The sequence below is a fragment of the Suncus etruscus genome, chromosome X, assembly GCF_024139225.1.
Source record: "Suncus etruscus isolate mSunEtr1 chromosome X, mSunEtr1.pri.cur, whole genome shotgun sequence".
Classification (NCBI taxonomy): domain Eukaryota; kingdom Metazoa; phylum Chordata; class Mammalia; order Eulipotyphla; family Soricidae; genus Suncus; species Suncus etruscus.
In genome coordinates, this window is record NC_064868.1 from 216,671 (window position 1) to 288,759 (window position 72,089).

The 72,089-nt window shown below is 35.7% G+C and overlaps 1 non-coding gene across 1 annotated transcript; it reads right to left on the reverse strand.

Moving 5' to 3' along the window:
• Positions 1 to 21,703: 21,703 nt before the first annotated feature.
• LOC126000172 (U6 spliceosomal RNA) lies at positions 21,704 to 21,810 on the reverse strand. Its single transcript, XR_007492534.1, has one exon. It is a non-coding gene; the product is annotated as a U6 spliceosomal RNA (small nuclear RNA).
• Positions 21,811 to 72,089: the final 50,279 nt, after the last annotated feature.

A 72,089-nucleotide genomic window follows, 5' to 3' on the forward strand; every position in this document is an offset into this window, starting at 1 on the left:
TTTACAAATTCCAATGAATTTAGATAAGACAGTCTTATCTATTTTTAAGAGTCTATCAGTTCAGTCTTAATTTTTATCTGCGGGTCTGACATCATCTGTTTCCAGGCAGTCTTCAGGGGTTGGCAGTCATGAAGTTTTTGTAGAAGTCACAGGACAGGGGGGTTGAAATCAGCAGCTTAAGTTAGCAGGTGGTTAAGGAGGTGAAGTCCACAGAAGGGTTTTGTTGCTGAGTCTGCAAGTAGAGTCTGTCTGTTTGTTCAGGGGGAGACTCAGTTCAGGCAAAGACACTGTTCAGCGGGCCAGACAGTTTCTGTGGATTTTTTCTGAAGAACTGGAAACTTAAGTTAGAAATTAGTGCAGGCATAATAGTTGCTTCCTTTTGACTGTGTTTCAGAGAAACTTTTTAGACCTGTAATAAATTGAGAAGGCTTTAATTATTTGTAGGGGGAAGCTATAGGCTTCCCCTCTAGATTTATATTCCAGAAGTTTTATAAAATAAAAGATATTAGGAAAAAAGTGTGGGCAGAGAAACTTCATTCTTTGTTTTTAGGATGGTAAAAGAGCTGTAGTTTTTACCTCTAAGAAAGGATGAACTTTTTCATTTTATTTTGATTGCAAGGGAATGAATGCAATTGACTGGTTTGATTTTGCAGTTTTAATTCCTGGAAGAGAATAGATTGATTAGTGGGATTTTTGAGCAGATAAGGCTTCAGAGCTGCAAGTGTTCCTGTTCCTTTTGGGAGGACAGAATTTTATTTGAAATGATAACACAAAAATTAAGTAAAAGCAATCACAGTATTAATTATTGTACACTGGTTATGAAGCAAGGTAAATTTTGTATAGTCATAATGTTTAAATGCATTTTATAAGCAAGTAAATAAAGTAGTGGTGGTAGGTATAGCTATTTTTGGAAGCTAGAAATAAAAGGAAAATTAAAGAAGCAATTTTTTTGACATAATAGCACTTTAAGTGGAATTTAGTTATACATAAAACTATAAAATAATCATGCTATACTTGTGCACTCTAACATAAGTTTGAAAACATGCTACTATTCAATTACTATGATTTTTCTATATAAAGTATTAGATTAATACACTTATTTTTTATCATTTTAAAACCATATTGATATTGATAACCAGGAGCTACTATATATAATACCAATTTATTTTTAGTAAAAAATATAAATTTAATTTACTGGTTCTATGTGCTAAATATGACCAGCAGGAGTGGAGGTAGGTTTTAAATTAAGTAGTAGTAGTGTTTTGAAAATAATTTTGCACTAGTAGACTGACAAATTAAATGGCCTGATTAATTAATTAGCTTTAATGCCATTAGCTACAAGAATTAGAGTTTTAGAGTTTGGGGACAAGTCCCCTTTTACCAAATAAAGTACTAAAATTTGGTAAAATTTTGAAGGCATTCTTAGAAGGTGAATTACACCCCAACTAGATTAGGACCAGTGCTGACAGGTGGTATAAGGCAGCTATTAAATTAACATTTGAAACTTATATTAAGGCTTAAAAATGGAAATGATGAAAATTGCCCTTATTTATAAAAATAATATTAATACAGGTAATTAAATGTGAGATGTTTTTTTAAAGATAATCAGAAGTAGTTTTTAGACATATCATTATTTAACAATAAAGAATTATTACAATTAGATAGCATTTTTAATATTATTTTGACCAATGATATTACGCTTAAAGAAAGTTATTATGACCAAGATTAAATTTAAAACTGTGAACAAAATTAAGTTGTTAAAATTTATGCATACACAAAATTAGCAATATTTTTTAAAATGGTTAAATTTTAATTAACTGCAACATTATTAGACAATTTTGATTTATTAAAAACTTTAATAGAAAGAGAAATTTGGAAACCTTAAAAACCCAGACCTTATTTTGTTAACCAATGGGCTCTGTGGGGGGGATATCTTCCCCCACAGGGAACTTAGAAGCGGCTTATTCAAAGGGCAAACACCTTCTTTTCTTTTGCTTTTCTCTGAGGCAAGATTTAACCTAGGAAAAGCTGTTTTTTTTAAGTTCTAACATCTGTAATATACTCAGTCATAGTAAAAAACACTCACTGTTTCAACACACGATTTTAAACATACGATCTCAATGTACACTCAGACAAACTTGTAGATTCAGATTCACATAGCACATAAATTGACAAACGATATAAAGATGAGTTACAGGTGAAACATATAAGAGATGAGAAAAATTGTGAGAAAGTTTTGGACGTCTCCAAATTTTCCCTGCAGATCTTTGCTGGCTATTATTAGAAAAAATTTTTTCCAGGAAAAGAAGGCCTTTTTAGAAGAAATAGAAGAGCCGGCACTAGGTAAAAGGTAGTTTTTTGAAGAGAAATAGAAGACATTAAGTGCATTTGTTTATTTCTTTAAATTCTTAGTTGGTAAATTTCTATTTTTGTTGCATCAGATATGACATGAATTTTTTTATACATACACACGTATTTATTATTTTTAAAGAACATTTGAGCAGAGACTTATAGTAAAATTTTACTTATTATAAGATATGCAAGATGTTAATAATTATGATATTTAGACACATTTTTTTTGGTTTTTGGGCCACACCCGGCGTTGCTCAGGGGTTACTCTTGGCTTTCTGCTCAGAAATAGCTCTTGGCAGGCACGGGGGACCATATGGGACACCGGGATTCAAACCAACCACCTTTGGTCCTGGATCGGCTGCTTTCAAGGCAAACGCTGCTGTGCTATCTCTCCGGGCCCAGATACAGTTTTTATTGTATCTGTTCCTCATAAACTATATGGTAAGTGAGGTAGAATATAGGGCTGGAAAGTTCCTTTTTACACCATTATCCCAAGTTAAAGTAACTGCACTTTTTGCAACATTATTAGCCAATCTTAGGCCTGTTAAAGGAGATGAAACATCAAACTACGCCTGCCCAGTGGGGCCCGACTATGAAATATTGTGAGTGCTGCCTGTGTGTGTCAGTCCACTATCCTGTTGCGTGAACCTCTTGGGAGTAGGCTAAAAAGAGGCTCCAGCACAGCACTTTGGCTCCACTTCGATATGCGGCCATGCGCTCTTTCTAAGAAAAGAACACCATCGCAACAAGAAAAAAACCACACTAAGAAATGTGCTGGATCACTGAAGCCCAGAATTTCTCTCTGGACTGTCTTCTCTGCTGCATGCTCGGGCCTAAGATTTGATCCTGTGTGAGACTTGATCCACGGAGTACTCCCCTCGCTTGGAGGCAAGTCAACCCATCCAGAAAAGGCAGAGCCAGAGGACTGTTCTGCCTGCATCATTTAGCCAATGAATACCACCACAACACGTAGAAAAACCCACAATACAAGTGTGACAATGGGAAAACAACACAGGCCAGCATCAGACATAGGGAATGAAGATAATTCTGATGACCAGCTAATGACCACCCAACTAATCAACCTCTCAGATAAAGACTTTAGACTAGCAATATGGAAGATGCTCAATGAACTCAAAGAAACCATGGATCGAGTTGAACAGAACACTAATAAGAACCAAGAAAATATGAAGACAGAAATCACAAAACTCCAAACTGAAATAACATGTCAACTAACAAGCCTGAAAAACTCAGTAAATAAAGTGAATGACAAAATGGATAAGCTCTGGGACAGGGTATCAGAAGCTGAGAATAGACTTGGTGCTGTGGAAGATGAGATACATAACAATGCCATACAGCAGGAGAGATTGGAAAAAAACTTAAAGCAAATGAACAGACAATGGAAAATTAGTCAAAAAGTGGGAACAGATGAAAATAGAAGTCTATGATGAGCTCAACAGAAACAACTTAAGAATCATTGGAGTCCTAGAGACCCAGGAAGAAACTTTTCAGGAAGAATCAACGGTCAAGAACATCATTAAAGGGAAACATCCAGAGCTAAAGAATATATGTGATCAAATCCTGCATGCTCGAAGAGTACCAATCAAAAGAGACCCCAGGAAAAATACCCCAAGTCACATCCTAGTCACAATGACGAATCTCACAGATAGATACAGAATTCTGAAAACAGCAAGATCAAAAGGGGAAATTATATTCAAGTGAGCATCCTTGGGATTTACAGCAAACCTTTCACCAGAAACACTCAAGGCCAGAAAGCAGTGGTGGGATATTGTGACAAGACTGAATAAAATGAATGCTTCACCTAGAATACTGTACCCAGCAAAACTCACTTTTCTGTTTGATGGAAGAATACATGGTTTCACACATAAACAACAGCTCAGAAACTTTACAGACTCAAAACCAGTCTTAAGAGAAAAACTGAAAGACCTAATTTAAGACAGAATAACCAAAATAACACCAAATTTCGATATAAAGATGGCATTAAATCCCAGGACAATTCTTTCTCTCAACGTCAATGGACTAAATGCACCAGTTAAGAGACACAGAGTGTCTAAATGGATCAAAAAACTCAATTCAACCTTCTGCTGCCTACAAGAAACGCACCTGAACAGTCAGAACAAACATAGACTCAAAATAAAAGGCTGGAGAAAAATTATCCAAGCAAACAACACCCATAAAAAAGCTGGAGTGGCCATACTAATATCAGATAATGTAAACTTTATACTCAGGAAGGTTGTAAGGGACAAAGATGGACATTTTATATAAATCAAGGGGCATGTAGAGCAGGAAGAAATAACTCTCCTAAACATATATGCACCGAATGAGGGGCCAGCAAAACATTTAATACAACTGTTGACAAATCTGAAAAATAATATTAATAACAACACAATAATTGTGGGGGACCTCTACACGGCTTTGTCAACACTGGATAGGTCAACCAGAGTGAAACCCAACAAGAATATACTAGACCTGAAAATAGAAATGGAAGAAAAAGGCCTAGTGGATATTTATTTTCTATGCCAGAAACCTGGATACACATTCTTCTCCAATATACATGGGACATTCTCCAGGATAGACTACATGCTGGCACACAAAACATACCTCCATAATGTCAAGAGGATAGAAATTTTGCAGACTACATTTCGCTGACCATAAGGCTCTGAAATTATTTGTGAATTCCAAAGGGACACAGAAGAAAAACTTTAACACCTGGAAGTTAAACATCCTCATACCTAATAACCAGTGGGTCCGAGATGAAATCAAGTAGGAAATCAAAAGTTTCCTGGAAACAAATGACAATAAAGACACAAACTATCAGAACTTTTAAGACACAGCAAAAGCAGTACTGAGAGGAAAATTTGTAGCTTTGCAAGCACACATCAGGAAGGAAGAAGGAGCTTACCTGAGTAGCTTAATGACACAGCTAATAGAACTAGAAAGTGCTCAACAAAAGGACCCAACTATAGGGAGACAGAAGGAAATAACAAAACTGAGAGCATAAATCAATGAAGTAGAAACCCAAAAATCAATCCGAAAGATCAACAAAGGCAGAAGTTGGTTCTTTGAAAAAATAAACAAGATTGATAGACAAAGAAAGAGAGATATTGATAGACAAAAAAAGAGAGATAGACAAAGAAAGAGAGACAAAGAAAGAGAGAGAAACTTGATAACTCGTATTGGGAATGAAAAAGGAGAGATCACTACTGATATGACAGAGATTCAAAGGGTAATCAGAAACTACTTTGAGAAACTCTACGCCACTAAAAATGAGAACCTGGAAGAAATGGATAAATTCTTGGTCTCTTATAATCTTCCACGGTTGAAGGAAGAGGAAGTAGCATATCTAAACACCCTCAGCACTATTGATGAAATTAAAATAGTAATCAAATGTCTGCCCAAAAACAAAAGCCCAAGCCCAGATGGATTCACTAATGAATTCTTTCAAACTTTCCAAGAGGAACTACTACCATTCCTGGCAAGACTCTTTCATGAAATTGAACAAACGGAAACACTTCCAAATAGCTTTTATGAAGCCAACATAACCTTGATACCTAAACCACACAGAGATGCTACGAAAAAAGAAAATTTAAAACCAATATCGCTGATGAATACAGATGCAAGGATCCTCGGCAAAATCCTGGCAAATAGGATTCGATGCCTCCTTAATAAGATCATCCATTATGATCAAGTAGGTTTCATCCCAGGAATGCAAGGATGGTTTAACATCCGTAAATCAAGCAACATTATACACATCAACTACAAGAAAAATAAAAACCACATGATTATATCAATAGATGCAGAGAAAGCATTTGATAAGGTCCAACACCCATTCTTGATCAAAACTTTCAGCAAGATGGGAATGGAAGGAACCTTTCTCAATATAGTGAAGGCCATCTACCACAAGCCAGTGGCAAATATTATCCTCAATGGAGAAAAACTAAAAGCCTTCCCTCTAAGTTCTGGCACAAGATAAGGCTGTCCTCTCTCACCACTCCTATTCAACATAGCACTGGAAGTACTCGCTATAGCAATTAGGAAAGAAAAAGATATCAAGGGAATTCAGATAGGAAATTAAGAAGTCAAGCTCTCACTAAATTGAACTTAGAACCCCAGCTAACTTCATGTATGAAGGTAAAATCCAAATGGATGAAAGACCTCGATATCAGACCCCAAACCATAAGATATATAGAAAACACATAGGCAAAACACTCCAGGACATTGAGACTACAGGCATCTTCAAGGAGGAAACTGCACTCTTCAAGCAAGTGAAAGCAGAGATTAACAGATGGGAATATATTAATCTGAGAAGCTTCTGCACCTCAAAGAAAATAGCGCCCAGGATACAAGAGCCACCCACTGAGTGGGAGAAACTATTCACCCAAAACCCATCAGACAAGGTGCTAGTCTCCAAATTGTACAAGGCACTGACAGAAACATCGAATCCCATCAATAAATGGGGAGAAGTAATGGACAGACACTTTGATAAAAAAGAAATACAAATGGCCAAAAGACACATGAAAAAATGCTCCACATCACTAATCATCAGGGAGATGCAAATTAAAACAACTATGACGTACCACGTCACACCCCAGAGAATGGCACACATCACAAAGAATGAGATTAAACAGTGTTGGCGGGGACGTGGAGAGAAAGGAACTCTTATATACTGCTGGTGGGAATGACATCTAGTTCAACCTTTATGGAAATCTGGAGATTGAGCTCCCATTCGATCCAGCTATATCACTCCTAGGAATATACCCTAGGAACACAAAAATACAATACAAAAACCCCTTCCTTTCACCTATATTCTTTGCAGCACTATTTACCAAAGCAAGACTCTGGAAAGAACCAAGATGCCCTTCATCAGACGAATGGCTAAAGAAACTGTGGTACATATACATAATGGAATATTATGCAGCTGTCAGGAGAGATGAAGTCATGAAATTTTCCTATACATGGATGTACACGGAATCTATAATGCTGAGTGAAATAAGTCAGAGAGAGAAAAACGCAGAATGGTCTCACTCATCTATGGGTTTTAAGAAAAATGAAAGACATTCTTGCATTAATAATTTTCAGACACAATAGAGAAAAGAGGTGTTAGTTCCAGCTCACCTCAGGAAGGTCACCACAAAGAGTGATGAGTTTAGAGAAATTACATTTTGAACTGTCCTAATAAAGAGAAAGTATGAGGTAAATGGAAAGCATTTCTAGAGTACAGGCAGGAATTGGTTGGGGAAGATGGAGATTTGGGACATTGGTGATGAGAACGTTGCACTGGTGATGAGTGGTATTCTTTACATGACTGAAACACTAACACAATCATGTATGTAATCAAGGTGTTTAAATAAAATATGTAAAAAAGAATATATCCTATAAAAAAAGATTTCCTATAATATAAGGGAATGGGGAACACTAGGTTCATATGCTGATACAGAACACAGAGAAGGGTGTGCAAAAAAATAAATTGCCCCTGGCTTGGGGGGACCATATGGGATGCCAGAGGATAGAACCGCCATCTTTCCTTTGCTAGCAATTGCAAGGCAGACACCTAACTTCTAGCGACACCACTCTGGCCCCATGAACTTATATTTTTAATAAATTTTCTCATAGATTTTTCAGTATTTTCGAAGCTGCCAGTATTTATATTTTATTTGGGAGGAAGATTTGAATTAATATGTACAAAATATTTAAAATTAGATAATTTGCTAATGCTTTGAGAAAAGGGAAAATAATAATCAAAAAACATGGCTCAGTTGGTTATGAGCATTGATCTTAGTGAACTCATTCTATTAGTTTTCTTTTTGTTTCTATTCCAATGTAGTATTAAAAATAACTTGGTTTTCAGGTTTTTTATCTACAGAAGACTGTAATAATCATGACTGGGCAGAACTTATCCTGGGACCAATAAAAAAAGACCCTAGTCTAGGCCTTGGCTTATGATCTGTACAACAACCAAGATCTCTAATTCCAGAGGTCTGACTGACACAACTTCAACTGAGCAGATCTTCTGGAAGCATAATGAAAGACTCTATCCTATGCTTCATCCTTGGATTGGGGCAAAAACCAAGATCATCAACTACAGAAGACTGATTAAAACAACAGTGATAAAACAAAACCTCTAGAACCGTAAAAAAGACTCCATCCTAGGCTCCATCCTTTAACCTGTGAAAATACCAAGATCTCTAGCTACAGAGGTCTGATTTTATCATCCATGATGGAGCAGAAAAATTTCCAGACACCACAAAAGAACCTAGCGGAGAGTAAAAGAACATGTATGGAACCTGTAGTTATTCCCATAACAGTATACTTCAAGGGCAGAGAAACCCTGCATCTCTGAGGCCAAGAAAATTCCCTTTCTAAATTGCCCAATATTTACTGTGCCTATGCAAAAAATAAGAAGCACAAATTAATTTGTTTGTTTTATTATTATTGTTGTTTTTTTTTCCTCATGGTTTTGTGTGTGTGCTTTGTTTTGTTTTTTATTTCAGGACCATGGTTATTGTGTGGTTGTTGTCTTTATTGCTGTGGTGCTTTACGAGTTTTTTGATTTTTTTTATTGTTGTTATGTTTTTCTACCATTTTCCTTTTCTTCTCTTAAATAGATATTTATAGCCTCTAGAAGATCTCCTCCTATTTTTTGCTTGTTTGATTTTTGCCCCATTTTATTTTTTTCCTTTTCTCTTCTTTCCTTCAAACAGAACCACATGAATCGAAGCATCTTGTTCCATCTCACTAATTGAGGGGAGTATAATGGAGGGTACCACGACCAAACCGTCGTATGGAAATTAAGTAAAAATAAAAAAATGACCAGATTTAAACACCAAATCCAAAACCAACGACAACATAATCGATACCCAATCTTCAACAAGCTAGACACAGCGGGGATCACATATATCAGCAGCCTGGGGGTAAAGGAGGGGAATATGGGATGCATGCTGGGAACAGGTGTGTAGGAAGGACAACATTGGTGGTGGAAATGCTCCTGATTCAATGTTGCTATGTACCTAAAATATTACTGTGAAAGATTTGGAATTCCCTTTGGTCAAAATAAAAATTAAAATAAACAAACAAAAAACCCAACAAAACAAAACAAAAAATAACTTAGCTTCTTAAATATATGTTAAGTAGATTTGTTTGAATCTGTACTTTTGTTAAAATGTTTATTTTATTCTTTTCTTCTTATTCTTATATTTTCTTCTTTTATTCTTTTTAAATAATCAAAGGCTTTTACTAGTATATCTAATTTGTCTTAGAAAAATATTAAAATTAATGAAAATTATTTTAATGTCATACTCAAGAAGCCTTTCACTTGTAGTAATGTTATGAGTTAATTTCATAAAACTAACATTTACTTGAAGTTTGAAGCTGAGAAATTTTGAATTCATTGTATTGTGTATTATAATAATTAACCCACTATGAATTATAAATTTCAGTTCATATTAAATGGGACTAGCATGTAAGTTTTTATAATGAATCAAAGGAAATAAAATATGAAATGTTTGAGTATATTTGAAAGTTACTTTTAAGACTGTAAGATCGACAGGAAAGCAATTGCAGCATTCTCTTAATGCATTATAATTTCTTTGATGATATTTTAAAGATAAACTTGATTGCTTTCACCTCTTTTTTCTCATTTGTACATGTCATTTATTCTGATGACTTTTATTTAAATTTTTTGTAGAGTCTATTAATATATGAGACATGTAGTAATAGAGAAAATCCTGAAATGATACAATTCTCTTAGGAAACAGAGGGAGAGAAAAAGGAGGAATTAGACTTGGAATAGGCTTGATAAGCACTTCGTAATTCAAAAGAGAAAATATGTATCAATTTCCCATAGATTTGTTGTTGGCAGTCAATCCTTTCATCCTTTGGAACAAATTCAAATATATATCATTCTAAATTTTACATTCTAAAATACTATGTTTTATGTTCTAATATTCTATATATTAAATTATAAAGTTCTAAATTCCATATGCTAATATTTTAAATTCTAAATTCCAAAATTCGAAATTCTATATTCTAGAATTCTACATTCTAAATTCTAAAATTTTATATTCTATATTCTAAAATCTAAATCCCAAATTCTAAAATTCTAAATTCCATATTCTTAAATTCTAAACTCTCTAATTCTAAAATCTATATTCTAGAATTCTTATTTCTATATTCTAAAATCTAAGATTCTACATTCTAAAAAGTTAAATATAAATTCGATTCTAAATTTCGTAAAACAAAATTTGATTTCTAAACTCCAAAATTGTAAATTCTAGAGTCTAAAAATTTAAATTTTAACATCCTAAATTCTAAAGTCCTAGAATTCTAAATTCTAAAATTCTACACTACTTGGAATTGTGGGGGCGCAACTCTTGGCATCTGCCTGGCCAGTGCCAGCCAAAGACGGACTGTGGTTTCCTGACCCTGCATCCCATTGGGTTCCCAAAACATGGAACGATTTCTGAGTCCATAGCCAGGTGAAAGCAATTCACGTCACATGCTGTGGCCCAAAATCCATAAAGGAAACACAAAATCCCATAAATAACCAAATAAAATTCCAAATTGATAAATCTCTACATTTTAGTCTAAAATTCTAACATTCTAAATCATGAATTCTAAAATTCTGAATGCTCTATTCTAAATTCTAAGATTCTAAATTCTATATTCTGAAATTATAACTTATAAAATTCTAAATTTTAAAATCTATATTCTAAAAATCTAAATTCTAAATTCTGAAGTTCTATTTTCTAGATTCTAAATTTCTAGCTTCTAAAATAATAAATTCTAAAATCTAATATCAAAAATTCTAAATTTCATATTCTAAAATATTACATTCTAAATTCTAAAATTCTATATTCTAAAATTCTAATTTTTAACATCCTAAATTCTAACATCTAAATTATAAAATATTAAATTCTAAATTCTTTTTTATTGTAGGAATTTATTCAAGAGACAATATTGATTAACATAATGAGTTAAACTAACATAACACAATAATGACATAACTTAACATATAATAGATTTAATAATAATACATGTAAGCCAAAGAAAGTTTCTGATTAAAAACACATTTTTCCCATAATGGCTTACATATCTTCTGCTTTGTCTTGGATGGTAAATCAGACCTCTGTTTCTCGAGATCTTGGTGGCTGTGCAGCTCAGGGAATGGAGTTTAGGAAGTCTGTCTTTGTGGTTCTAGCAGTTATTTTTCTTCAGTGTCATTTTAATCCATCTCCTGTAGTTGGTTTTCTTTGTTGTTATGTTGCTCCTAGACTGGAGCCTGGGATAAAGTCTTTCCTTATGTTTCTGGAAGGCCCATTCCATTGCGGTTGTCTTGGTCAAACTTCTGGAATTGGAGCTCTTGTTTGTTGAGCAGATCGTATACCCAAAGCTAGGCTAGAGCTTTTTGTTGCTGTTGGTCCCTGGATGTGTCCTGTTCAGTCTTGGTGGCAACAACCAGTATATAGCGATCTTGGCTTTTGCACATATCAAAGGGTGACCTGTTTTCTGATGTTGTCTTATCGATAGGTGAGGAGGAGGACAACTTGCTCTTAGATCAATTTGTTCCCATTTTTGCTCTTAGATCAATTTGTTCCCATTTCCTCCTTGTCAGGTTATCAATTTAGGACTGGCTCATGTTGGTGTCAGAGCAACATTGTAAATGCCCTGGAGGGGATTTGTTTCTTTGAGCTGTTGAGGAGTTAAGGCTGAATGGTCAGTGTCTAGTTCCCTGGAGCCTAAGTTGTTTCCACATGACATACATTCAGGGTGGGAGATGTCCCTGTGTTGTAAACAAGAATGAGTTCTTATGCCTGGTAGATAAAAGCTTGTTTTTATAAGTACAATTTCCCTGTGTTTAATATGTCTTTGCAGGAGGAAGTGGTGCTACATTATATTGTTGGTGGATTTAGTGGGTGGAGAGAAAGAAACGAGGCTCCCAAAAAAACTAAGACTAGATATGCTCACACATATATAAGGGAAAAATGTTTCTTAAAAAAAGATTAAATAAAAGATGTAATTAAAGGAATAAAGTGGGGCCAGGTGTGATAGCATGGAGATCAGGCATCTGTCCTTTCTGTAGAAGGGCAGTGGCTCAGAACCTGGCATCTAAAACGGTCCCCCATGCCCTCCAGAGACGTTCTCCAAGCATAGAGCCAGGAGCACCCTCCGAGCGCTGCCAGGATTGACTCAAAAGAAGCAAAAGCAAATCAAATCTAATAAAAAACCTAAAACAAGGCAAAACAAACAAAAGAATCTAACAAGAATAAAAAAGAAAAGAATAAAAAGCAGAGAAAAGGGGGAGAAAGTGATTCAGGAGATCCCTTTACCTTTGGGGAGAAACAGGATAAGAGGTAGTGTTATATAGGTCTATACTTATGATGAAAGAGTAGGGTTCCCCCTTGTCTTTTGAGATTTCCTTGTGAGATGTGGGGGTGTGGGGTCCAGGCAGGGAGGTCTTGGTAGAGTTCTTGCGGTGGGGGTCCTTTGGAGCTAGTTCCGGTATCAAGCCACAGGCCACACTGCATAAGTCTGTCAGGGTGTTGGTTTTATTTTCTTGCCTGGAACGAGTTGAGAGCTAGAGTGGGTGTCTCTTCACTTGGGTAGTGGGTACTGGCTCTTGATGCCTAGTGGATTAAGAGCCGAGGGTGAAGAGTTAGAGTGTGGTGGGGATATCCGGGGTTGGTTTGAAGGGTGTATGGTAATCGGATTTCTGGAGAAGGGAGAATATGGGAGGGGTTACTTAGAGTATTGGGATGAGTTGTTTGAGGTTTAGTTTTGTCCCTTAAGGAGAATTCCTGTCTCTGTGTGCTCCTGCACACATATAAACTTATAGAAGTTAGCTTAGGTGTATATTAATGTAGAGAGGTGTGGAATGCAAGAGGTGCACTGAGTACTAAGTATAGTACTTGTAAGGAAAGGAAACATTTAATAGATCAGCTTTGGGATATGTATAGATTTCGTGTCTCGAGTACTGACCATTATGTTAGTGAGGTCTATCTATATTGGTGTTTACCCTTTTCCGTTTTGTCCACAGCACCCTATATATCCACATTCCTTTCCTATAGAGGAGGTAACCACGTGGTTTTTCTTTGACATAGATTGAGTTAATGATAGTGAGGAGGAGGAGGTGGAAGAAGAGGGAGACAAGAAGAGAGAATAGGAAAAACAAGACAAAAAAAACAGACCAACAATCAAACACCAAAAGCAACAAAATACGAAGTAATGAGAAGAGAGGCTCTAAGAGCAAGGCATGTTAGTTTGGTTGAAGGGGTTTGATGTTTGGGCCCTGTGGTAAAAATCCATAGGTCTCGGATGTTCCTTCGGTGATTTGGCTGGTCCTGTGCTTTAGGTCCTAAAAGAAGGCATAATCTAGAGATAAAGAGTATGTTATAGAGTTTTATCTGGCCATTTTCATGCTTCAAGCTGAGTATAGTGCCTCGTATGACTGAGCACCGAGGTACCACCATAGGATGTTCACACTTTGTATCCAGGAACCCCTATGGACAGAAGAAGCCAGGAAGGTGGTGCTAGAGGTAAGGTGTCTCCCTTGCAAGAACTAACCTAGGACAGACCGTGGTTCGATCCCCTGGTGAGCTCATAGCCATGAGTAGCCCCTGAGCGTCAAATAGGTATGGCCCAAAAAAACAAAAAAAAGAAAAAAAGAAAAAAAAGAGTGATTAGTAGCCATTTCTTGAGGAGAGAAAAAGGTAAATTCTAAATTCTAAAAATCTAAATTCCATATTCTTAAATTCTAAATTCTATAATTCTAATATTTATTTATTTATTTATAAAAAAGAGTGATTAGTAGCCATTTCTTGAGGAGAGAAAAAGGTAAATTCTAAATTCTAAAAATCTAAATTCCATATTCTTAAATTCTAAATTCTATAATTCTAATATTTATTTCTATATTCTAAAATCTAAGATTCTACATTCTAAAAAGTAAATTATAAATTCGATTCTTAATTTCAATAAAACAAAATATGATTTCTAAACTCGAACATTCTAAATTCTAGAGTCTAAAATTTTAAATTCGAAATTTCTAAATTCTAAGTTCCTAGAATTCTAAATTCTGAAATTCTACATTACTTGGGCTTATGGGGGCGCAAATGTTGAAATCTGCCTGGCTATTGCCAGCCAAGTACAGACTGTGGTTTCATGACCCTGCATCCCATTTTGTTCCCAATACACGGAACATTTTCTGAGTCCATAGCCAGGTGAAACCAATTCTCGTCATGTGCTATGGCCCAAAATCCATAAAAGAAACACAAAATCCCGTAAATAACCAAATAAAATTTTAAATTGATAAATCTCTACATTTTATTCTAAAATTCTAACATTCTAAATTGTGAATTCTAAAATTCTGAATTCTCTATTCTAAATTCTAAAATTCTATATTCTATATTCTAAAATTCTAACTTATAAAATTCTAAATTTTAAAATCTAAATTCTAAAAATCTAAAATCTAAATTTTAACGTTCTATGTTCTATATTCTAATATTCTAATGTCTAAAATAATAAATTCTGAAATCTAAATTCTAAAATTCTAAATTTCATGTTCTAAAATTTTACATTCTACACTCTAAAATTCTTTTTTTTTTTTTTTTTTTTTTTTTTTTTTTTTTTTGGTTTTTGGGCCACACCCGGCGGTGCTCAGGGGTTACTCCTGGCTGTCTGCTCAGAAATAGCTCCTGGCAGGCACGGGGGACCATATGGGACACCGGGATTCGAACCAACAACCTTAGGTCCTGGATCGGCTGCTTGCAAGGCAAACACCGCTGTGCTATCTCTCCGGGCCCTACACTCTAAAATTCTTAATTCTATATTTTAAAATTCCAAATTCTAAAATTCTAGATACTGTATTCTAAAATTTTTTTTAATTTTTTTTTTTTATTTTTAATTATGAGAACAAAAGATGCAAAGAGGACAAGGTAAAGTTACAGTGGAAGGACAGTCACCCATAACATAATTCTCAGAAGAAGTCCCCTTGATGATATCTTAACTTTGAACTTTCAGCCAAAGTATGTTAAGATAAATAAAACAGAATCCATGTGCAATTACCTTGTCCCTCAAGTCCCAGATTGTAGCACATTGTAATATTTCTTAACAGCACACAAGGCAATCTAAAGCCATAAAACTTATGTAACTCCTTAAGCGTTAGAGGCATAGTATTTTTTACATTTCCATGTACATGCATATTAGCTTAAGTTAACCACAAATTTTAAGTTTTTTTAAGTATTAGAGTCAAAGGAGCACAGTAAAAATTGTGTTTGAATGGTGATTATTGTTTACATAGGCCACCAAAATATGAGGGACATGAAAAGGAATAATCTTGGACTAAATATAAAGAGACCCTACCCCTGAATTTTAATTTAGTATCCTATATTCTAAAATCTTGATTCTAAAACTCTAAATTCTAAAATTCTGATATCTATATTCTAAAATTTTAAATTCTAAAATTTAAAATTCTATATTCTAAAATACTTACTTCAAAAATTCTAAATTATTAATCTAAATTCAAAAATTCCATATTCTAAAATTTTAAATTTTATATTATAAAATTCTTAATTCTATATTCTACATTCTAATTTTTAAAATTCTATATTCATTATTCTAAAATTCTAACTTTTAAACTTCTAAATTCTAAAATTCTTAATTTTAAATTTTAAAGTTTTAAATTTCATATATTAAAATTCTAATTCTTTATTGTAAAATTCTAAATTCTAAATAGTTAAATTCTATATTCTATATTTTAAAATTTTAACTTCTAAAATAATAAAATTTAAATTCTAAAATTCTAAATAATATATTCTACAATTCTACATTCTAAAATCTAAATTCTATCTTACAATGCTAAATTCTAAATTCTAAGTACTAAAATTCTATATTATATACTCTAAAATTTTAACTGCTAAGATCCTAAATTTTAAAATCTAAATTCTAAAATTCTAACATCCTAAATTCTAAGATTTTAAATTCTATATTCTAAAAATCTAAATTTCATACTCTAAAATTCTAAATTTCATATATTTAAATTCTATATTCTATTTCTGAAATCCTAAATTCTAAAACCTTACATACTATATTCTATATTCTAAAATTCTAACTTCTCAAATTCTCAAATTCTCAAATTAAATTCCATATTCTAAAATTCTATCTTCTATATTCTAATATTCTAAATTTTAATATTCTAAATTCCATAGGCTAAAATGTAAATTCTAAATTCTAAAATTCTAATATTCTACATACCAAAAATAAATTATATATAAATTCTAAATTTCTATAAAACAAAATTTGATTTCTAAACTCAAAAATTATAAAATCTACAGTCTAAAATTCTAAATTCCTAGAATTCTAAGTTATAAAATTCTACACTACTTGGGATTGTGGGGGCGAAATTCATAGAATCTGCCTGGCCAGTGCCTGCCAAGGACAGACTGTGTTTCCTAACCCTGCATCCCATTTGGTTCCCAAAACAGGGAACATTTTCTGAGTCTATAGCCAGCTGAAACCAATTCACGTCACGTGCTATGGCCCCAAATCCATAAAGGAAATACAAAATTCCATAAATACCCAAATAAAATTCTAAATTGATAAATCTCTATATTTTATTCTAAAATCCTTACAATCTAAATTCTGAATTCTAAAATTCTGAATTCTCTATTCGAAATTATATATTCTAAAATTCTAACTTATAAAATTCTAAATTTTAAAATCTATATTCTAAAAATCTAAATTCAAAATTCTGAAGTTCTATTTTCTATATTCTAAATTTCTAGCATCTAAAATAATAAATTCTAAAATCTAATATCAAAAATTCTAAATTTCATTTTCTAAAATATTACATTTTAAAATTCTAATTTCTAACATCCTAAATTCTAACATCTAAATTCTAAATTCTTATTTGTATTGTAAGAATTTATGGAGAGAGTTTAGGAAGTCTGTCTTTGTGGTTCTAGCAGCTATGTTTCTTCAGTGTCGTTTTAATTCATCTGTAGTTGGTGTTCTTGGTCGTTATGTTGCTCCTACACTGGAGCCTGGGATAAAGTCTTTCGTTGTTTCTGGAAGACCCGTTCTGTTGCGGTACTCTCTGTCAAACTTCTGGAATTGGATCTCTCATTTGTTGAGCAGATTATATACCAAAAGATTGGCTAGAGCTTTTTGTTGCTGTTGTTGTTGTTGGTCCCTGGATGTGTCCTGTCCAGTCTTGGTGGCAACAACCAGTATATAGCGATCTTTGAGCTGTTGTGGAGAACCATAGGATTTTCACACTTTGTATCCAGGAACCCCTATGGACAGAAGGGGCTGGGAAGGTGGTGCTAGAGGTAAGGTGTCTGCCTTGCAAGCGCTAGCCTAGGACAGACCGTGGTTCGATCCCCCAGTGAACTCATAGCCAGGAGTAACCCTTGAGCGTCAAACAGGTATGGCCCAAAAACCAAAAAAAAAAAAAAAAAGAAAAGAGTGTGATGAGTAGCCATTTCTTGAGGGGAAAAAAATAAATTCTAAATTCTAGAAATCTAAATTCCATATTCTTAAATTCTAAATTATATAATTCTAATATTTATATTCTAGAATACTTATTTCTATATTCTAAAAATCTATGATTCTACATTGTAAAAAGAAAATTTTAAATTCGATTCTAAATTTCGATAAAACAAAATTTGATTTCTAAACTCGAACATTCTAAATTCTAGAATCTAAAGTTCTAAATTCTAACATTCTAAATTCTAAGTTCCTAAAATTCTAAATTCTGAAATTCTCCATTAATTTAGCTTGTGGGGGCCCAAATGTTGAAATCTGCCTGGCCAGTGCCAGCCAAGGACATACTGTGGTTTCATGACCCTGCATCCCATTTGGTTCCCAAAACACGGAACATTTTCTAAGTCCATAGCCAGGTGAAACCAATTCAAATCACGTTCTGTGGCCCAAATTCCATAAAGGAAACAAAGAAACATGTAAATAACCAAATAAAATTTTAAATTGATAAATATCTGCATTTAATTCTAAAATTCTAACATTCTAAATTCTGAATTTTAAAATTCTGAATACTGTATTCTAAATCCTAAGATTCTAAATTCTATATTCTAAAATTCTAACTTATAAAATTCTAAATTTTAAAATCTAAATTCTAAAATCTAAAATTTAAATTCTAAAGTTCTATGTTCTATATTCTGATATTCTAACATCGAAAATAATAAATTCTAAATTGTAATTTTAGAAATTTTAATTTTCATATTCTAAAATTTTACATTCTACACTCTAAAATTCTTAATTCTATATTAAAAAATTCTAAATTCTAAAATTCTAGATTTTATATTCTAAAATTTTAACTTCAATACCTAAATTCTAAAATCTAGATTCTTAAACTCTAAATTCTAAAATTCTGAATTCCATATTCTAAAATTTTAAATTCTAATTTCTAAAATATTATATTCTAAAATACTAACTTCAAAAATTCTAAATTATAAATCTAAATTCTAAAATTTTATATTTTAAAATTTAAAATTTTATATTATAAAATTCTAAATTCTATATTCTAAATTCTAAATTTTAAAATTCTATATTCATTTTTCTAAACTAATAACTTTTAAAATTCTAATTTCTAAAATATAAATACTTAAATTCTAAATTTTAAATTTTAAAATTCTAAATTTCATATGTTAAATTTCTATTTTTTATTCTAAAATTCTAAATTCTAAATAGTTAAATTCTATATTCTATATTTTAAAATTCTATCTCTAAAATTATAAAATTTAAATTCTAACATTCTAAATTATACATTCTACAATTCTACATTCTAAATTCTAAAATTCTAAATTCTATATCCTACACTAAATTCTAAATTCTAAATTCTAAAATTCTAAATTCTATATCCTACACTAAATTCTAAATTCTAAGTTCTAAAATTCTATATTATATACTCTAAAATTTTAACCTCAAACATCCTAAATTCTAAAAACTAAATTCTAAGATTTTAAATTCTATATTCTAAAAATCTAAAATTCATATTCTAAAATTCTAAATTCCATATATTTAAATTCTATATTCTATTTCTAAAATCCTAAATTCTAAAATCTTACATACAATATCTATATTCTAAAATTCTAACTTCTCAAATTCTCAAATTCTAAATTCTAAAATTAAATTCCACATTCGAAAATTCTATCTTCTATATTCTAATATTCTAAATTTTAATATTCTAAATTCCATATGCTAAAATTTTAAATTCTAAATTCTAAAATTCTAATATTCTACATTCTAAATTCTAAAATTCAAGATTCTATATTCTAAAGTCTAAATTCTAAAATACTATATTTTATATTCTATAATTCTAACTTCTACCATCCCAAATCCTAACATCTAAATTGTAAAATTTTAAATTCTAAAAATCTTAATTCCATATCCTAAAATTCTAAATTCCATATTTTTAATTCTAAGTTCTATAATTCTAAAGTCTATATACTAGAATACCTATTTCTCTATTCTAAAATCTAAGATTCTAAATACCAAAAAGTAAATTTTAAATTCGATTCTAAATTCTGATAAAATAAATTTTGATTTCTAAACTCGAAAATTCTAAAATCTAGAGTCTAAAATTCTAAATTCTATATTCCTAGAATTCTAAATTCCTAGAATCCTAAATTCTAAACTTCTACACTACTTGGGATTGTGGGGGCCCAAATGTTGAAATCTGCCTGGCCAGTGACAGCCAAGGACACACTGTGGTTTCATGACCCTGCATCCCATTTGGTTCCCAAACACGGAACAATTTCTGAGTCCATAGCCAGTTGAAACCATTTCATGTCACGTGCTGTGGCCCAAAATCCATAACGGAAACACAAAATCCCACAAATAACCAAAAAAAATCTAAATTGATAAATCTCTACATTTTATTCTAAAATTCTAACATTCTAAATTCTGAATTCTAAAATTCTGAATTCTCTATTCAATTCTATATTCTAAAATTCTAACTTTTCAAATTCTAAATTGTAAAATTGAAATTTTAAAATTCTAAATTCCAAAGTTCTATTTTCTATATTCAGAAATTAATGTCTAATATAATAAATTCTAAAATCTATATTCAAAAATTCTAAATTTTATATTCTAAAATATTACATTCTTATTTCTAAAATTCTATATTATAAAATTCTAATTTTTAACATCCTAAATTCTAACATCTAAATTCTAAAATTCTAAATTCTGAATTTTTTTACTGTAAGAATTTATTCAAGAGACAAATTTGATTAGCATAATGAGGTAAACTAACATAACATAATATAGTGACATAACATAACATATAATATAATTGATATAATAATAATACATGTAAGCCGAAGAAAGATTCTGATTAAAAACACATTTTTTCCTTAATGGCTTACAAATATTTCACAGTAGTATCTTAGGTACATATTAACAATTGATTCAGGGGAATACCTATCAGCAATTATGTCCTCCCCCCATTCCAGTTCCCTTTCTACAACCCATTAAACCCACCGTCACCCCCCGGGCTGCTAGAGGAGGAGGACCACTCTTTGTCTGGCTTACTATTAGTGATCACATATCTGTTTGGTCCTGAAACCCTCCCTTGTTTCCCCTTCTATTTAAGAGGCAGAGCTAGAAAAATCGAGGTATGTGGTTTTGTTTGAAGGCAAGAAAAGCAATAGAATGGGGTACAAAATCAGAGGAAAAAAAATCAAAAGTCAAATATGCTGAAAATGGGCTATGTCACTATAGAGGCTTCCAACCTCAGTTTGAGAGGATGTGAAAAAGGTAATTAAAATACCACAACAATACAGAAAAAAATATCGAACTAAAAAACCGGTGAGCACTACATCAATAAAGACAGTCACCACACAATAGTCTCGGTTCTGAAATAAAATCATGCTCGAGTGCAATAAGAAAGAGAAAAACAAGATAAAATAAAATAATATTGGAGACATTAACCGTAATCTCCACACCAAAATAAAGACGTCAAAAATCGAACAATCGATAAATAAACACGTGGAAAAATGTTTGTTTTGTGCCTTTTTTTCTCTTTTTCTTTATCCCCCGGCATAGGCACAGTAACCATTGGGGATATTGTAGAGGGAATTCCCTTGACCTAGGAGATACAGTGTTTCTCCACCCTTGAAGTATACTGTCATGGGATTAACTCTAGACTCCTTGCATGATCATTTGCTCTCCCCTTGCTGCTTTCATGGTGTGTGGAAGACTTCTGCTTTGTCTGGATGGTAAAATCAGACCTCTGTTTCTCGAGATCTTGGTGGTTGTGCAGCTCAGGGAATGGGGTTTAGGAAGTCTCTTTGTGGTTCTAGCAGTTTTGGTTATTTTTTTCTTTTAAAATATGGAACGTTTCACGAATTTGCGTGTCATCCTTGCGCAGGGGCCATGCTAATCTTCTCTGTATCATTCCAAATTTAGTATATGTGCTGCCGAAGCGAGCAAAGAAGTTATTATTCTTCAGTGTCGTTTTAATCCATCTTCTGTAGTTGGTGTTCTTGGTCGTTATGTTGCTCCTAGACTGGAGCCTGGGATGTCTTTCGTTGTTTCTGGAAGATCCGTTCCCTTGCGGTTGTCTCGGTCAAACTTCTGGAATTGGAGCTCTTGTTTGTTGAGCAGATCATATACCAAAAGCTAGGCAACAGCTTTTTGTTGCTGTTGTTGTTGTTGGTCCCTGGATGTGTCTTGTCCAGTCTTGGTGGCAACAACCAATATATAGCGATCTTGGCTTTTGCACATATCAAAGTATGACCTGTTTTATGATGTAGTCTTACCGATAGGTTAGGAGGGAGGACAACTTGCTCTTAGATCAAGTTGTTCCCATTTGATTGATAACCATCTCAGATTATCAATTTAGGACTGGCTCATGTTGGTGTCAGAGCAACATTGTAAATGCCCTGGAGGGGATTGGGTTCTTTGAGCTGTTGCGGAGAACTCTATCTATTCTGAAATACTTAGTGCTCTATTCTAAATTTTAAGATTCTAATTCTAGATTCTAAAATTTTAACATATAAAATTCTAAATTCTAAAATTCTAAATTCTAAAAATCTAAATTTCATATTTTAAAATTCTAAATTCTATGTTCTGAAATTCTAAATTCTAAAGTTCTATATTTTATTTTTTAAAATTTTATATTACAAAATATATTCTATATTCTAATATTCTAACATCCAAAATAGTAAATTATATATTCTTAATTCTAAAATTCTTAATTCTATATCCTAAAATTCTAAATTCTCTTTCCTAAAAATCTAAATTCTAAATTCTTTAATTTTAAGTTCTAAATTCTAAATTCCATAGGGTACAATTTTAAATTCTAAATTCGAAAACTTTAAATTCCATATTCTAAAATTCTTTATTATATACTCTAAATTTCTAACTTCTAAAATCCTTAATTATAAATTTCTAAATTCTAAAATTATAACTTATTAAATACTATATACTAAAATCTGAATTTTAAACTTCTAAATTCTAAATTCTTTTTTTCTAAATGCTAAATTCAAAAATTCAAAATTCTATATTCTTAAATTCTAAATTCTATAATTCAAAAATATACATTCTAGATTTCTTAATTCTATATTCTAAAATCTAAGATTCTACATTCTAAAACGTAAATTATAAATTCTAAAATGTGATAAAATAAAATTTGATTTCTAAACTAGATAATTCAAAAGTCTAGAATCTTAAATTCTAAATTATAACATTCCAAATTCCTAGAATTCTAAATTATAAATTCTACATTACTTGGGCTTTTTGGGTCGCAAGAGTTGGCATCTGCCTGGCCAGTGCCAGCCAAGCACAGAATGTGATTTCATGACCCTGCATCCCATTTGGTTCCCAAGACACGGAACAATATCGCAGTCCATAGCCAGGTGAAACCAATTCATGTCACCTGCTGTGGCCCAAAATCTATAAAGGAAACACTAAAACCCATAAATAATCAAATAAAATTCTAAATTGATATAGATAAATATTTACATTTTATTTTAAAATTCTAACATTCTAAATTCTGAATTCTAAAATACTTAATTCTTTATTCTAAATTCAAAATTTTTAAATTCTATATTCTAAAATTCTAATTTATAAAATTCTAAAATCTAATTTTTTAAATTCTAAATTCTAAAATTCTAAATTTCATATTTTAGAATTCTAAATTTTATATTCTGAAATTCTATATTCTAAATTTCTATATTTTATCCTAAAATTCTATATTCAAAAATATATTCTATATTCTAAAATTCAAACTTTGTAAATTCTAAATTATAAAATCTAAATTCTAAAATTATTAAGTCTATATTCGAAAATTCTACATTATATTCTAAAATTCTAAATACTATATTCTAAAAATCTAAATTCTAAAATCTGAAATTCTAAATTCTAAATTCTGAATTTGTAAATTCCATGTGCTAAAATTTTAAATTTAAATTCTAAAATTCTATATTCTATATTCTAAAATTCTAAATTTTTAAATCTAAAATTTTAAATTTTATATAAAATATTCTAAATTCTATATTTTAAAATTCAAAATTCTGATTTATAAAGTTCTATATTTCAAATTCTAAAATTCTAAATTCTAAAATTCTGAATTATAAAATCTAAATTCTTAAATACTCAATTCTCTATTCTAAAATTGTAAATTCTACATTCTAAATTCTAAAATTTTTATAATATATTCTAAAATTCTAACTTCTCATATAAGAATTCTACAATTTAAGTTCTAAAATTCTAAATTCTAAATTCAAAAATTCTATATTCTATATTCTAAAATTCTAACTTCTAAAATTCTAAATTCTAAAAACTAAGTTCTAAAATTCTAAATTCTATATTCTACAATTGTACATTTTCAATTCTAAAAATCTAAATTGTAAATTTTAAAATTCCAAATATCTAAAATTATACCTACTATTCAAAAATTTTAAATTACATGGCCATGGAATTGCTCAAGAATAAGCATCGGCCTGGTCAGTACTAGCCAAGGACAGCTTGTGGTTCTATGCTCCTGAATCCCATTTAATTCCAAAATATTCTTAATTAATAAATCTCTACATTTTATTCAAAACCCTAAAATTCTAAATTCTAAAATGCTTAATTATACGTTCTATATCCTTAGATTCTAAATTCTAAAATCTAAAGTCTAAATTTGATTTTAAAATTCGATAATACAAAATTTGAATTCTAAACAGTAAAATTTTATATTCTATATTCTAAAATTCTAAATTTGAAAATACTACAGTCTAAAATACTACAATTTATATTCTAAATTTCCTAATTCTAAATTCTAAAATTCTAAATTGTATATTCTAAAAATCTAAATTCTATAATTCTAAAATCTGTGTTCTAGAATTCTTAATTATATCTTCTACAACAGTGGTCCTCAAACTATGGCCCACGGGCCGCATATTGTATTTGTATCTGCTTTGATTCTTCATTGCAAAATAAGATATAAGCAGTTTGCATAAGAATTCGTTCATACGTTTTTGTTTTTACTATAATCAGACCCTCCAATGGTCTGAGGGACAGTGAACTGGCCCCCTGTTTAAAAAGTTTGAGGACCCTTTTTAAAATCTAAAATTCTACATTCAAAAAAGTAAATTCTAAATTATATTTTAAAATTCGATAAAACAAAATTTGATTTCTACGCTCTAATATTTCAAATTCTATATTATATAATTCTAAATTGTATAGTTTAAAATTCTAAATTCTAAATTCCTAGAATTCTAAATTCTAAAATTCTACATTACTTGGTCTTGTGGGGGTACAAGTGTTGACATTTGCCTGGCCAGTGCCAGCCAAGGACTGACTGTGGTTTCATAACCCTGCATCCCATTTGGTTCTCAAAACACGGAACAATTTCTGAGTCCATAGCCAGGTGAAACCAATTCAAGTCAACTTCTGTGGCCCTAAATCCATAAAGGAAACTCAAAAACACATAAATACTCAAATGAACTCTAAATTGATAAATCTCTACATTTTATTCTAAAATTCTAACATTCTAAATTCTGAATTCTAAAATTCTTAATTCTATATTCTAAATTTTAAGATTCTAAATTCTGAAAACTAAATTCTAAATTTGATTCTAAAATTTGATAAATCAAAATTTGTATTCTAAATGTTAAAATTATAAACGCTGAAATTTGAATCTTATATTCTAAAATTCTAAATTCTAAAATTCTAAATTCTAAAGCCTAAAATTCTAAATTCTATATCCTAAAATTCTAAATCCTAAAATTCTATCTTCTATATTCTAAAATTCTAACTTCAAAAATTCTAAAATCTAAATTCTAAAATTCTAAATTATATATTCTAAAATTCTAAACTCTAAAATTCTAACTTTTATATTCTCAAATTCTCAATTCTAAAATTTTAAAGTCTAAGTTTTAAAATTCTAAATCCTAAACTCTGAAATTCTAAACTCTATACAGTTTTAGAATTTAGAATTTAGAACTTTAGAATATAGAATTTTAAAATATAGAATATAGAATTTTAGAACTTAGAATTTCAGAATATAAAATTTTAGAATATAGAATTTAGAATTTTAGATTTTAACATTTAGAATTTTTCAATATACAATTTAGAATTTTAGAGATTAAAATCTTAGAATTTTGAATTTTAGTATATAGAATTTGAATTTTAGAATATAGAATTTTGAATTTTAGAATATAGAATGTAGAAATTTAGAATTTAGAAATCAAAATTGTTTTATCTAATTTTAGTATCCAATTTAGAATTTACTTTTTAGAATGTAGAATTTTAGATTTTAGAATACAGAATAAAGAATTCTAGAATTCAGGAATATAGAATTACGAATCTAGAATTTTGAATATAAAAATTTACAATTTACGATTTACAACTTTAGAATATAGGATTTAGAATTTTACAACAGGTGATGTGAATCGATTTCACCTGACTACGGAATCAGAAATTGTTTCGTGTTTTTGGAACCAAAGAAGATGCAGGGTCATGAAACCACAGTCTATCCTTGGCTGGCACAGGCCAGGGAGATGCCAACACTTGTGCCCCCACAAGCCCAAGTAATGTAGAATTTTAGAATTTAGAATTCTAGGAATTTAGAATTTAGAATGTTAGAATTTAGAATTTTAGACCGTAGAATTTAGAATTATATAATATAGAATTTTAGAATTTATAATGTATAATTTTAGAATATAGAATTTGGGATTTTCGAGTTTACAATTTGCAATTTTATAATTTAGATTTTAGAATTAAGAATTTAGTATATTAGAATACAGAATTTATAATTTTAGAATATAGAATAAAATTTTTAGAATTTAGATTTTTGATTTTAGAATTCAGAAATTTAGAAGTTAGAATTTTAGAATATAGAGTTTAGAATTTTATAATTCAGAATTTAGAATTTTTGAGTTTAGAATTTAAATTTTGGAACTCAGACTTTAGAATTTAGAACTTTGAATTTTAAAATATAGAATTTAGAATTTTATAGTTTAGAATTTTAAAAATTAGAATGCAAATTTTGATTTATAGAAATTTAGATTAAAATATAGAGGTTTATCAATTTAGAAATTTAATCGATTATTTATGGGTTTTTGAGTTTCCTTTATGGATTTAGGGCCACAGCAGGTGACATGAATTGGATTCACCTGGCTATGGACTCCGATATTGTTCCGTGTTTCGGCAACCAAATGGGATGCAGGGTCAAGAAACCACTGTCTGTTCTGGTCTGGAACTGCCAGGCTGATGACAACACTTGTGCCACCGCATTTTCAAGTAATGTAGAATTTTAGAATTTAGAATTCTAAGAATTTCAAATTTAGAACATTTGAATTTATAATTTTAGACTATAGAATTTAGAATTATAGAATATGGAATTTAGAATTTAAAATTTAGAATTTTAGAATATAGAAATTTAGAGTTTAGAATTTAGAATTTTAGAGTTTAGAGTTTAGAAATTTAGAATTTAGTATTTTAGAATAGAGAATTTAGAATATTATTATCTGGAATTTAGAATTTTAAATTGAAAATTTTATAATTTGAATTTTCAAATATAGAATTTATAATTTTAGAGTTTAGAATTTTAAAATTAGGATACAAATTTTGATTTATCAAATTTAGAATTCAGTTTTTAGATTTTAATATCTTATAAAATATTATTTAGGACTAATTTAGAGTTTTAGAAGATAATGTAGAGATTTATCAATTTAGAATTTTATTTGATTATTTATGTGTTTTTGAATTTCCTTCATGAATTTTGGGCCACAGCAGGTTACAAGCATTGAATATACCTGGCTATGGATTCAGAAATTGTTCTGTGTTTTGGGAACCAAATCGGATGCAGGGGGCATGAAACCACAGTCTTTCCTTGGCTAGCAGTGGCCAGGAAAATGCTTGCACTTGCTCCCCCACATACCCAACTAATTTAGAATTTTAGAATCATAAGTATAATTTTAGATGTTTGAATATTAATAATTAGAATTCTAGGAATTTAGAATGTTAGAATTTAAAATTTTAGGCTATAAAATTTAAAATTTTAGAATTTACTTTTTAGAATTCTAGAATATAGTACTGAGAATTTTAGAATATAGAAATTTAGAGTTTACAATTCAAATTTTGAATTATAGAATTTTAGACTCAAATTTATAATTTACTTTTTAGGATGTAGAATCCTACATTTTAGAATATAGTATTAAGAATTCTAGATTATTGAATATGGAATTTTAGAATTTAGATATCTAGAATATAGATTTTAAAGTTTTAGAATTTAGAACTTTGAAATTTAGAATTTAGTATTTTAGAATTTAGAATTTTACAGTTAAGAATTCAAGTTTTGTATTATCGAATTTTAGAATTGAATTTAGAATTTAGATTTTAGAATTTAGTATCTTAGAATTTAGAATGTAGAATTAAGCATTTCAGAATTTCGAATTTTAGAGTATAGAATTTAGAATTTCAGAGTTTAGAATTTAAAATTTTAGAATTCAGACTTGAGAATTTTAGAATTTAGAATTTGAGAATATAGAATTTAGAATTTTAGAGTTTAGAATTTTAAAATTTAGAACACAAATTTTGATTTATAGAATTTTAGAATTGAACTTAGAATTTAGTTTTTAGAATTTAGAATCTTAGAATTTAGACTATAGAATTAAGAAGTTTAGATTTAAGAATTTAGAATGTTAGCATTTCGGAATAAAATGTAGAGATTTATCAATTTAGAATTGTATTAGATTATTTCTGGGTTTTTCAGTTTCCGGTATGGATTTTGGGTCACAGCAGGTGATGTGAATTGATTTCACCTGGCTATGGACTCAGAAATTGTTCCCTGTTTTGGGAACCAAATGGGATGCAGGGTCACAAAACCACTGTGTGTCCTTGGCTGGCACTGGCCAAGCAGATGCCAACACATGCACCCCCACATGCCCAAGTAACGTGCCCTTACATGCCCATGTAATTTAGAAGTTTAGAATAGTAGGAATAATTTTACATATTTGTAATTTTAGAATTTAGAATTCTAGAAATTAAGAATATATAATGTTGGAATTTAGAATAATATAATATAGAATTTAGAATTTTAGATTTTGGGATTTAAAATTTTAGAATATAGAATTTAGAATTTTAAAATATGGAATTTAGAATTTTAAAATTTAGAATACAAATTTTGATTTATTGAATTTTAGAATAAAATTTAGAATTCAGTTTTCAGAATTTAGAATCTTAGAATTTAGAATATAAAGTTAAAAATTTTAGAATTCTGGTCCCGAAGAGATAGCAGAGCAGCATGTGCCTTTCAAGCGGCAGATCCAGGACCAAAGGTGGTTGGTTCAAATCCTGGTGTCCCATATGGTCCCCCATGCCTGTCAGGAGCTATTTCTGAGCAGACTGCCAGGAGATAACCCTGAACAATTCCGGTGTGGTCCAAAAACCAAAAAAAAAGGATTTTAGAATTTATATTTAGAATGTTAGAATTTTAGAACAAATTGTAGAGATTCATCAATTTATAATTTTATTTGATTATTTATGGGTTTTTGAGATTCCCAGCCATGCCAATAGAAGAGGAGCTGAAATCCTAACATGTGAGGTCTTCTTGGTCCAGATGCAGCCTCCCTCTCCAGTTTGAAAATGCATAGAGCTCATTTGCCAGACTTGGCCCTGAAGGCCATTCTGACATGGGGAGATCTTGGTCTCAAGGATCATGTGGTCATCTCACGAGGTCTTTGGCCAGCTGTCTGCCCAGATTCCCAGCCATACCAGTAGAAGAGGAGCAAGAGTCCTGATAGGTGTTGTCTTCTGAGTTTTGCTGCACTCTCCCTCTCCAGTTTGAAAATACATGGGGGAGGAGTTTCCCTCCTCCCCATTGCCCCAGAACACAGTTGCCAGACCTGGCCTTGAAGGACAGCCTGACGTGAGGGGATCTCTGTCTCCTGGACTAAGTGGTCAGCCCAGGAAGCTTTTGGCCAGCTGTCTGCCCAGATTCCCAGCCATGCCAGTAGAAGAACAGATATCCTGACATGTGGGATCTCCTGGGTACCGCTGCTGTCTCCTCTCCAGTTTGAAAACTGCATAGACCCCAGTTGCCATTCGTGACCCTGAAGTCTAGTCTGACATGGGGGGAGCTCGGTCTCCTGGACCAAGTGGTCAGCCCAGGAGGCCTTTGGCCAGCTGTCTGCCCAGATTACCAGCCATACCAGTTGAAGAGGACCAGCATTCTTGATAGGTGGGGTCTCCGGGGTCCAGCTGTAGCGTCCCTCTGCACTTTGAAAACACATGGGGGAGGAGTTTCCCTCCTCCCCATCCCCCAGAGCATATTTGCCAGACCAGGCCTTGAAGGCCAGATTGACGTGAGCAGATCTCGGTCTCCTACTTCCAGAACTTTCTACATACTCAGGGATGGAGGGTTTACCTAGAAGAGGTGCTCTCAGTCCTGACTATGCAATCTTTGGTGGCAGAACACAAACATACACACACCAAGAGTGCTAACCTGGGACCACTCAGTGGTGGGACTGGAACCCATAATCTTGTCTCAGAAGGACACTGTCTTCTCTATTGGGCCACCCCAGAGACCAGGTTTCTTTCTATGACTTGCTTCTTCATCTCCAATGCTCAGAACTCTTCCCTTTACTCCAGAACTAAAAGTTCCTCGAGATATACATTCCCACATTACTCTACCCCAGTTATCCATTTGCTGTGCACCAGAAGAGTATACGGGTCACCAAGGGTCTCTTCTTTCTTCAACTAGGGCTTGTGTGAGTGCAGAGTCCTGCAACTTAATCCTGGGAATCCCAAAGTGTTAAGACAATGTGAGTTTCAGGTGTCACAGCAACAGTACAGCATGGAGTGCCTCATAGACGGGTGCTCCAGGTTCAATCCCCATTATCTCATATGGTCCCCCGAGCCTGCCAGGGTGATCTCTGAGCACAGAGCCAGGAATAACTCCTGAACATCACTAGATGCGGCCTAGAAAACAAATTTAAAAAGACTGAGTTTCAGGTGGAACAGCAGGAAAAGTTGCTTTACACATCCGTGTTTGTGTCCAGAATAAGAGATGATGGCCATAGGGTTTTCTTACTGGGGAAAAGTCTTTCTCAGGTCAAATCTTGTAAGAGGGAAGGGGAGGGGAGAAGAAAATCATAGGAGAAGCACAGATAGAATACAAACATTGGACCTAAGAGAGAGTGCGCTAGACTGGAGTGCATACTTTGCATGTTAAGAAGCCCAGGTTTGATCCTGGCACAGAATGCTCCTCCAAGCACTACAGGGAGTGATCCCCAAATGTTGAGCCAGGACTGGCTCATGAGCACTGCCAGCTGTGGCCCTCAAAAGTAAAATTTTGTTTGGGCCAGTGAGACATCTCAGTGTGCTGAGTGTATTGAAGTGTACTCTGCATGAAGGATCCCCAGGTTCAATTCCCAGTATCACATAGACTCCTGAGCACAGAGCTAAAAGAGGCCAAGAAAAAATGAGGAAAAAATGCAATCATAGAAACCCTGGGCTGTTTGTGAGCATGGAAACTGCAGACGCAGAGGGCCAACTAACTGTATATTCACCGAAAAGAAGCTGCATGTGAGGAAACACACCCATGACAAGCTCCAGAGCCAGCTGATATGAATCCAGGAATGGTAAACAAAGAGATGGAGGGCCAGCAGCTAGAGCAAACCTTAGCTCAAAGGTCAACAGGAATCCTTCCAACTGATTCCCCAAAGCAGCCTGTTGAGTTGGGTGTAGTTCTTTTTTACCTGTTAAATATCCTAGTAGAGGGCCTGGAGTGGTGGTACAAGCGGTAAGGCATCTGCCTTGCCCATGCTAGTCCGGGTTAGACTGTGGTTTGACCCCCTGGCATCCCATATGGTCCCCCAAGTCAGGAGTGATAACTGAGGGCATAGCCAGGAGTAACCCCTGTGTGTCAGTAGGTCAGCTGCATGCAAGGCAAACGCCCTACTGCTGCAACACCACTCAGCCCCCAATATCTCACATATCTCATTATTAATCAACAAAGAAAAGTTTTAAAGGTGAATCCTGCCTTCTGTCTCTGACTCCAGATAGACACACAGCTAGAATATTCACTTTCTGGTGGCTTACCTGGAAAACACAAATGTGGACACAAACGCAGGATTGTGGGATTAGGCCCTAGATGTCCTCTAGAGAACGAAGGGAGAAGTACAAGACAATTTTTGTATTTCACAATTCCCATTTCCTTCCAACTTAAAGTCACATGAATGACCAGCAGAGGGAGCCAAAAACATGCAAGAAATACTTCTTTTCTGCAAAGCTTTAAGGAATGGAGATTGTCAATATCTACAAAGTGCCAGTGACCCTCATTTTCTAAAATTATATGGAAAAAACCCGTAAGAATCATTTAATGCCATCCTGTTTCCAACTCTGGTATAAAATGTTCAAAGCTAGATTTAGATGCTGAATCTGCAGATGTTCAAAGGGGGGGGGAGTCATGCCTCCTACTTTCCTTTCTCACAATGCTCTTTAGGCATGATGGCAGTATCTGTATCACCCAAAGGTAGGTGATACAGATTATGTTTCAGTTAAAACAATCAAGTACTCTCAGCTCTTTACACTTCTCCACATATCTTACACCTTGATTCTTATCAGACACAGAGGTAACAAGAGCCTCTAGGCAGATGCCTTAATTCTGGCCTTTGCTCTATCCTTGCAAAGAGGAGCCCATTTCTTGTGAAAATAGGTTGAAAATAAATTTCCTTCAACTCCACATCAGATGCAAGTGCTTTCCCGAAATGTTTTCACGAAATGTTTGATTAGCACTTTTATAATATCTGTTAGAAGCATGCTTATCAATTATGTAACTCCTTAATTTATTTTTTACTTCACTTGGAAAAGTCACCAACAAAATTGGCTAAATGCAAATTTTAAAGATCATTTTAAAACTAGATGATCACATTTCATCTTTAAGATAAGATGACAAAAGACTAGGAAGATAGTCTTTTGTCAATTTGCCTGAAACTCTTCAAAATGTCTGTGCTGTTTTCCATATCCCTTCGTACTTTTTGTTGAAAGAACGGGTCATATCCACTCCTGGTTGTGGTACTGGAATTTCGTTACGATGCTCACCTGGGGTTCTACGTCGAGATTGCAGTACTAGCATACTTGCCAATAGTTCAGGAACTCAGGAAAGGGGTGTACATGCTCCATTCCAGCGTTCTATACATATTCACCGGTGACCCACCCCAGAGTTCGTGTACATACTGGAACATGAATAATGGCCACAATGCTCACACAGCTTCAGGTGTGGTGCTCTCCAGGGGGTTGCACATGCACACTTCAGTTTTTCTGCTCATACCTGCATAGCTACAGTGAGCTGAGTTTGTGGTGGCACCTGGGGTCCCAAACTTTAGTAAAGTTGTTGAGACTAGACGCAACATGGGGGCCCAGCTCATGTCCTGAAGCTTGCTAGGCAAGACCTTTTGACCACTAACTAAACCCGAGAGTCTCCTAAGATTATTTTTGAATTAAAAAGTACGATAACTGGACATAAGGCTGTGTTTCCCAATCTAGAGTGTTTGTTCTAAAATATGGGTTTCCAGTCCTTGCTGCTAGAGCATTTGATTGCAAGATTTGGGATACAGTTCAGGAATGTGTACTGTTCAAAGCACCTCGGTTAGTGCCAGAAAACTTACAAAATAAGTGCTCAGTAGTTGAACACCCATGGGATTCAAAATATCAGAGTTTACTTTTGGGTCCTTCACTATGTCATTTCTCTCATTGTGTCTCCTTTTCCTCACCTATAAAAGTGACAAATTCACTCCTAAAAGTACCAGCTTTAGTCTCTATTTCCTTGAAAGACGGGAACCAGATGGGTTTGGCTCCATACCCTGTCCCAGATCACTACCAAGCAACAGTGGGATTGATATTTGTCAACCAATTCACTCTAAACATGTGCTGTCAAATTGAAAGCTACATGGTTGTAAAATCAGTAATAAAAATACAATTCAGTTTGCCAATTGTTTACCAAATAACATTTATTCTAAAAGCACAATCCCAAAAGTCCACCCCCAGCACACTATTCCTTACCCAAAACATACATTTAGCCTAGCTTCAGGACAATGTCTTCCTGAGGGGCAACTCTGAAGACTTATTTATGGGAAAGAATGTCAGTGATTTCTGTTCAGATAGGTGGTTTGGGAGCACTAGCTCCATGCTCGATTCACAAACAAAATGCAGGAAATGTGAGTGAAATCTGGAAAACCCAGTAAATTCTTGGACAGTTCCTCTGCCATACATACAAGAGGACTATCGTCGCAGCTGGATTTAAGGACCCTCGTCTCAAATCACAGTCCCAAGAAGCCCAAAACTATCAGGCAACTTCCCTGCTATGTGCAGTTGTACAAATCTAAGTGCATTTGAAATAAGAAAGTGGAGGGAAAAGAAACTGAACACTCTATAACCTTTTTTTTACTTTGGTTCAGTTTCTCAGGGCTAGAAATATAGCTCAGGTGGTAAAGTAAATGGGGCTGGAGAAGTAGTACAGCAGCTAGGGCTTGAACATAGCCAACGTGAGCTCAATACCCACTATCCTATATGGTCCTCAAGCATTGCCAGAAGTAATCTGAGCAAGCTGTGGCACAAAAACAAAACAGCCATCAACAACCAACCAACCTCTATTTAAATGCTTCCATTAACTATGTGTCTAATGTAGCTTACAGGAGGGTCTCTCAAAGTGTGATCCCACAATCAGCAGTATCATTATCTCCTACTAAGTATCAGATTAGAAAAAGCAAAGTGTGCTTCTCCACCAGCATTTATACCACAGACATACTTTTCTGTAATAAGTTTCTCCATTTGAAAACTATGCTTCTGAATTACTAATCCTGAAATTTTTATCGTAAAACAAATCAAAACATCACCAACAATACTACACTGGCTAGGCGAATTTTCAAGTTCTGGTTTCTCTATTTTAAAAATTAGATACAAATATGAATAGAAGAATTACCAAGTTTGACCTTGGGAGAAAGAAGCATGAAAGCAAGTGAGAAAAGAAGGGGAGGAAGGAAGAAAGAGACAGAGATAGAGAGAGATCATAGGACAGTCACAAAGTTTTGCTTTTTTTAAAAATTCCAAATCGTACTTTGGAGTTAGCAGGAGTGTTATGCAGGAGAATGAATAAGTAATATAATAAGCAAATTTATCTTTCTGCAAGAAAAACTTGTTTCAGAGACTGGAAATATTCAAGTGTGAATTTAAACTTTAAAAATGTGAGACTGAAGAGACAGCACAGAGGTGATATGTACCTGACCCTGGTACTGCATGGCCTCCCAAACTTCCCCAGGGCCCTCATGGCTCTGAATACTATTGTGTCCTCAGGCCCTTGCACTGAACCTTAAGGCCCAGTTGCGAGAGAAATACAATGGTGGCAGTTTATCAGGAACCCATGAATCACTTGGAAGCCCTAAAAAGAATAAAGAGAAGAAATTGCACAAAATTTAAGTTAAAAAACAAATTAACTTAAAGTATTTACATTAAGAAATCTTAAAACAGTAAAGAAAAGTGTGCATAATAGAAGGCCTAAGCCCAGAAATTTGTCAAGAACAGAAGTAAAAACCTATTTGTAACTATACTTTCAGGTCAAGTGAAGAGATCTGAAGTCACAGAAAGAAACGTTTAGAATTCCAGGGCTCCAGAGAACAAAGTGCAGCACTCCCCCGCCCACTCACTCCAGAAATCCTCAAGAGGAAAAAGACATGAACTTGAGTGTGTTGAAGCAGGGAAATATGGGGTGTGGAGGAGCAGTCCTACTCTGGGACACTGAAGGGCAGGGTACTGAGGACATCCCTGGACTCATCAACCATGTCATCATATACCCAGCACCTGTTGTTGCGGCACTCGGGCCCACACTTCCTGGAGTTGCACTTGGGGCAGGGTAGAAGCAGCCCACGCAGTTCTTATCCAGACAATCACACAGGTCTAGGCCATTGCAGATCAACTTGCCATTCTCGTCATATTTCCTCTTGAGTCTGCAGAGAGAGAGGAGATTTGCATGATGTGGTGTGCCAGGTCTCAAAAGAGACTGGGAAGGTGCCGCAGTGTTGACACTATGCAGCAGAGCTGACCCAGAGTACTCTAGAGCATTGCAGGGCAGAGATGTCCTGAGAAATCCAGCCAGGCTTGTCATCACGTGGAGCACTTCATACCCCAGTATGCTGGGCAATGTATATACCCACAGAGGTTAATTAGACCATTTCTTACTCTGACACCTTCCCTAAAATCGGACAAACAGAAAGCTGGAAATGTGGCTGGCAGTACCTTGCACATGCAGATCCTTACTGGATCATCGTTCCCAAGTGTTGAGTAATTGTTGTAATATTGTTTTTGCCTGTCATCCCACCTGGATCTTCCAGGTGGGATGATTAAGGAAAGAAATAAATAGCTTGTTGGGGAGGCACAGGGAGCTCTTTTGCCAGAACTGACGGATTGTTCGGTTTGCTTTTTGGAGCTGGCTGCAACTGACAAAAGACTCCTTTTCCTGAACATTTGTCCCCTAATCTTTTGCATTCGTTGATTATTTACTCCGGATATTATTATCAAAATTTCCCCCCAAAAGGGGGGATGGAAAAATGGGATTCAATTTATCTTTCTGGGAGTCATTCTTAGACTTGGTGACCATCAAAAAGGGGTTTGACCTCCCCCCACATTTGGCACCCGGAAGAGGTGAATCTGAATCCTCTGGAACTGTAAGTGACATGTTTTATTGGAAATTACCTCTGGAGATCCTTGGCTGGTTATTATGGATACTCATGCTCACTATGCCATCTGTTATTAAATACATTGGTTCGGCATAACTCAAGTGCATTACTCTGCTTGGATATAAACCACTTGGTTTGATACTCGTAAATATCATTGTCATTGGATGGTTGCTGCTTACAATTCAATCAAAAATTTCTACTCCAATATTTGCATTGCTTGAGTGGTCTCCATTAGTCATAGTTTGTGGAATTTCTGTGTTGGCTAATATGACTATCATATGAATAGGCATTGTCTGGTGGTTAGGAAATAGACAATGTGGAAATTGTAAAGTGATGACCAGTATGGACAATAAAAAAACTTTTCCTACGAAAATTTAGACTAAGATACAGGCAGATAAATCTAACACTGGCATCAAAATATAGGCATTTTTGCCGGTAAAAAATCAACTCGGACACGTAATTTAGATACTCATAATCCAAATCAAGATCTTGACACTGATGATCAGCCTGCAGTGCTAAGTCCACAAGGGAGTCCTGATTCTGTTCACAGTATGGTCTAGCATGTTAGTGCCAACTCAGACAATGTACCACACTCTAGTATTCCACACCTCAGGCATCAGAGTCCTGTGCAAGGTACTTCTGCTAATCTGGCCAAAACTCCATTGCAAACAGTATATGTTTCAAATTATGAACCTCTTGAAATGGAGGATGTGGAACGGTTTAAGAAAGCATGTAAAGAATTTGGGGCTACCTCTCCATATTGTCAGGAGGTACTAAGCATGTAGTGTCGAAAATCAATTTGGACTCTGCATGACTTTAAAAAACTTGCTGAAATATGCCTGCCATCTAAACAGTGAACTGAATGGGAAATGTTATATGCAGAGGGTGTGAAATCCAAACTATGTAGTCCAGATGGAACCAAAAAATGACTGGCAGGGGTTAATCTCTCATATGAATTATTAATGGGAGAAAATCAATATTCAGATATAGACACAAGCGGCTTTACCAAAGGAAATCTCAAAAATAATTAAAGACAATGCATTATCTGCATGGGAAAGAATTGATACTAACAGTACTGGTGAACCTTTTTAAGAATCATCCAAGGTCCCCAAGAGCCTTATATAGAATTTGTGGCTAAACTCAAAGATGCTTTAAAAATACAAGTTAAAAATGATGAGGTGAGGAAATTTCTAGAAAAATGTTTTGCTTATCATAATGGTAATTCAGCTTGCAAATTGGTATTTGCTCCATTGCAGGAAAAAGCTCATTTAAATGAATTTTTATATGCATGTAGAAATGTTTATGATATACCCCATTCATTAGCAAATTCAGATCAGGTGCAAACCTTTGCAATTACTAAAGGAAATATACCTCTTTACCAAAGGGGACAAAAACTTCCCCGAAAACCAGGTCTCTGCCCAAAATGTAATAAGGGTTACCACAGGGCGAAAGACTGTAGATCTGGAAACCCCCTAATAATAACATAGGAAGAGGTTTTAATACAAACCCTAGGAGACAATTTGCCTGTTACCATTGTGGGAAAACAAGGGCATATTAAAAGGAATTGCTGTCTTTTGTTAAATTCAGTTCCTCCAGGATCTACAATTACAAAACAGGGAAACGCCTACAGGGCCAATCCCCAGGCCCTTACAAATCAGGGGCAAAGTCATCAAACCATAATTCTCCCCAGCCCAGCCAAGAAGATTAATCTCAATTAATGAATTAACACATGCCACAGTGGGCATTGCTGGGCTTGATATAACTTACCCAGTGGACATTACAATTTATCCAGGAGAATGCCCTTATATTTACACACAGGCATAGTGGGACCACCCCCCCCCCCCAGATACAATGGGTTTGATTCTGGGCAGAAGTTCCCTTAATGTAAAAGGTATATCAGTAACTACAGGTGTTATTGATTCAGATTCAAAGGGAGAAATTATTGTAGTTATCAATGTGCCAGTTACTAGGACTTTCAAAAAAAGGGAAACGATTGCCCAAATAGTAATAATACCTTATGTTAAATTTGGGACTTCAGATAAGATAAGAACTGGAGGTTTTGGAAGCACAGATCCAGGGGCTACCAAAAACCAATTAGTGGCTCTGATTACTAAATGTAAAGATGAAAATCCAATGATTAAACTTAATATAGAAGGGCAATTCTTCAATGGCATGATAGACACAGGTGCTCAGGTCACTGTAATTTCTGATAAAGAATGGCCAAAAAATTGGTCTCTGCACGAAATTCCATATTCATTAAGAGAAATAGGAGGCCTGAGTTCTTGTTTGTTAAGCACAAGAACCATGGTATTTTATGGCCCAGACCAAAAGGCTATTATTAGACCTCATGTGGGCCCATTCTCACCATCCCTATGGGGCTATGATTTGCATAAACAATGGAAGGCAGAATTCCATATTCCATTAGCTCAAGGTGAGCCTGAACCTTCTTCTGAATTAAAAACCCAAAATTTTTGGTAGGGGCCACTGCCAGAAAAACCCCAGCACCAATACAAATAAAATGGATATCTGATGAACCAATTTGGATAGGCCAGTGGCCCCTTAAAACTGATAAATTAAAGGTGCTGCCAGAATTAGTGGAAGAACAGCTAAAATTAGGACATATTGAGTCTTCGTTTTCTCAATGGAATTCACCTGTATTTACCATAAAAAAGAAATCTGGTAAATGGAGATTGTTAATGGATCTGAGAGCAGTGAATTTATCTATGGTACCTATGGGAAAATTACAGACAGGTTTACCATCACCTGTAGTAATCCCTAAGGAACGTCCACTAATTATAATTGATTTGATAGACTGCTTCTACCATATTCCTATTCACCCAGATGATAAACACCGTTTTTGCAGTCTCAGTTCCTTCTATTAATTATACTCACCCTTGCAGGCATTTTCAATGGACTGTTCTCCCTCAAGGCATGCTAAATTCACCAACTATGTGTCAATATTTTGTGGACAAAGTTTTGAGCCCTGCTCGTGAAAGATTTCCACAAGCTGTAATTTATCATTACACCGATGATATTTTAATTACAATGAATAATGAAACAGATTTACAGAAATTATATGCTTATGTGATTAATTGTTTGCAAATGGCAGGACTGAAAATAGCTTTAGAAAAAATACACACCATGCCACCGTATCAATACTTGGGCTTTATTTTGGACAGAACATCAATACGTCCACAAAAAATTTCCATAAAAAAAAGAGAACCTTAAAACGCTTAATGACTTTCAGAAACTTTTGGGTGATGTAAATTGGCTCTGCCCAGCGCTAGGAATCTCAAATGCAGTGCTGTTTAATCTGTTTAAAACTTTGGAAGGTAATCCTGCATTAGATAGTACCAGAAATTTAACACAAGCTGCTAAAAATGAATTGGACATTTTCTTGTCACAATATCCATTGTGGTATAATAATCACAAATTATGTTCTCATAGTGGTAAGTCATAATATCCATTATGATAGCATAATCACAGACTAAGATCTCATAGTGGTATGTCACAATATATATTGTGATATCATAATCACAAATTATGATTTAATGTTGATATGTCAAAATATCCATTGTGATGGCATAAACGCAGATTAAGAACTCAAACAGCTGAATAACAATGTCCATAGAGATAGCATAATCACAGATTAAGATCTCATACAGGTATGTAATAATATCCATTGTAATATCATAATCACGAATTATGGTCTCATAGTGTTATGTTACATTATCCATTCTAATAGAAGAATCACATATTAAAACATCATAGTGGGATGTCACAATATCCATTGTGATAGCATAATCACAAATTATGATCTCAGAGTGGTATCTCAAAATAACCAGTGTGATAGCATAATCAGAGATTAATATCTCATAGTGGGATGTCACAATAACCATTTTGATATCATTATCACAAATTAAGGTCTCATAGTGGTATGTCACAATATCCATAGTGATATCATAATCATGAATTATGGTCTCATAGTGGTATGTCATAATATCTATTGTGATGGCAGACGCCCAGGGTGAGTGCGTTCCACTAGAGTGCTCACATGTGGGCGACCTCCGCCGCCCTGAGCCCCCCCCCAGAGTGGCTGCAGGGGCCCAGAGCTGCTCCAACAGGGAAGCAGAGGCCCCGCGCCCGTGACCCGCTGGCGCCCAGGGTGAGTGCGTTCCCCCGCGCCCGTGACCCGCAGGCGCCCAGGGTGAGTGCGTTCCACTAGAGTGCTCACACGTGGGCGACCTCCGCCGCCCCGAGCCCCCCCCCGAGTGGCTGCAGGGGCCCAGAGCTGCTCCAACAGGGAAGCAGAGGCCCCGCGCCCGTGACCTGCTGGCGCCCAGGGTGAGTGCGTTCCCCCGCGCCTGTGACCCGCAGGCGCCCAGGGTGAGTGCGTTCCACTAGAGTGCTCACACGTGGGCGACCTCCGCCGCCCCGAGCCCCCCCCCCAGAGTGGCTGCAGGGGCCCAGAGCTGCTCCAACAGGGAAGCAGAGGCCCCGCGCCCGTGACCCGCTGGCGCCCAGGGTGAGTGCGTTCCCCCGCGCCCATGACCCGCAGGCGCCAAGGGTGACTGCGTTCCACTAGAGTGCTCACACGTGGGCGACCTCCGCCGCCCCGAGCCCCCCCCAGAGTGGCTGCAGGGGCCCAGAGCTGCTCCAACAGGGAAGCAGAGGCCCTGCGCCCGTGACGCGCTGGCGCCCAGGGTGAGTGTGTTCCCCCGTGCCCGTGACCCGCAGGCGTCCAGGGTGAGTGCGTTCCACTAGAGTGCTCACACGTGGGCGACCTCCGCCGCCCCGCGCCCCCCCCCTAGAGTGGCTGCAGGGGCCCGGAGCTGCTCCAACTGGGGAGCAGAGACCCTGTGCTTGTGACCCGCCGGCGCCCAGGGTGAGTGCATTCCCCTAGGGTGCTCACACGTGGGCAACCTCCGCCGCCCCGCGCCCCCCCCAGAGTGGCTGCAGGGGCCCGGAGCTGCTCCAACTGGGGAGCAGGGACCCCTGCGCTACCCCGCCGGTGCCCAGGGTGAGTGCGTTCTACTGGAGCCCTTCCACGTGGGCAATCGGAGAACCCCGCACAACCAACTTTTTGGCACAGTGACCACACCACCCACCGCCTCACTCTCCAGGCCCCAGAGTTCAACCCACCTGACCCGAGCTTAGACAGAGGAGGGCATTCCCTAGTATTTAGTGGGCCAGAGCCACCTGCCCCACTGGGACAGGCTGGGACGAATAGACTGGATGAGCTTGGGCCTTCCCCCTGGACCTTTAGGCAACCTAGAGCAACCTAGTCCCGAGCACCAGAGTGGACCTGAGACCCCCCCAAGAGCCGAGAGCAGCTAACGGGAGGGCTTGACTGGGGGAATTTCTTCTACAGAAACTCGGAGGGAGCGGAGCTTCATTGACTCGCAGATAAGGGAGGGAACAGAGAGTTAGGCTCAACAGTGCCTGCAATCAGTGTGGCCAGGGGCGGAACTATACCTGCTGACAGGAATAAAGAAGAAGGCTGACTTCCAGGTACTAGAGGAGGGGAGAAAGAGCTAGGCTCAACAGTGCCCTCCACCATTGAGGTCAGGAAAGGGCCAGTACTAGCTGCCAACAAAAGGGGAAAATAACTAATCAGGCCACATAAAGAGCACAGGAGGAACCAAACCCCAGCAAGTTCACCCAAAAGTCCCTCTAGAACCACCCTCAAGGAGGGAACCCACTCCCACACCACAGGGGATCAAAACAGGCGAAAAATAGAAGCACAGTACTCTAAAACACACCATTAAATACAAAGAAATATGCGTAAATCAAGGAGAACACTAATATCTGGAGATATGGTGACAAACCCTTGCAAGTTTCCAAGCCCACCTAAAGGCACAGATCCACGTGAAGAAGACCTAAAAGCAGCCATGAAGAAGGAAATGCAAGAATTAATAAAAGATATGAGAGAAACCCTAGCTATCGAGTATAAGAAATCTATGGATGAGCGAATCAGCCAAATTAAAGAAGAAATGTTAAAGAACATGAGAGATTCCATACAAAAAGAAGTGAAGGAATTAAAAGACAAAGTAACAAGCCTTACAAGCAGAAACACAGGATTGGAGAAACACATTGAAGAACTCGAAGGAAAACTGCAAACAAAAAATGATCAAGAAACCAACAAAGAAATAAAAGGCAAAGCACTGGAAGGAAAAGTCCAGTATCTAATGAACAAGGACAAAAGAAACAATCTAAGAATTGTGGGTATACCAGAAGGAGAGGAAATAGGGAAAGGGGAAGAACAAGTAGTCAGAGAGATAATAGCGGAGAACTTCCCCACCCTCTGGAAGGAAACTGCAATGCCAATACAGGAAGTAAAAAGAGTTCCCAATAAGATAGACCCTAATAAACAAACACCAAGACACATGGTAATCCAATTGGCAAAAAACAAAGAGAAAGAGGAACTTCTTAAAGCAATAAGGAAGAAAAGAAACCTCAAGTACCAAGGTAGGGACATAAGAATCAAACCAGATCTCCCATTCGAAATAATTCAAGCAAGAAGACAGTGGAATGACATATTTAAACGACTGAACGAAAGAAATTTCCAACCTAGGGTCCAATACCCAGCAAAACTTACATTCATATGAGAGGATAGACTAAAAACATTCTCAAACAAGAATGAATTTGAACTATTTGTGCAAACAAAACCGATCCTAAATGACTTACTCAAAGACGAATTACACAATCCAAAACCCCGATTGTAACAAAAACCACCCTACACAACACAACTACACAACAATTCTCTCTTTCAATAATCTCCCTAAATGTTAACGGACTAAACTCTCCAATTAAAGGGCACATAGTAGAGAACTGGATTAGGAAAAATAAATCGGACTTCTGCTGTCTGCAAGAAACACTCCTACAGATGCAGGATAAGCACAGGCTTAGAATAAAAGGTTGGAAAGTAATTATTCAGGCCAATGGAAAACAAAAAAGAGCAGGGAAAGCCATTCTTATGTCAGACCAAATTGCATTCAACCTCAAGAAAGTGATCAGAGACAGAGGGTCACTACTTACTGATCAGGGGAACATTAGATCAAGAAACACTAACCCTGGTCAATATCTATGCACCTAATGTAGAGCCAGCAAAATATGTGAGGCAACTACTGGCAAACCTGGAGAAACACATGAAGGGAAATGTGATAATAGTAGGGGACCTCAATACTCCACTATCACCGCTGGACAGATCCACCAAACAGAAAAATAGCAAAGAAATAAGAGCTCTGAATGAAAAATTAGAAGATTTAGGGCTAATAGACTTATATAGAGCCCTCCACCCCCAGAAAGCAGAATACACATTCTTCTCAAGCCCACATAGAACCTTCTCCAGAATAGACCACGTCTTAGGATACAAAGCTAACCTATATAATACCACAAAGGTAAGGATCATTAGAAGCACCCTCTCAGATCACTATGCAACAGAGCTCAAAATTGAGGTCAAGAAGAAGCAATGGAGAAAAACTAATACCTGGAGATTAAACAACATGCTGCTCAACAACAGCTGGATCAAAGAACAACTCAAGGAAGAAATAAAAAGATTCCTTGAGACAAATGACAATGAAGAGACAACATGTCAAAATTTGTGGGACACAGCAAAAGCAGTAATTAGGGGGAAACTCATAGCAATACAGGCCTATGTCAAGAAACAGGAAAATAACAAAACCAACAGTTTAAAAGAACACCTCAAAGAATTGGAACAACAGCAACAGAGAAATCCAACCACATCCAGAAGGCAAGAAATAATAAAAACCAGAGCAGAAATAAACAACATAGAAACTAAGAAAACAATACAAAAAATCAATGAGAGCATGAGTTGGTTTTTCAAAAAAATAAACAAGATAGACAAACCACTGGCAAAACTCACCAAAAAAAAAAAGGGAAAACACCCAAATCAGTAGGATCACAAATGAAAGGGGAGATATTACAACAGAACCCCAAGAAATACAACATATCATGAGATCATATTATGAACAACTATACTCAACTAGGCTAGAGAACCCAGTAGAAATCTATAGATTCTTGGAAAAACACCCTCTTCCAAGACTGCAAAAGGAAGATCTAGAAATCCTAAACAGACCAATCCCCTCAGAGGAAATTGAAGATGTAATTAAAAAACTCCCTAAGAACAAAAGCCCAGGCCCAGATGGATTTACAGGCGAATTCTATCAAACATTTCAAGAAGAGTTAATACCACTTTTCCATAGGCTCTTCCAAACCATAGAAAAAACAGGAATCCTCCCCAACTCCTTTTATGAGGCTAATATCACACTCATTCCCAAAGAAGGCAAAGACACCACCAAAAAAGAAAACTACAGACCAATCTCACTAATGAACATAGATGCAAAGATACTCAATAAAATATTAGCAAACCGAATCCAGCACTTCATCAAAAAGATCATACATCACGATCAAGTGGGATTAATCCCAGGAATGCAAGGTTGGTTCAACATACGCAAATCAATCAACATTATACACCACATCAACAATATGAAGGACAAAAACCACATGATCATATCAATCGATGCAGAGAAGGCGTTTGACAAAATCCAACATCCTTGAGTGTTAAAGACACTCAGCAAAATAGGGTTAGAAGGAACCTTCCTCAAGATAGTTACAGCCATATATGAAAAGCCTACAGCCAACATTATACTCAATGGTGAGAAACTAGAAGCATTCCCACTAAGATCAGGAACTAGGCAAGGCTGTCCACTCTCTCCACTCTTATTCAATATAACCTTAGAAGTCCTAGCAATAGTAATCCGACAAAAGAAGGAAATCAAAGGAATTCAAATTGGGAAAGAGGAACACAAGCTATCTCTATTTGCCGACGATATGATGATATACATCGAAAACCCTAAAGAGTCCACAGTAAAACTCCTAGAAACAATTAACCAATACAGCAAAGTGGCTGGTTACAAAGTCAATACACAAAAGACAGTAGCGTTTCTATATACAAACAATGAAGTTGAGGAGAGAGAGATTAAAAATACAATTCCATTTAAGATAGTCTCAAAAAATATCAAGTATCTAGGAATCAACCTTACAAGAGAAGTGAAAGACCTATACCAGGGAAACTTCAAAACACTTCAGAAAGAAATTGAAGACGATCTAAAGAAATGGAAGAACATCCCATGCTCATGGATAGGTAGAATTAACATAATCAAAATGACTATCCTACCCAAACTCCTATATAGATTTAATGCAATCCCTATCCAAATCCAGACACAATTCTTTAAAGAATTAGAACAATCATTCACAAAATTCATCTGTAACCACAAAAGACCCAGGATAGCCAAACAAATACTGAAAAACAAGAAGCTGGGAGGCATCTCCTTACCTAACTTGAAACTATACTATAAAGCCATAGTAATCAAAACAGCATGGTACTGGAACAGAGACAGGACCTCAGACCAGTGGGTCAGAACAGAATTTCCAGACATAAACCCCCAGGTATATAGCCAACTAATATTTGATAAAAGAGGCAAGAATCTGAAGTGGAACAAGGAGAGCCTATTCAACAAATGGTGTTGGTACAACTGGAAAACCACATGTACGAAAGTGAAAATCAACCCATACCTTACTCCTTATACAAAAATCAACTCAAAATGGATCAAAGACCTTGAAATCAGACCCGAATCCATAAAGTTTATCGAGAATAAAATAGGCAGAACACTCGAAGACCTATATATCAAAAAGGTCTTTGAGAATGGAGTACCAATGGCAAGAACGTTAGCATCAAATATAAACAAATGGGACTACATCAAACTAAAAAGCTTCTGCATGGCAAAAGAAACCCTACTTAACGCAAGAAGACAGCTAACAGAATGGGAAAAAATCTTTTCACTCGACATATCAGATAAAGGGCTGATATATAGAACATACAAAGCACTCAGAAAGCTGAGCCCCCCAAAACCAAACAAAGCTATAAAAAATGGGAAGATGAAATGAATAGACACTTCTCTGAGGAAGACAGAAGGATGGCCAACAAACACATGAAAACATGCTCACCTTCACTCATCATCAGAGAGATCCAAATCAAGACAACAATGAGATACCACCTTACACCAGTGAGGATGGCTCACATCAAAAATAATGGAAACAACCTTTGTTGGCGGGGATGCGGTATGAAAGGAACTCTCATCCACTGCTGGTGGGAATGCCCCCTAGTCCAACACCTATGGAGGAAAGTCTGGAGAGTGCTCAAAGAACTCAGAATTGAGCTGCCATTTGACCCAGCAATTGCTCTCCTAGGCATATACCCACAAGATGGAAGGACATTCATTCCAAAATACGTATGCACCCCACTATTTATTGCAGCACTCAGTATAATAGCCAAATCTTGGAACCAACCTAGATGTCCAACAATGGATGAATGGATCATTAAGATGTGGTACATATACACAATGGAATATTACATGGCAGTTAGAAATGATACAATCACAGACTTTGCAGCAACGTGGATGGACCTAGATTATGTTATGTTAAACGAAGTAAGTCAGAAGACAAAAGATAAACACAGAATGGTAGCACTATTCTGAAACACCTAGATCATATATTTTACACACAACTAATACCTAACAATCATACAAAAGGGTTTAACAGGGTAGAAACCCCGAACACTGTAATAGTCAACATATACGTGGGAGCAGTGTTCAAAATACATGAAAAAGGAACAACGCAAACTCTTGACTGCACATTATACCACAAAGAAAACAGCAACAACAGAAACAGCAACATAGAGAGAACAGGTATGTAATCAGACTCCCCACAACAAAAGCCCACAATAATCCCTTAGAGATCGTAAACAGGAACACAAGTACAGAACACCACAGGAAATCACGGACTGCAATGGCAGCATACCATAACACTACATTTTAATTCCTTTAACTTGCTATACTTTAAATAACCTCTCAGCTTTTCTGTCCACAGGCACCCTTAGATACAAAGGGCAGACAAACTAAGATGACAACTCGGGATACCACACGAGATACCATACCTTGATTGCACTACGAGATGGCCACGAGAAAACTCTTTAACATATATTTTATCCCTAGGTTAAACCTTCTTTTAGTAATTGAAGCACGGGACCAGTCAGACCACCAAAGCAGTACCTGCGATGTACAGACCTAAACTACAGGCTCTAGTCATCGAACACATTCAACCAAACCAGCATTCCCTTGCTATTCTCTCCTTTCTTCTCGCTACTTTTTTCTTTTCTCTTCTATTCTTCTCTTTACTTTTTCCCCTTTCTCTTCTCCCTTTCTTTCTACGGTATTTTCTCTTTTCTCTTCCTTCATACCCCTCCCATATACCTTCCCCTTTCTCCCCCCCGGAAATCCAACTATCCCATCACCCCTCAATCCCATCCAGATCTCCCACCATATTAAAACTCTCCACCCTCAGTCCTTAATCTTTTAGGCATCAAGATCGATTTCCTACCCAACGAACCAGTACCCAGCACCCAGGCGAGGGGACACCCAGCCAATCCCACACCTCGTCTCCTGCAAGAAAAGACAGCCAACTTCCCTGTGGACTCATGCTACGAGACCCTCCCTACCATCTCCCCCTAACGTGGACTGTTTCCTGAAACCGGACTTAGGTCCAATAGTACCCCAATGCAAGAACTCTTCCAAGACTTCCCTGCCGCAAATTTTTACCAATCTGAAGAAGGTCAGGGGGTGTGATTGGAAGATGCCTGGGAACCCACACACCACAAGAAAAATCCAAAAGACAACGGGAAAAACCGTACTTTCAACATAGGCATAAGACCTGTAATACACCACATCTTTACCTGTTCTCCCCCAAATGTAAAGTAGTCTTTTGCACCACTTTGGTCCTTTAAAAACTTCGCTAACTCATTTTATTTCTTTTTTTTCTTTCTTTTTTTTTCTTTTTTAAATGTTTGCCCTACATATACATTTGTGGGCACATACACTTTTATTTCCTTTTTTTAATTTTTTTTTATTTTTATAACCATTTTTGGGTATGCGACCTATTTCTGTTACCCACTCTGTCCAACCCAAATACACGGACAATATAATGGAGCACCACTTCCCTCTGCAAAGGCACACTAAATAAAGGGGAAATCTTACATATAAAAAAAAGAGCTATCTACTAGAGATAGGAACTCATAGTTGTTTATAATACAGGGTTATCTCCTACCTTGAAAATATGTCATGTGGAATCAACTTAGACCTCAGGTGATTAGATACCATTCAACCAGCCTTGAACCCTGGATCCCAGACATAGAAACGGCACAGCTCTTCACAACAGCTGCAAGAAACAAACTCCATCTGGGACAGCCTTATTACTGCAGGGTCAACAACAAGGGCCAGCTCTAACATGATATCCCGACAATGAAGAAAATGTGAACAACTTGACCTTAGAGCAGTTTAGCCTACCTCACCAGCTAACAACAGGACAAAACCAGAAGACGTGGCACCCTCTGGTAGGTCCAAAAGCCAAGATCGTGTTTCACAGATGACTGGATACGAGAACCACGACCAGACTGTATACATCTTGGGACCAAAAAAAAAAAGCCCTAGTCTAGGGTTTGAACTAAGACCTGCACAATAAGCATGATCCCCAGTTTCAAAGGTCCAGCAGAGACAATTGTAACGGAAAGGGGCTTCTGGAAGCACAAAGAAAGACGCTATCCTAGATGCCATCCTAGGTTCAGGGCAAAGACCAAGATCACCAACCACAGAAGACGGATTAAAATGGCACTGAGGTAACAGAACCTCTAGATTCACAAAGACTGACTTCACCATAAGTCCCACCTCAGGATCTGTACAGATACTGAGACCTCTAAACACAGAGCTCTGATTGTATCACCCTGGACAGAGCAGAAGTCTTCCACACACCAAAAACAAAACAAAACTAAAAAAACAACAAAAACCCACCACCGGGAGAGTAATGATCCTGAGCAAAGACTAGAGCTGATTCCATGACAGTATACTCCAAGGACGGAGAAACCCCATATCGCATAGGGCAAGTGAATTCCTTTTCGAATGACCCCAATATTTACTGTGCCAGGGCAGGAGGGAAAAAAAAACAAAAATACAAAAAAAAACACAAAACATTGGACATTTATACATATATACATATACATATATATATATTACCTTCATCTTTTTATTGTTATTATTATTTTTATTTCCCTAGCTATTTTGGTCGATTTCTCTGTTTGGATGTGATTATTGAAATTGTTGTCCCCAATTATCCTTATTTTTTTTCTCTTCCTTTCTTTTCTTTCAATATGTGCTACGCCATGTTTCTTATTTCAAGACCACGGCGTGTTTTTTTGTTTGTTTGTTTTGTTTGTTTTTGATTTTTGTTTGTTTTGTTTTGTTTTGTTTATCTGTCTTTTGTGGTGCTTATCGATATAGCTGGAGTCCTCACTGGATATTTGACACTTCTTTTGGTACTGGTGGAGTGTTTCACCTTCATTCTCTCATTCATTTCCCAAATCGATGATGAGAACCTCTAGAAGGATTCTGCCCATTTTCGGGGTATTAGACTTTTACCCCCAGTTTATTCATTTTCTCTTTTTCAGGCAAAACCACGCAACTTGAATTAGCTAGCCCTGCCCCCACTTACAGGGGGAAATAAGGGAGGCGTCAAGACCAAACTGATGCAAGACTACTAAGTAGTAGGTTAGATACAGAGGGGACCACATGTTCTAGACACCCTGGGGGGGAGGGAAGAGGAAATGGGAGGTAGGACAAAAACAGAGGTGTAAGGAGGACAATTTAGGGATGGGAATCCCCCCTGATTTTATGTAAATATATACCTAAAATATTATTGTCAACAATATGTAAGCCACTATGATCAAAATAAAAATTATATTATGAAAAAAATATATCCATTGTGATATCATAATCACGAATTATGGTCTCATAGTGGTATGAAATAATATCTATTGTGATAGCATAATCACGAATTATGATCTCATAGTGGGATGTCAAAATGTCCAAATTGATATCATAATCAGATATTATGTTCTAATAGTGATATGTCAAAATATCCATTGTGATAACATAATCACAAATTATGGTCTCATAGTGGTATGTAATAATTATCAATGTGATAGCATAATCAAGAATAATGATCTCATAGTGGTATATCACAATATCCATTGTGATATCATAATCACAAATTATGGTCTCATAGGGGTACGTCATAATACACATTGTTATAGCATAATCGCAGGTTAAGATCTCATATGGTATGTCACAATATACATTGTGATATCATAATCATGAATTAAGGTCTCATAGTGGTTTGTCATAATATCCATTGTGATAGCATAATCACAGATTAATATCTCATAGTGAGATTTTACAATATATATTGTTATATCATAATCACAAATTAGGGTCTCATAGTGGTATACCACAATATCCATTGTGATAGCAGAATCACAAATTAATATCTGATAGTGGATGTCACAATATACATTGTGATAGCATAATCACAAATTATGGTCTCATAGTGGTATGTCAAAATATATATTGTGATATCATAATCACGAATTATGGTCTTACAGTGGTATGTCACAATATCCATTGTGATATAATAAAAACAAATTATGGTCTCAGAGTGGTATGTGGTAATATCCATTGTGATAGCATAATCACAGATTAAGATCTCATATTGGTATGTCACAATATCCATTGTGACAGCATAAACACAAATTATGGTCTCATAGTGGTATGTCACAATATCCATTGTGATATATAATAACAAATTATGTTTCCATAGTGGTATGTCACAATAAGCATAGTGATACATAAACACAAATTAAGATCTCATAGTGGGACATCATAATATCCATTGTGATAGCATAATAACAGATTAATATCTCAAGGTGGTATGTCAATTATCCATTGTGATATAATAATCAGAAATTATGGTCTCAGAGTAGTATGTCATAATATACATTTTGATAGCAAAAACACAGATTGAGATCTCATAGTGGCATGTCACAATATCCATTGTTATATCATAATCAGAAATTATAGTATCATAGTGGTATGTCATAATATGCATTGTGATAGCATAATCACATATTAAGATCTCATATTGGTATGTCAAAATATCCATTGTGATAGCATTATCACAAATTAAGATCTTATAGTTGGATGTCACAATATCCATTGTGATATCATAATCACAATTTATGGTCTAATAGTGGTATGTCACAATATCCATAGTAATAGCATAAACACAGTTTCAGATCTCATACAGGTATGTCACAATATCCATTGTGATATCATAATCACAAATTATGGTTTCATAGTGGTATGTCATAATATTCATTGTCATAGCATAATAAAAATTAAGATCTCTTAGCGGCATGTCACTATATCCATTGTGATATCATAATCACAAATTATGGTGTCATAGTGGTATGTCATAATATTCATTGTGATAGCATAATCAAATATTAAGATCACATAGTGGCATGTCAAATATCCATTGTGATATCATATTCACAAATTATGGTCACATAGTGGTATGTCATAATATCCATTATGATAGCATAATCACAAATTATGGTCTCGTAGTGGTATTTCATAATATACATTGTGATCGCATAAGCACAGATTAAGATCTCATAGTGGTATGTCACAATATCCACAGTGATAGTATAATCACAGATTAAGATCTCATAGTGGTATATCACAATATATATTCTGATATCCTAATCACAAATTATGATCTTATATTGGTATGTCAAAATATCCATTTTGATGGCATAAACACAGATTAAGATCTCAAACAGGTATATCACAATATCCATAGTGATAGCATGATCACAGATTAATATCTCATACAGGTATGTCACAATATCCATTGTGATATCATAATCACGAATTATGGTCTCATAGTGTTATGTCACAATATCCATTGTGATAGCATAATCACAGATTAAGATCTCATAGTGGGATGTCACAATATCCATTGTGACAGCAAAATCACAGATTAATATCTCATAGAGGGATGTCACAATATCCATTGTGACAGCAAAATTACAAATTATGGTCACATACAGGTATATCATAATATTCATTGTGATAGCATAATCACAGATTAATATCTCATAGAGGGATGTCACAATATCCATTGTGATATCATAAATATTAATTATGGTCTCATAGTGGTATGTCATAATATCCATGGTGATAGCATAATCACGAATTATGATCTCATAGTGGGATGTCACAATGTCCATTGTGATATCATAATCAGATATTATGTCCTCATACTGGTATGCCATAATATCCATTGTGATATCATAATCAAAAATTATGGTCTTATAGTAGTATGTCATAATATACAATGTGATAGAATAATCAAGAATTATGATCTGATAGTGATTTGTCACAATATCCATTGTGATATCATAAGCACAAATGATGGTCTCATAGTGGTATGTCATAATATCCATTGTGATAGCATAATCATATAATAAGATCTCATAGTGGGATATCACAATATCCATTGTGATATCATAATCATAAACTATGGTCTCATAGTGGTCTGAAACAATATCCATAGTGATAGCATAAACAGATATTAAGATCTCATAGAGGTATGTCACTATATCCATTGTGATATCATAATTAATAATTAATGTCTCATAGTCGTATGTCATAATATCCATTGTGATACCATAATCAGAGATTAAGATCTCATAGTGGGATGTCACAATATCCATTGTGATAGCATAATCACATATTAAGATCTCATAGTGGGATGTCTCAATATCCATTGTGATATCATAATTACAAATTATGGTCTAATAGTGGTATGTCATAATATCCATTATGATAGCATAATGACAGAATGAGATCTCATAGAGAAAGTTCACAATATTCATTGTTATATCATAATAAAAATTATGGTCTCATATTGGTATCTCATAATATCCATTGAGATAGCATAATCATAGGTTAAGGTCTTGTATTGGGATGTCACAATATCCATTGTGATAGCATATTCACAATTTATGGTTTCATAGTGGTATGTCATAATATCCATTGTGATAACATAATCACAGATTAATATCTCATAGTTTGATGTCACAATATCCATTGTGATATCATAATCACAAATTATGGTCTCATAGTGGTATGTCACAATATCCATTGTGATAGCATAAACATAGATTAAGATTTCATACAGGTTATTCACAATAATTTAATGATAGAATAATCACAGATTAACATCTCATACAGGTATGTCACAATATCCATTGTGATATCATAATCACAAATTATGGTTACATAGTGGTATTACATATTATCCATTGTGATACATAATCACAAATTAAGTTATCATAATGGCATGTCACAATATACATTGTGATAGCATAATCACAGATTAAGAGCTCATAGTGTGATGTCACAATGTCATTTTGTGATATCATAATCACAAATTATGATCGTAATATGGTATGTCACAATATGCATTGTGATAGCATAAACATAGATTAACATATCATACTAGTTTATCACAATATCCATAGTGATAAAATAATCACAGATTTACATATCATACAGGTATGTCACAATATATATTGTGATATCATAATCACAATTATTGTCTCATAGTGGATGTCACTATATCCATTGTGATGTCATAATCACAAATTATAATCTTATAATTGGATGTCACAATATACATTGTGATATCATAATCACAGATTAAGATCACATAGTGTGATGTCACAATATCCATTGTGATAGCATAATCACAGATTAAAATCTCATAGTGGGATGTCACAATATCCATTGTGATATCATAATCACAAAGTATGGTCTCCTAGTGGTATTTTATAATATCTATTGTGATAGCATAAACACGAATTATTATCTCATAGTGCTATATCACAATATCCATTGTGAGATCATTAATTCAAATTCTGTTCACATAGTGGTATGTCATAATATCCATTGTGATAGCATAATCACAGATTAAAATCTCATAGTGGGATATCACAATATCCATTGTGATATCATAATCACAAATTATGATCTCATAGTGGTATGTCATAATATCCATTGTGATAGCATAATCACAAATAATAATCTCAGAGTGGTATATCACAGTATCCATTCTGATATCATAATCACAATTTATGGTCTGATAGTGGTATGCCATAATATCCATTGTGATAGCATAATCACAGAACAAGATCACATAGTGGGATGTCACAATGGATACTGTGCCATCATAATCATAAATTATGGTCTCATAGTGGTCTATAACAATATCCATAGTGATAGCATAAACACAGATTAAAATCTTATACACGTATGTCAATATATCCATTTTGATATCATAATCACAAAATAAGGTCTCATATTGGTATATCATAATATCCATTGTGATACCATAATCACAGGTTAAGATCTCATAGTGGGATGTCTCAATATCCATTGTGATATCATAATCACAAATTATGGTCTCATATTGATATGTAACAATATCCATAGTGATTTCATAATCACAAATAAAGATCTCATTGTGGGATGTCACACTACTCATTGTGATAGCATAATCACAGATAAAGATCTCATAGTAGAATATGACAATATCCAGGGCCGGAGAGATAGCACAGTGGTGTTTGCCTTGCAAACAGCCGACCCAGGACCAAAAGTGGTTGGTTCGAATCCCGGTGTCCCATATGGTCCCCCGTGCCTGCCAGGAGCTATTTCTGAGCAGACAGCCAGGAGTCACCCCTGAGCAACGCCGGGTGTAACCCAAAAAACCAAAAAAAAAAAAAAAAAAAAGAATATGACAATATCCATTGTGATATCATAATCACTAACTATGGTCTCATATTGGTATGTCATAATATCCATTTTGATAGCATAATCACAGAATAATATCTCATAGTGACATGTTACAATATACATTGTTATATAATAATCACAAATTATGGTCTCATAGTGGTATGTCATAATAACCATTGCCATATCATAATCACGAATTATGGTTTCATAGTGGTATGTCAAAATATACATTGTGATAATATAATCACAGATTAATATCTCATAGTGGGATGTCACAATATCCATAGTGATAGCATAATCACGAATTATGATCTCATAGTGGGATGTCACAATATCCATTGTGATATCAAAATCAGATATTATGTTCTCATCAAGTGGTATGTCTTAATATCCATTGAGATACCATAATCACAGATTAATATCTCATACTGGCCTGTCACACTATCCATTGTGATATCGTAATCAAATAATTATTATCTCAGAGTGGTATGTCATAATAACCATTGTGATATCATAATCACAAATTATGGTCTCTTAGTGGTATGTCACAATATAGATTGTGATATCATAATCACGAATTATCATCTCATAGTGGTATGTAACAATATTCATTGTGATAGCATAATCACAGATATAGATCTCATAGTGGAATGTCACAATATCCATTGTGATATAATCACTAATTATGATCTCATAGTGGGAAGTCGCAATATCCATTGTGATACCATAGTCACAGATTAAGATTTTATAGCGGGATGTCACAATATCCATTGTGATAAGATAATCACAAATTATGGTCTCATAGTGTTAAGTCATGATATCCAATGTGATAGAATGATCACAGATTAAGATATCATGGTGGATATCACAATATCTATTGTGATATCATAATCACAAATTATGGTCTCATAGTAAATACCACTATATACATTGTGATAGCATAATCACGAATTATGATCTCATAATTGGATGTCACAATATACATTGTGATATCATAATCACAGATTAAGATCACATAGTGGCATGTCACTATATCCACTGTGATAGCATAATCACAGATTAAAATCTCATAGTGGGATATCACAATATCCATTGTGTTAGCATAATCACAAATTATGGTCTCCTACTGGTATGTCATAATATCCATTGTGATAGCATAAACTCGAATCATGATCTCATAGTGGTTTATCACAATATAAATTGTGATATCATAAATTCAAATTCTGGTCACATAGTGGTATGTCATAATATCCATTGTAATAGCATAATTACAGATTAAGATCTAATGGTGATATATCACAATATCCATTGTAATATAATAAACACAAATTATGGTCTCATAGTGGTATGTCACAATATCCATTGTGATAGCAGAATCACATATTATGATCTCATAGTGGTATGTCACAATATCCATTGTGATAGCAGAATCACATATTATGATCTCATAGTGGGATGTCACAATATCCATTATGAGAGCATAATAATGAATTATGTTCTTATAGTGGTATTTCACAATATCCATTGTGATAGCATAATCACAGATTAAGATCTCATAGTGGTATGTCACAATATGTATTGTGATATCATAATCACAAACTATGATCTAATATTGGTATGTAAAAATATCCATTGTGGTGGCAAAACACAAATTATGATCTCAAACAGGTATATCACAATATCCATAGTGATAGCATAATCACAGATTAAGATCTCATAGTGGGATGTCACAATATCAATTGTGATATCATAATCAGATATTATGTTCTCATAGTGTTGTGTCATAATATCCATTGTGATACCATAATCACAGATTAATATCTCATAGAAGTTGTCACAATATCTATTGTCATATCATAAACACAAATTATCATCTCAGAGTGGTATATCATAATATCCATTGTGATTGCGTATAAACAGATTAAGATCTTATACAGGTTTATCATGATATCAATAGTGATAGAATAATCACAGATTAACATCTCATTCAGGTATGTCACAATATCCATTGTGATATCATAATCACAAATTATGGTTACATAGTGGTATGACATAATATCGATTGTGATAGCATAATTACAAATTAAGATATCATAGTGGTATATCACAATATCTATTGTGATAGCATAAACACAGATTAATATCTCATACTGGTTTATCACAATATTCATAGTGATAGAATAATCACAGTTTAAAATTTCATACTGGTATGTCACAATATCCATTGTGATATCATAATCACATATTATGATCTCCTAGTGGAATGTCATAATTACCATTGTGATAGCATAAACACGAATTATGCTCTCATACAGGTGTATCACAATATCCATTGTGATATCATAATTTCAAATTATGGTCACATAGTGGTATGTCCTAATATCTATTGTGATTGAATAATCACAGATTAAGATCTCATAATGGGATGTCACATTGTCCATTGTGATATCATAATCACAGATTATGATCTCATATCGATATGTCACAATATCCTTTGTGATAGCATAATCACATTCATGATCTCATAGTGGCATATCTCTATATTTATAGTGATAACATAAACACATATTAAGATCTCATAATTCAATGTCACTAAATCCATTGTGATAACATAATCACAAATTATATTCTCACAGTGGAATGTCATAATATATATTGTGATATCATAATCACAGATTAATATCTCAAAATGGGATGTCACATTATCCACTGTGATAACAAAATCACAAATTATGGTCACATAGTGGTATGTTATAATATAAATTGAGGTATCATAATCACAAATTATGGTCTCATAGTGGTATGTCATAATATCCATTGTGATATTATATATATATATATATAAGATATGTATATATCTTAATCACAGATTAAGATCTCATACTGGGATGTCACAATATCCATACTTAGAGCATAATCACAGATTAAGGTCTCATAGTGGGATGTCACAATATCCATTGTGATATCATAATCATAAATTTTGTTCTCTTAGTGGTATGTCAAAATATCCATTGAGATAGCATAATCACAGATAAGAATCTCATAGTGGAATGTCACAATATCCATTGTGATATCATAATCACTAATTATGGTCTCATAGTGGTATGTCACAATATTTATTATGAGAGCATAATCAGAGATTAATATCTCATAGTGACATGTCACAAAATCCATTGAGATAGCATAATCACAGGTTAAGATATCATAGTAGCATGTCACAATTTCCATTGTGATAACATAATCACAATTTATGATCTTAGAGTTGAACGTCATAATATCCATTGTGATAGCGTAATAACAAATTAAGATCTCATAGTGGCATATCACAATATCTATTTTGATAGCATAATCACATATTAAGATCTCATAGTGGTATTTCACAATATACATTGTGATATCATAAGCAGAGTTTATGGTCTCATAGTGGTATGTCATAATATATATTGTAATAGCATAATCATAGATTAAGATCTCATTGTGGCATGATAAAATATCCATAGTGAGAGCACAATCACAGATTAAGAACTCATAGTGTGTTATCTCAATATCCATTGTGAGAATATAATCACAAATTATGATCTCATAGTGGTATGTCATTCTATCCATTGTGATAACATAAACAGAGATTAACATCTCATAGTGGTGTGCCAAATATCCACTGTGATATCATAATCACAAATTATGGTCTCATAGTGGTATGTTATAATATCAATTGTGATATCAAAATAACAGATTACGGTCTAATATTGGTATGTCATAATATCCATTGTGATAGCATAATCACAAATTAGGATCTCATAGTGGGATATCACAATATCAATTGTGATAGCATATTCACAGATTAAGATCTAATAGTGGGATATCACAATATACATTGTGATATCATAATAACAAATTATGGTCTCATAATGGTATGCTACAATATCCATTGTGATATCATAATCACAAATTATGGTCTCATAGTGGTATGTCACAATTTCCATAGTGATAACATAATTACAGATTAAGATGTCATAGTGGGAAGTCAAAATATCCATTGCGAAATCATAATCACAGATTAAAATCTCATAGTGGAATGTCACAATATTCATTATGATATCATAGTCACAAATTATGGTCTCATAGTGGTATGTCATGATATACTTTCTTATAGCATAATCACAGATGAATATCTCTTAATGGTATGTCATAATATCCATTGTGATAGAATAAACACAGATTAAAATCTCATAGTGGCATGTCTCACTATCCATTGTGATATCATAATCACAAATTATGATCTCATAGTTGTATGTCATAATATCCATTGTGGTAGCATAATCACAGATTAAGATCTCATAGTGGAATTTCACAATATCCATTGTGATAGAATAAACAAATATTAAGATATCATAGTGGCATGTCACAATATCCATTGTGATATCATAATCACAAATTATGATCTCATAGTTGTATGTCATAATATCCATTGTGATAGCATAAACACAGATTAAGATCTCAGAGTGGTATTTCACAATATCCAATGTGATATCATAAGCACAAATTATGGTCTTATTGTGGTATATCATAATGTCCATTGTAATAGCATAACCACAGATTAAGATCTCATAGTGGGATGTTATAATATCCATTGTGATAGCATAATGACAGATTAAGATCTCAGAGTGGTATTTCACAATATTCACTTTGATATCATAAGCACAAATTATGATTTCATAGTGGTATGTCATAATATCCATTGTGATAGCATAATGACAGGTTAAGATCTCATACTGGGATGTCACAATATCCATTGAGATAGCATAATCACAGATTAATATCTCATAGTGGGATGTCACAATATCCATTGTGATATTATAATCACAGATAAAGATCTCATAGTGGTACGTCAAAATATACATTGTGATGTCATAATCACAGATTACGGTCTAATAGTGGTATGGAATAATATCCATTCTGATAGCATAATAACAGATTAAGATCTCATAGTGGCATGTCATAATATCCAAAGTGATATCATAATCACAGGTTAAGATCTCATATTGCGATGTCACATTATCCATTGTGATAACATAATCACAGATTAAGATCTCATAGTGGGATGTCACAATATCCATTGTGATAACATAATCACAGATTAAGATCTCATAGTGGGATGTCACAATATCCATTGTGATAACATAATCACAGATTAAGAACTCATAGTGGCATGTCACAATATCCATAGTTAGAGCATAATCACAGATTAAGATCTCATAGTGGGATAATCACAATATCCATAGTGATAGCATAATCACAGATTAATATCTCATAGTGCTATGTCACAATATCCATTGTGATAACATAAACACAAATTATGGTCTTATAGTGGTATGTCATAATATCATATGCATTGTGATAGCATTTTCACATATTAAGATCTCATAGTGGGATGTCACAATATCCATTGTGATATCATAATCACAACTTATGGTCTCATAGTGGTATATCATAATATCCATTGTGATAGATACCATCAAAGATTAAATCTGAGAGGGCATATCACAATATCGATTGTGATAGCATAATCACAAAATATGGTCTCATAGTGGTATATCATAATATACATTGTTATAGTATAATCACATATTAAGATCTCTTTGTGGAATGTCACAATATCCTTAGTGATAATATAACTACACATTAAGATCTCATTGTGCGATGCACAATATCCATTGTGATATCATAATCACTAATTATGGTCTCATAGTGGTATGTCATAATATCCATTGTGAAAGCATAAACACAGATCAAGATCTCATAGTGGAATGTCACAATATCTATTGTGATAGCATAATCACAGATCAAGATCTCATAGAGGTATGTCACAATATCCATTGTAATATCATAATCACAGATTACGATCTAATAGTGGTATGTCAAAATATCCATTGTGATAACATTATCACAATTTATGGTCTCAAAGTAGTACGTCATTATATCCATTATTATAGAATAATCATAGTTTAAGATCTCATAGTGGGATGTCAAATTATCCATTGTGATAGTATAAACACAGATTAAGGTATCATAGTGGGATTTCATAATATCCATTGTAATAGCATAATCACAGATATATATCTCAAAGTGGAAATAATAATATCCATTGTGATATCATAATCACAAATTATGGTCTCATAGTGGTATATCATAATGTTCATTGTGATAGTATAATCAAGAATTATGATCTCATAGTGGGATGTCACAATATCCATTGTTATATCATAATCACAAATTATGGTCTCATAGTGGTATGTCATAATATCCATTGTGATATCATAATCACAGATTAAGATCTCATAGTGGTATTTCAAAATATCCATTGTGATATCATAATCATAGATTATGGTCTCATAGTGGTATGTCACAATATCCATAGTGATAGCATAGTGATAGCATAGTGATATCATAGTGATCACAGAGTAAGATCTCATAATGGGATATCTCAATTTGCAGTGTGAGAACATAATCACAGATTAAAAACTCATAGTGGGATGACACAATATCCATTATGAGACATCATCACAGATTAATCACAGTAAAAGGATAGAAAAATAGAAATTCTACTGAAAAAAAGCTAGAACTAATTTTATGCAGTAATATAATAAAATTAACACTATTGTATTAATACTTGCTATACTGTTATATTTTTCGTTCGATCAATAGAAAAACTCTATGGCAAGGTAAAGGAGGGAAAAAATAGCCCTTTTATTTGTTAGCAGTGGGATAAAGGGTCAAGAACCATTTTTTCAGTCACCAATCCCTACATAGTTCTCACTCATGCAAAGAAGTCAGCAATTAAGTTTGCTGGGTCATTTTTGCACAACATCACTCTTCCCTTCCTATCTTTCTTCCATTCCTGGTCCCACCCAAAGAAAACTAAAAAGTTAACATTTTGCTCCATGTTTAATTGGGGCAGCTATACGATCGAGTTGCACTTGAAAGAGCAAAGAAACCACATGTGCACTGCCTTTGTGAGGGCAAGCACAATCTTTGAGAGATTATGAGTTCTGGGAAGTTGAAGGTGTCTCCGCACCTTCTTCGTCGTTCTTCGGCTGATTTTCCTTTGCCTTCTTAGTTCAGTACCAAAATACAAAGACGTTCACCTTCTTCCCTTTAGGCCTACTCTTATTCTCCTTGAGCCTGGTGTTCACCATTTCTAGTATCTCTTTCACCTAGTAGGAGATCAAGGTCGACAGAAATGCATTTGTCATTGAAATCGACTTTTTTCTTTTACTTTCGGCATCATCATGAAATCGTTGCAAGCAGAGATCCAAGGACACTACATTCCAACACTTGTCCCACTGCCAGAATTGGGGCCAGCCCCTCCGCCACCCCGAAAGAACCCAACATTCCCATTGGAAAATAAGGCAACACTGAAGGAAGGCCCACCATGGAAGGATCAGGCTCCACGTGGGGAAAGGAGGAGACTAAGAGGCAGAATTTAAGGAAAAGCTACTCATTTATTTTAGGTTTCTAAGGATACTTTCAAGTTTAAAATGGATTTAGTTGCAGACATATAGTGATATAGTACTTCCACACCCAGAATTTTTATCTTATTGGATTCCTAAATTTGTATAAACTTTATAGACTTCTTTAACCATTATAGAAATGTCATTGCAATACATTCAGAGTTGCTTATGATTTAGAAATAGAACATATTCCAACCATGTCAATATCCAGGATACAATGCAGAAATATTGTTAATTTTAATCATCATGTACCTTTAATGTATTTAGTTATTTTTGTGGCTTTGGGGTCACAACCAGCAGTGCAGAGGGGTTAATCTTGGCTCCATGCTCAGAAATTGCTCCTGGCAGGCACGGGGGACCATTTGAAATGCCGGGATTCGAACCAATGACCTTCTGCATGAAAGGCAAACGACTTACTTCCATGCTATCTCTTCAGCCCCGATATTAGTTACTTTTTATTTATTTCTTTATTTATTAATTTGCTTGGTGATATTGTCAAGCTCAGTATTTCTCACGTGGTGCTCAGAGTACCATGAAGGACACTGGGTATCCTTAAGACAAGTTCCATATTTATTTTCTGTGCTATATTGATAGCTACTTTAAATGTTTTGTGGTTGTTACATTAAAATTTTCCTAGTTTTTGAGATTTACTAAGTGGGAAATTCTTTTTGATTTTGCAAGAATGGCAGGAATTAGTGTTTTTAAGTTGAAAAGATTTTTTTAATTTTTAATTGTACTTAATTATTAGAAATTACAAATACATTATTGATTTGGTTGGTTTCAGTCATATAATGTTTCAACACAGATATTTTAAGCATTTCTCACTTACTTTAAATAACTTAAATCACCCCCAAACCATTTACTTCCTTAGTAAAACCCTATTTGCCTAACACCCAAACCAGATTGCTTCTAGAAGAAGAGCTTTGAATTTTTCCTTACTATTTCTCTTTTACTTTATGCTATGTTTTGTGTAGTATTTTTGGTAGGGTTTCATATATAGTATTTCACCATTTTTAAGCATCTCATTATTCAGCCTGAGAGCTTTCTTCCACCTCAATCCCTGCCTTTTCTCCATCCTATCCCTTTACTCCTCAGGAAGTATGTTTCTTACTCCATACTAGTTCTCATGTTCTTTGTTTCCACTGTCTTTAGTTATGTGTTTTTATCTATCAAATATGATGGAAATCATTCTATGTTGATCTATTTTCCTCTGACCAGGTTGCCTCAGCATGATTCTTTTTTTTAGTGACACCATGTGTATGAAAATAGCATGACTTACCTTGTTGTATTGTTTTTGATTTATAGGTCACACTGGGCAGTGCTCAGAGATCACTCCTAGCTATGCTCAAGAAATCATATGTGGAGTGGTTAATGATAAACAAAGAAAATGGCATAGTGATCAGTGCTCAAGAGACACATCTAAAACTGTGCTCAGGGCCCATTCCTGATGGTGCATGAGAAATCGCATGTGGTCTTGAGATTCAACACTAGCTCTTTGCTATAGCTACACCCTAGTTAAGTTCCTTAAATTTTGATTTACTCCTGTTATCTCCTATGAACACACATCATGTATGCGAATATTCATCCAATGATTTTGGCTTTTAAAACACATTACTTAACATTATTTCCAATAACATCTTTATTCCATAATACATATGTCATTCATTGATCTTGAAATTCTCAAAAATTGCACAAACTATAATCTTGTATAAATAAATATTCTTCATGTGTCGGAAATGTTCACTGGGAAACGTTTATGTTGTATACTAAAACACATCATGAAAAATATTGCAACTGTATACCTTATGGTTATTCAATTAAACTTTTATTTAAAAATTAATAAATAAAAACAAACAATTTCAAAGATGATTCTAAGACAATAGCCAGATTTTCTTCTGAAACTACCACAAACAAGTCCAACAATATTTCAAAATATTTTTCTGGCGGTTTTGTCATCTTTTGGTAATACTGTGATGATTGATTTATAGAAATTCTTTGAGAGTATTTCTCTTTCTGTGAAAAATATAAATAAGATTGGCAGTCAGACTTCTTTAAAGCTTAGAACGAAGTCATCAGTGTATCTACTCTGAGCCTGGGATTTGGTGATCGAATACATTTTTGATTATTATTTTGATTTCTTTGAAATTGGTCTATTTAGGTTTTCTATGTCTTCTCTCTTCTGTCTTTTATGGTAAGGGGTCTAAGAATTTTTTCGTTTCTTCTAGATTTCTCTTTCATGACCTAAGTTACACTGTATTGCAACTTTCACGGGAGTCCCCCGACCCGCGGGGGTGTGGAAATGAAAGTTGCCAGTTATTAATGGGTTCACTCGAGCAGAACCGACCTGTAAAGAAGAACTAGAGAGATTAGTAAAAGAAGCCTTCAAGACAACGCATGCTGTTCAAAAAGGGAAGTTTATTGTTGGGGGATCAGCTTTTAAGGGCTGAAACACGTCAGGGGTGTTACAAATTTTACACCAATCACAGTTACAAGCATTCATTAGCATAAACTGGGGCAGGTAGTAGGGAGGGGCAGAGGTAGACCTGAGCACGTTTTACTAAAAGGCATAAGATTCAAACAGAGTTCTTAATAATGTTTGCTAACACAAAGGCAAACTCTATATTTTTCTTTCTGGCTGGATATATTGGGCTGCTCTGAATTACTTTATTTTTGTCTATTTCCTTTGTTCTCAAGGCATGGGCCTTTTGGTCACGTGGGTGACCAGATTAGGAATTACTGAGGTGTCCTATGTCCCAGGTTTCATCAGCTAGGCTCCCCACAGTTCCCCCTTTACTGTAATAATAAAAGAAGAAGAGCAAAGTGGGTGGAGTCACCTGTCTTAGGTTATTTGGTGGGCTTCCAGTTCTGGACATGGCAACAAGAGACCAAATTAAAAGTTTTTGCGCGCAAAATATTAGGAATGCCATGTTTGCACCCAGACACTGGCACCAAACTATTCCCCGTCATGGGCATCTCCACAGCCAGGAGCAGAGCAAGCAGGGGCGTTTAGCCAGATACTCAAAACTCCTTAAAGCTCAGAGGTATATCCAAGGCTTCAAGTTCTTCGGGGTGCATTTAGGAGAGCCACTGATATTGGACCTATACTGAACATTAGGGCAATCTCAGTAACCGTATTTTTAACAAACTTGTGAGGCGACAGAATGCCTTGGGGCCAAAGGAAAAAATAGCAAAAAGCCAATGAAAGGACCGAATTAGGCAGCAGCTTAGACAGCCAGGGTGAGGTAGAGGACCAACTTTTCTATTAGGACTTATCTAAATTTCTGTTTATTTCTATCCTCTAGACTTTCTACCATAAGTCTAATGCTATCTCTAGCTAAGCCAAGTTTATTTTAAAAAGCAACATTTTATTCTAAGGATGACACAAATTTCCCCCTCCCTCAAAAAAGGTTAATTTTAAACCACGGCATTTATTATGCTCTAATACTGCTAGGGATTCAACAGTAAATTAGTGTAAACTTCTTTTAAGTTTGTAAACATTTTTAACAACAGTTATGAGGCATTAACAGATTTTAGAGTATGAACCAATGAATAAATTTTTGTGCTTACACCAGTAACACCCAGGCCTTTCAATAAGGCTGGGGTGGAGGCAATGTTTGTTTTTATACTGCAGCGGGAGAGAGACAAGGTTATATTTAAGAGGTAATAAGGCAATTTTTGATTTAACAGTTAATTTAGGCATTAAAACAACCAAAACACAGTAGACCTAGGACTAAAGAAACAAATGTAAAACAATGGGGGAGATAAACCAGTGAAAACAGGCAAGAAACGTTGAATTGGGGGCAATTATGAACTGAAAGGAGAAATAAACGACAAGAATTTGATTACAATTTTCAATAGGGGGAATCATATTGGGTACCAAGGGGCAAAGTTCAAGTTACACCACTAGTTTTAAAGTTAAGCCATGCCATGTTGAAGCTTCATACCGCATCGCAGAAGGTTGGTGTCGTAGGTGAAGTAAGGCAGGTCAAGGCAGCAATTTAGGCCGGTGAGGTGGGTGAATAGCAGGTACCGAAGGCGTCTGGGCGGAGGCATTGATTATGACAAGGATGAGCTGAGAAGAGGAGGGGGGTCCGGAGGACAGCATGGGCTGGAAGGGTGGGGAAGCAGGCAGAGTTCTGAAGAGCTCATAGCGTGGGAGAGGTTGAGCTGACATTCACGGATGCCAGAAGATTGCCGGATGCCCAAGGTTTTTTGTAAGATCCAATTTTATGAGACACTGTAATCCAATTCGTGTTGGCAGTGGTTGCACAACTCCAAAATTTTCAAACAAAAATACTTGAGCGATTGCCGCACTTGCAATGAAGTGCGGTCATGGTGGTGGCCGGGACAAGCATAAAGGGGATAGTGAAAAAAAAAATCTCTAAAGGTAGGCAGGTCACAGCGGGGGGCGCTGGCTCTCTCGTCAAGGTGGTTGTCGCCAGTGTGTCCTGGGGAATGGGTGAACGGGCCAGGTCGTGGCAAAAGTGATTGGGGGTGGCTCACTGTTCCTCAGCACCCATGGTGAGGGCACAAAGGGTTGCTTAAGGATGGGTCAGGGGATGAGTGGGAGGGGAGTTGGCTATGTCTCCGGCACCATTGTAAAACTAAAAGTCAAAAGGGGAGGGGAAGGAACCAGGGGTGTTGTCATCGTCTTGCAAGGGAGATTCAAGGGAAGCGCGGAGAGGGAGAGTTTTTGAGGTGCTGCGGCAAGGATTGTCAGCCAGCGGTGTCCTTGGGGAAGTGTCAGGAGCGGCACCTGAAAGGGAAACAGAAGAGTCCTCAGGGGCGTTACCCCTGGGAGGGTTATGGAGTTTGACCAGCCTATCAGGAAGCCAGCGCGTTTCAGAGGTGGTTGGGTTGTGAACACAGGCATGACCTTTGCCCCATATGAGAACAGGGTGTGGGCCAAGCCATTGTCCTGTACGAACATCTTTCCAAAGCACTAGCTGAAAATTCTCACGAGTGGAGGGGTGCCAGAGTCGATCAGCCGCTGAACGGCCGCTGGAATCCAAGGAGAGAAAATTGAGCACGAAGAGTGCATGATTCAAAAGCAGGCGGTGTTTGCCTTTGCGAGAGTACAAATTCTCGCTTTCTGAAGTGAGTTTAAAAAGTGTATTTTTCAAAGTTTGATTAGCTCTTTCAACAATGCCTTGGCCTTGAGGGTTTAGGGGAATTCCTGTTTTAAGGGTGATACCAAATTTTGCACAAAAATCCTTGAATTTGGAACTAATATATCCTGGACCGTTATCAGTCTTAATGACCGTAGGGACAGGAACAATAGTAAAGCAATGTAAAAGATGAGCAATGACATCCTTGGTGGCTTCTCCTGTTTGGAGAGAGGCACAAATAAAACCACTATATGTATCTACTGTAACATGAATATACTTAAGATTGCCAAAGGCAGAATAATGAGTAACATCCATTTGCCAGAGTTCTCCAGGTGTAAGGCCACGAGGATTAACTCCGGTGTGAGGTTCAGGCAAGAGGGAAAGGCAAGCTTTACATGACTTAACAATTTCTCGAGCCTGTTCCCGGGTGACAGAATATTTTAACCTAAGCGTTTGCGCATTAAGGTGATGTAGCTCATGGGCTTGTTGTGCCAACTGTAAAGAGTCAGGCTGATTAAAGACAGGTAAAAGACGGGTAGCCTGGTCAACTGAGTCATTGCCCTCAGCCAAAGGGCCAGGGAGGCCAGTGTGAGCTCTAATGTGGGCAACAAAAAATGGATTGGTGCGCAGCAAAAGGAGTTCTTGAATTTTAGAAAAAAGAATAGTTGCAGGGGTGGAAGGTTTTATATAAGGAACTGTTTCTAACAGGGGAAGGGAGGCTGCAATATAGCAGCTATCAGTGTACAAGTTAAAGGGCTCTGGGACAACCTGAAAAACCCTGAGGACAGCAGCAAGTTCTACAAGCTGGGCCGAAGTGTACTGGGTGGGGACCTGGTGAATGATGCCATTGACCTTAAATGCGGCCATGGTGTTAGAACTGCCGTCTGTGAACACTAGTGAGGCATTAGAAATAGGTTGAATTTTAGTAAGTTTAGGAAAAACTACTGGGTGAATGCGCAAAAATTGAAGCAATTTATTAGGTGGATAGTGATTATCTAGAGTTCCTGAAAAACCTGTCACAAAAATAACCCAATCTTGTTGATTTTCCATAAGCCATTGCAATTCAGATTTTGTATAGGGAATAATCGCCTTGGTGGGTTGGCAGCCAAAAAGTTTCAGAGAGGCTGTGCAGCCTTGCATCAAAAGCCGCACCACTAGGTGGGGGTAGGTGGCTAAAACTTTATCGGGGGAGGAAGGCAAATGGATCCAGTAAAGTGGGGCAAACTGCCACAAAACAGCTGTGGGTGCAATGGCAGTAGGGCAAATAATGAGGAAAAGGGGTTGAGAGGGCTCATAATAAGTAATAAACTGATTTTGAATGGCGGTGTTAACAATGGCAAGGGCTTTGGAAGCCTCAGGGGTAAGTTGGCGCGAGCTGGTGGGATTAGAATCGCCCTGAAGGATGTCAAAAAGTGGCTTCAGGTCACCCGTGGAGACCTGTAGGTAAGGTCTCAGCCATGTGATGTCACCTAAGAGGCGTTGGAAATCATTAAGGGTTTTTAGGTGGTGGGTACGAAGTTGTACTTTCTGGGTGCGAACCTGATTGGGAAGCAGTTCAAATCCAAGAAAAAGTTGGGGGGGGGTGAACTTGGACCTTGTCCTCAGAAATTTTAAATCCGCGATTTTGCAGAGCAAAAACGAGTTCTTTTGCAGTGTGTAGGACAAGTGAGTCATCAGCACAAGCTAACAGAATATCATCCATAAAATGAATGATATAAACTGAGGGGTAAAGGATTCGAAATGGGTCTATAATGGATGCTACATATTTTTGACAGAGCGTTGGACTGTTCGTCATTCCTTGGGGGAGGACCTTCCACTCGAATCTAGGGTTGGGGCCCACGCAATTAGTTAAAGGTACCGAAAAGGCAAAACGCTTACAGTCTTCGGGGTGCAGGGGGATGGAAAAAAAACAGTCTTTGAGATCCAAAACAATTTTATAGCTTCCTTTGGGTACAGCTGAGGGGCAAGGAAGTCCAGGCTGAGTAGCCCCCATAGGCACCATGGTTTTATTAATTTCTCTAAGATCATGTAAAAGTCTCCATTTGCCTGATTTTTTTCTAATAACAAAGATAGGGGTGTTCCACGGGGAGGTGGAAGGTTCTATGTGGCCAGCATTAAGTTGCTCCTGCACAAGTTGCTGAGCTGCAGCCAATTTTTCTTTGGTTAGGGGCCACTGCCCAACCCAGACAGGTTTATCATCAAGCCAAGTTATTTTATCTGCCGGGGGTGCAGGAGAGGCAGTGACCTCTACTGAAAATTTTGAGCAGGGGGCGAAAAGCCTAATCCAGCCCTATCTAATTTTTGTGAAGGGGTAATGGGTTGAGTGATACCTTGTAAATTTTTTCCCAGTCCTTTGGAGGGTGTGTAGCCCTGTTGTAACATTTGCTGTAATACAACAGGATTTTTACACTTTATAACATAAACACCCATTTGTTCCATAATGTCCTGACCCCAAAGATTAATGGGTAAGTCGGGAATAATGTAAGGACGGACGAGACCTGTGTCACCATCTTCGTCCTGCCAAACTAGTTTGTTGGCACTGACAAGAACTCTTTTGACGGAGCCAGTTATCCCTGAAACATTGTCAAAAGTGGAAGCAGTGGGCCACTCAGGAGGCCAGTCTAGGGGAGAAATGCACGTGGTGTCTGCACCTGTATCTAAGAGGCCTGTGAATTGTTTACCCGAGATGGTAAGGGTTAAAGGCGGGCGAATGCGGCACATGGCACGCACCCAAAAAATGTCAGAGGAGCCAGGGGAGGTAGACCCGCGACTGTGGGAGAGGGCGGGAAACTGCACATTCATAGGGAGAGGTAAGGCCTGAGCAATGCGCTGGCCAGGAACAATTTGAACTGGGTGGTAGGGGGCGACAGCCAATAGCATAATTTCTCCAGTGTAGTCATTGTCCACCAGAGAGGGTTGTACTATGAGGCCTTTCACTGTGGCAGAGGCTCTGCCAATAATCATAAAAAAGGTGTTTGGAGGTGGGGGTCCAAAAATACCTGTTGGAATAATCTGAACACCATCCTCAGGGGTTAATAACTTTGGGGCTGCTGCACTGAGATCGAGGCCGGCACTCCCTGGGGAGGCCCTGACAAGAGAGGTTGCTGGGGGGGCAACATACCGTTTGGCACCAGCGGTTGGACCTCGGGAGCTGAAGTCTGAGAGAGCGCCGCAAACTGGGGCTGCTGTGAGAAGGCTGGCTGCGGTGGATTGTGCCGGCTGATCCCCGTGGCCGGCTGGAATGCAATGTGTTTCGGGGCCCGGGGCTGGCCCCATGGCCCGTTTCCCTGTACCTGTGGTAGTGGATTCCCTTCTAAATCAATCACTGAGCGGCAAGCTGAAACCCAATGCCTGCCGCGGCGGCAGCGGGGACAAAGAGAAGGGCGGGGATTAGTGTTACCTACTTGTAACACCGGTGTCTGCCGCTGAGGACAGCGGGAGGCAAAATGGCCCGGAGCACCACATTGAAAGCAGGTTTTTCCTTTGTTTTGGCCTTGAAAGGCAACAAGGGCTTTGGCGATCTTATGAACAAAGGGGTCTGCCTCGCGGCAGAGATTGATCATGTCATGCAAGGACTTTCCTTTCAGGTTGTTCCTAAGGATACTCTTACAAGTCTCATTAGCATTTTCAAAGGCTAATTGTTTCACCAAAGTACTATCAGCATCTGTGGCGGTGACGCCCAGGACGCGCTCCACAGCCTCTGAAAGGCGGGCAATGAAAGAATTGTATGGTTCGTCTGGGCCCTGCACTATTTGAGAGAGCGGGGCGGTAGAGGTACCAGCCCGGGGAAGGGACTTCCAAGCTTGTAGGGCAGCGAGAGCCGTGTTTGCAAGCAAGCTTCTAGGGAGTTTACACTGTTCTTTAAGAACGTGATATGGGGGTAGTCCTGCTATGCGGGCATAAAGGTCATCATTTCCTGCAGCAATACCCTGACATCTTAATAGGAAATCAGCTTCCCAAGAAACATAAACATCATTTTTCAAAGCAGTTCTAACAATATCTCGCCACTCGGCTGGCAGAACAGCGCCGCCGCCACCGATGGATTCAAGGCAAGACAAGGTGTATGGAGCATGTAGGCCATAAGAGGTGACTGCAGTAAAAAGT